A 72089-nucleotide genomic window follows, 5' to 3' on the forward strand; every position below is an offset into this window, starting at 1 on the left:
TTACATAAGCCAATATCATGGGATGGCACATGTTCCCATAATGTTTAAAATATTTTCTTGCCTCCGTATCATGTAAAGCTATTAAGTCAATATTATTACGTCTATCCATTACAAAAAGTCATTGAACTAATTTTGACAACATTTTGATACAATTTAATTTTAATTGACTGCAACTTTCACCATTATAGGGATAACGGGCGACATCTCTTATTTAACCGATAGGTATTGTCTGTAAAAAAAAAAACAATTTTGCAATTTTGTAAACAACGCCTTAATTTAATTCAAGTGAATTCAAAGTCTAATCGCCAAATCTGTACATCATGTCCAGCTAACATCAAAATGGGCATTTCCTTATTTGTTTTGAAATTAAAACACAACTACAACAACGATAACAAAATTTTTAAGCCTAAATGGATTTCGTTTTGTCGGGGACTGGGCGCATTTTGTTGGTTTGGTCTTTAAGCGAAAGTTGAACGACATTTTCCTTTTTTTCACTGTGTGACTGGCGGTTGTTGTTGCTGTCTTTCGAAAAGGAAATCAGCCTCAACCAACTCCGGTAATGTTTCGTTTGTTTTTTTTTTTCATTCACTTTTATGTTTCTTGAAACATGTTCCGATATGTAGGAGCAACACCAACTTTAACTGACATCTAACAACTTTTGGTCCAGACACGCATTTTTTTCATTTGCGTTTTTTTTTTTTTGCAGAAGTGTTTATCGCTATGCCGCTGCCGTAGGTATGTTTGCTTGGTATGCTCGCTATTCATTGTGGAGCAGTCAGCAACGGCAATATGACTAGCATTTGAAATAATTGCTCACCGATTTGGTTGTGGTTGTTGTGATGTTGTTTTTTTTTTTTTTTTGTTTCTTCTTATTTGCCACAATCAAAACTGGTCCAGTTCAGTGGAAAACCATAACGAAAATAAAGCAATTCCCAAAACGTTATAAATAACGCACAACATAAATTTCATGTCTACGCAATATTTTGTTTGCACAGTGAAAGAATTTTTGGAGATGCATAAACCAACGACTATAACATATTTAAAAACCTGATGCAAAAGCAATCATTAGCCATACCTTCTCTTTTTCTCTAATATCAATGATGTATGGTGAGGTTATGATCCCTCTAGTCGAACTTGGGGAGGGCTCCCACATAGTCCGCGCAGACAACAAGATTCCATGGTATGTTGCACTGTTTTGTTGCCATTTGCCCTCTCGGTTTAAACCGAACACTTATTCCATATCCCTAATGTCCTGCGCCAATTCAGTCCAAAAATAACTTTCTTCCGTTCATTTTAGCGTTTTTAAGAACCCCCAGCTTCGATAGCATCGTGACCCTTCTGTCCGGGTCTCTTCTCCCACTCTGAGTGTGGGAGTTTTAAGGGCTTTACGTTGCATTAATTGCATAAAATTCTGGTTATTTCATTCGACTAGTACGGACAGATAGTCTCGATAGTCATTAGCCAATTGGCTTCCGTCTTGACAGGTGACTAACCTCATATCAATCATATATTATGAGGTTGTATTCCCTCTAGTCGAGCTTGGTAGGGATCCCCACATAGTCAGCCCTGACAACAACCACTCGTGTATAGCCCTGAATTGTTTCCATTTGTCCCCTCGGTTTAAACCGAATACATATTTCACAGCTCCTCGTATAATGTCCTGTAACATGACAGGCCAATTATAATTTCCTTCTACTTTCCTTCTCATTCGGTCATACAAGCCCGACTGCATTGATAGTCATTAGCCTATTGACTTCCGTCATGACAGGAGACTCAAACAAAGGCGATTGGCTACGTCATTTAGGCTTCACACGCAGAGAAAAAATATTTTTCGCTTTTGTTGGAACAAAAATATATGTTTTGGTTCCAAAAATGTATTTGTTTTGTTCAAACATTGTAATCCAAATCCAAAAATACCATCTTTTGTTCCAAACATAGAAAACAAAAACAACTTTCGAATTTCCGCAATATTGTTAAAATCGTTAACAATACCGATTGTAGGAACTATCATAATCTAATTTTGTTTACAAAAAGTATTGTCAATACAGAAAACCAGCCCAGAAATTTTTGATTTGAGTGCATATACTTCTCATATACACTTTTCGCATAACTTGGATATAAATGTCGCGTATAATATTGCAATCTTTGATGAACACAATACATGGTTTGCTGCATTAGCTGACAACAAAGACAAACAAAAAGCCACAAGAACCCACCACAACATGAGGAATAATTAAACACCATAACAAACATGAAAAGGAAAAAAGAATGAAACAAAACAGAAACAAATAAAAACAAGAGTCTCACAAGTACATACACACAAAAACAAAGGTAAAGGCAGCATGTCGTACAAACACACCACAACTCACCAAAATTGTTTTTTCAACACGGCATCGAATAGCGAGAGAAGAGAAACAAATTTTCGAAGAAAAGAGAGAAATATTGTCCAGTTGACACAAACTATTTTTGGATTTACAATACTACATGAGGAATCCAACAATATGTTAACAATACATATTTTGCTCTTGGAATATTATTGGATCAAACATATTTTTTTCTCTGCGTGCACTTCTAAATTCGATATCAAAATCATACACCTCCAATGTCGAGCTTGCCAGTCTTTCAGATGGATTCTGCAAGGAATGAGACCATTTTAATGGTGATCGGTAATGCAGAAAACCGATATCCCTCAAAATAAGACCTCAATTTTCTGATTCCCCAGGGGCATTCCTTCCCCATTTTCGAACTTTGCCTACGGATGCAATGCAGGTGTTACTCGGCGCCCTGCTCTTTGGAAGCGAGATGTAGGGCTGTTTTGTAAAGGCAGAAGCGTGGCTTGCAACTGTCTGAGGATGATTGGCTAGGGCATTCTAATTTGGTAGATGGGGGTGTTAGTGTTGCGCCTGTTGGAGGAGATTTCTTGTTGGAGTGTCGTCGTGTTCGTTATGTATGTATGTCGTGCCAGTCAGACGCGAGGATGACCTTGTTAATTGTTATTTTGTCCGTTGCCGCGGTCCCGGTGGTCCCATTGTGCAGTCCGTGAGGACAGCATGTTCATAGTTTGTGTTTTTGTATGTTTTTCTGCTGGCTAAATTGTTGGAGGTCACCAGTCTGAGGTTGTTGGAGTCCTAATGGTAGTGTTCGTAGATGGAATCTATATTCTGGTACCGCGGGTGTCAGGTGCTCCCAGATCCGTGTCGTCGCCTTACGGGAACATCGAGGTGGATGTGGTTAAGAGCCAAATCGCGGGGAGAGCTTTGGCTCGAATGTGGAGTTGCACGATCATAGTGGTGGATGACCCAGAGAAAGGCAGGAGTATATATCCTCCCCTCCCTAGCAAGGCGCGTCCAAATACGTGTGAGCGAATAGGTACTCGTTCACTTTTTGCGGGGGCATTGTTAGACGCATTGTATTCACCTATAAGGTAGACCGCAAAGTAGGTATTCACATAAAGTACCACGACTTAGGTGACAAAGTTATATTTCTCGAAGTTTAAGGCCTAAGTACATAGCAGCCTCGCCCGGTTGCCTTGCATTCCTGCTTCATTTTTGACATAATAAAAATAAAAGAATAAAGAAGGCCGAGCAAATTTCAAACTGTGTTGCCCTTTTCGTCTTTATTCTTTTATGTTTATTATGTCAGAAATGAAGCAGCAAAGCAAGGCAAGCAGGCGAGGTAGCTTACGTACCAGCCAGGCCTTTACTTTCTACCCTGCCCCCTTCACACTTTGAAACACTTACTTCAGTGTTCTTAGATGTTCGGGAAATATTAGAATGATAATGATAATTGAATGATAATATTGATCAAATACACGATGAGTAATCGGTGTACATCAGGTTCGATAATTACGACGAGGGTTCGTTCGAATGTAGCTGGTGCGAAATATAACACGAATTGCATCATTTTCCATTGGAACAGTTCTCAATCTGGGTTACGACGACTCTTCGGAGGGTATCTGCTAACATCCACTTTTGAAGACTTAGGAGGATATAAATGTAGCCTCTTTCCGTTCGCCCAAAATTATGGATAGCGTATATATAGCGTCTCTCTGGCAGCTCCTAGCATGGAATTTGATACTCTTCCGAGCGAGTTGTGGTTTTGTCCACTGAATCCGACACTTCGCTGTTTTCAAACATCAATGAACTGTTTGTTTCAGAAAAATCGTTTTCAGCTTCTTTCAAAATCGTTGATAATTTTGACTTTACAAAGAGAACATTTACATAAATAAACGATAACCAAACATTTATAAATACAATGAATTACTTGTACTTACCGCAGATTTGAAGAAGGCATAAATTCGTTTCCTTTGCTTCTCGTTGTTAGCCAATTTCTTTTTGCCATTTAAATTATTGAAACTATTTAATTTTTCAAAAAAGGCACAGAATTCTGAATTGTTTGTGCATTTAGAAAATGTTTATAAATTTAAAATGTTTATAAATTTAAAGATTTTTCATGTTGAATCTTTAAGAAATATATTCTTGAAAAGTATGAGACAGCGCCAGCGCTACGTTTTCTTCCCATTTTTTATTAATAAGAGTTTTTAATCACGTTTTTTGTCGCACCACAAAAAATTATATTTTCTTTTTTTAGCTGATGGCCGTTGTAGCCAATGCTATGTCTTATTAACATTGTATTTACTACAAGTTAATATAATAATAAATAAATATTTTCTTTTTTAATCGCGTTTTTTATCACACCACAAAAAGTTATATTTTCTGGTGTGTTGGTTTTTGGGGGTTGTCTGGTCGTAGAAGGTAATTTTCACCGGGTTGAACCTGCCACATGTAATAATTTGCTGGCTGGCAAGCTATATCTTCCAAGCGGCACTACTCCGTTAATCTCGAAAAAAAACTTTCCACCGTGCTGTCTATATACGTGATCGAAGAGATGGCCAGAAAGCTGTAGTTGCTGTTGGGGAGGCATATAAATGCGTACTTTCCAATAATGAAAGGACCAGCCTATTTAAAAAACGCTACTTGGCTCTAAGTTTTCGCAGGCACAACTGGTTGCCAGATTGCCAAATTAAAAAGCTCCGTGATTTGGTGATAAAGCCGATAGTGATAGTGATAAAGCCGGTTTAGGCTCTGTATAACTTCTGACTTTATTTTCATAATTCATTTGTTCATTGTCCTTATATATTAAACATAACATTACGTTATCGTAGATTTTGTTTACTTAATCTATTCTTAATCATAACAAAAAAAAACCTTAAAACTACAGGTGATCAGTATTAGAGTAGTTCACATTGAATCATATGTCGCTAAATAATACATGTACACTCGTCCAATTATGTCGACACGTTACACAAACTCCAAGGTTAGTTTATCGTCAATATCACCGTATGAGCAGAACAAACCCAACCTCCTACAATGGTATCGAGTATGCCCCCTCTGCATACATCGCCAGCAGTACATGGTACGATTGCGAAGCTCATTCGGATGTGAGATAATGTGGGAAGTATGTGGTCGGTTCGGTTTCATCCCTCCTCAACAGCTTAAAGACGTCCCACACTGCGAAATATGGGAAGTTTAGTGGAACTTTAAGGAATTTTTAAAGTACATAAAATTAATTAAATTTTAATTGAATTCGTTAGCTAAGTACTCCACTGCTAATGACCCATACCCAGTTTGGCGATTTACTCCGCGAAACGACTTAAAAATGCACATAAAGTTGCACTTTCGTTTCATAATTTTTTTTTTCTAAAAAATATAATTTGGATTCATTAAAAAAATAGCGTGGCGCGGACAAATGGTAAGTCAGTATGCCATGATTTATTTTTCTTAATATTTTACAAAACTATTATAATATTTTACTCTTAAAAAAATGCAAAAAACGCTTATTGTTTTCGTGCAATTTTAATCGGAAAGAAGTGCTTTTTTGAAGTTTTCAAAATATTTTTTTTTATTTTCCGTGGATATTTCAAAAGTGATTCCCGTACATTCACGTTTTAAGATATATATGATCTGAAAGATTGGGGTCTCCTCTGTTCGCAAAGCCATAAAACAGCTGCGGTAACGTGCGGTCTCCGGAGAAATTCAAGTTTTTTTTAAATGACTTCGGAAACTTCATTTAATTGCATTTTCGAAATTGGAAGGTAAACGCGGCGATGAACGCCGTTGTTGACTGTGTTTTGAAGAAATGGACTCACTGATATTAACTAATGATGATTTCTGTTAAATTAAGAATCCTCTCGCAATTTTTAATAGTTTTGACCTGTAAATGTTGGTGATTTATATATAGTACAACATTTTTGAATGCTGTGGTGCAAATAACAATATACGTTAAAAATAGTAATGCAGTTCCAACCTGAACTTGATCTGCGAGACATTATTAATAAAATTAATGGCACAGACCTGCTAAATAGACCGATAAACATTATAGATACAAATGAAAACAAACAGTTATTGACATTTTACTCCTTAATGGATGTGTAGGGTTGTGGGGCTTCACCCAGAAGTGAACCTATGTTGACAGCTTTTATGTGAGAAGGATTTTTATTCGCTAACATCTTAAAATGTACATTTGCATCAAAATCTGTTGCAATTTTTGTCTTCAACATTTAAAATACCTAATATGAGGGAAGCCGTCATATGGGGGCTATACCAAAAACGCGTACCTGCGATGTTTATATTTCGCACAGATGTTTTCTATTTATGAAGAACATAAAATGCCAAAATACAACCAAATACGTTGGAAAATGTGTCTGTAACATTTAAAATATATCCCATTGAAAGGTACCGTTCAATGGGGTCTATACCAAATCGCGAACCTATATTGAAAATATTTTGTACATAAGTTTTCTATCCGCTGAAAACTCAATATACCAATTTGCAGCAAAATCGATTGAAAAAATTAATGTAAAACGTAAAAACGACAACCGCCGTTACATGAACGCTACGGGAAACCGCGGGCCTATGTGGGCCAAATTGAACACCACAATTTCCACTAATATAAGAAACATTTTTGCAAAATTTTAGGAATCTACGCCCTTTACTTTAAAAGTTATTAGTAAAGTTCCGCTAAAGTGCTCATATTTCGCACTGTGCGTCCGTGGGAGACATATATTCATCTAGGGTTTGGAATTCGGGATGTAAACCATCATAGTTTTTGTCGAGTTTCTGAGGGTAGGAAGTTTGTATGGCTGTGGTCACCATCTGCAGGATAAACACTTTTGTCGTCTCGCGATTACGAAACGAATGTTCCACATAAAGTAGGGGTTGCTTCGACAGAAAAAAATTCTCGGATTACCCTGCATGATATAACATCCGTCCTCTTCAGCCTGGCGTCTAGGTACGTACTAATCGAATATTTTTCTAAAAATAATTTCAACTTCATAATCAATCCAATTCAGTATCTCAAAATTATAAATTTACATGCGGTCATAGTTTGATCTTTACCTTCCTGCTACAGGCATCGCAGTCACAACCCTTGCGGTAAACAAATTTACATGCTTGCTCGGCTTTCCTGCTCTTCTCAGCACGAAATGAACTTGTCGACTCGACGACTTGGGACGAGAAAAGGATAAATAGTCTATTATGGCAACGACTTTCCACCTCCTGCGATTTCCGAACTTTCCCATAAGGGCAGAATCGTACCTAATATTAGTCTTTATTCGTACTGCTGCATTTCAATTTCCCAGTGTGATTCTGCAAGGAATGAAACCATTTCAAGGAATGAGTTTCGTTAAATCCATAAACCAGAAAATCTCTGTGTTCTGAATCCCCAAAGCATGGCGAGATATTTCTTTTACGTTGTCTTTTTATATGTCTGAGAGAGTTCTCTTAATCTACAATCCGATCTTAGGTCAGAAGTGCGTATACCTGGATTACATGGCATGTATCTTTGTTTAATCGGGATACGATGTTTGAGTCTTACACGATGCTCGGCCTTAATGCATGAACCTTTACATTTATCAATATCTTCGTGGTGAGTAATTTTCGGGGAACTACTCTGTCATTCCTTCCGTACTCGAGGCTTTTTGTATGGTTGTCACCTGACAATGATCGATAAGTTGCTCCAGTTTAAACATAAAGATTCACCCCAAAAAAATAGACTTACGTTTCTTATCGCATTGAATCGTGCTCCTTCTCAGTTTTTTTTTTTTTCAAAAAAAGAGTTTCAACATAAAAGCAGTGAAGATTTTTAAATGTTAGAATTAAGCAAGCAAGGATAATAAAAAAGGGAGTAGAACAAAAAATTTAAGAACAATTTAACAGTACGAAATAGAGGAAAACAAAAAAATAAAAAAAAGCGGTTTAGAAAAGTAATACACAAGTAAAATACCGTTTTAACAACACATAATAAGGAAATAACAGAAAAAGTGAAAAAAAAAAACAAAAAGTTATTTTGCAAATTTAAAGAACAACTAGTTATTCTTCTTCTTTATTTGCCATTCCGTATTCGGGTTTTAGCCATCATACAATTACATAATGATAATTTGGTATATTTAACAAATCAGTTTATTAATTTATATATAAGTTTCTGTTTTTGGCGGCATTCAGAAGAGTTCTTTCATTATGGTGTCCAGTCCAGTCTTGAATGTTTTTGAGCCATGATGTTTCCCGTCGCCCTCTCGGTCTTCTCCCATCGATTTTTGTTTGGATAATTGTTGGCAGAAGCTTATATTTTTCATACCTCATAATGTGACCAAGATATGCGGTTTTTTGTGTTTTTATAATTTTTATTAATTGGCGTTCGACTTGCATGCGTTCTAACACTTCGTCGTTTGTAATGCGCTCGGTCCATGGGATCTTTAAAATTCGACGATATATCCATATTTCGAACGAGTTCAGTCTTTTTTCATCTACAGCTTTCAAAGTCCATGTTTCCGCAGAGTACAATAAAACGGACCATATGTAACATTTTACAAATCGTATTTTTGTAGTAAGACTTATGTCGTGGCTAAGTAAAACTTAAAACTAGTTATTCACAAGACAAAAAATACAAAATGTTTCAGTACGGCAAATTGCATCTTGATTTGCAACTGAAATCTGTAAAAATATCATATTCTGATTGTGTTTTCATTTATTACATATGAGACACTAATGTGGTTCCATGCTACCTATTTATACACGTACCTATTACCGATCGGGAACTAACAATTTTTCTGAAATTATATATAACTTAGAAGTAACCAAACATTGTGGGTAGGACAAAAACTATAAGAACAACTTAGCGGTAGGAAATAGTGGAAAATAAAAAGAGTGGTTAAGATAAGTACATACAGAAATACATCGTTTTCTTTTTTTTGCTTTTAACTACTCCTTCAACCCTTAGATCACACCGCCATGAAAATGGTGCAAAATTAATGGTAAAGATCCACGTCAAAATGTGTAGTCTAACTACGTTTGTCTGCTATTTCCTTCGTTTAAATTCCTTCTTGCTTTGATTTCTCTGGTAAAATTCGGTAAAAGGTTTAAGGCCTATAGCCATTTGACATCAACGTGTTCCCCTTCTGCGAAGAACACGTTTATTAAACGGGCGACGCCTTGGTTAATTCAATTAATTATTCTTCGCTGATGTTGTAGACCTTGTCTACATTACTCGATTGATCCGATTGGACTTATTTTATTTACGACTTTTCGTTGTTTAATATGAAAATATAGTTAAATTATTTAAAACGCATTTGTAATTTTTACCCAGCAAAATTTGACGGAAGTGGTTCTTTGCGATGACGTGATTTTATGTCATCTTTTGCATTGGTTCAAAGGAAGTCGTGAAAGATCCGATCTTTTCATTAGGATTTGAACCAATGCCAAGGAAGTCGTGAAAGATCCGATCTTTTCATCAGCATTTGTACCCATTCAATCGATCCAATAGAGATGATGTTTGTGTTTTTATTTACACACCTGCTTATTTTCATTTTGGTATGTTCCTGTACTGCAAAAATCTACTAATTTTTACTATTTTTTCCGATAACATAAAAGAAAAATTGTTATCGTAGTAAAAATAAGTAGATTCTTGCAGTTTCTGGAACAGACCAAAGTTGTTAGAACTGTCGTCGTGATGTTGTCTTACATTTCCTGCATATCAAACAACTAAAATTTCTAAACAATTGGTATTATATGAAGTCCCAACCATCGAGCTAAAAATAGAATCGGACTGCACACATTGCTATTTTAAAAGTTCCCTTGTCTGTTCTAAATCTGACATAGAATGAAATCAATCAAATCTCGCTTCTTGGAATTTGAAAAAAAAGTCCGAAACGAAAAGGAACAAGAATCTGAAAATAAAGAAGAAACTACTTTTGGAAAGAAACAATTAAAAATAAATTAATTAATAAATGGTATTTTCCATAAAAAGTCTCTCCACCCCGTTCGTTACATTTTGTTCTTAGAGATCCCTAAAGCAAGCCGGGTTGTAGATCCCTACATATTTTCTTCACTAAACAAAAGAGTATAAATTACCAAAATGTTGTTATAAAATAACAAAATTAAAAAATAAAAGTAATTAACGAAATAAAAATACTTAAAGGAGTGCATTTGGAGTCCATGTTGAAATCTGAACTGGTGATGGGAAGATAATTGAAAAAAACCTTTTGTAAGATGAAAGAATATCAGTTGCGGAGAACGGAGGAAGTAATCTTTTGCGTTGCAGCGGTGGTGATTACATTGCAATTTTGGATGTAAACTTTTGAAAAACTATACTGATAAATTAATTGTAGCTATTTCATGAAATCGTTTGAATTAATAAAGAGATTTGTTTTTCATGAAAACCATATTCAATACAGCATTTCCATTTTCCAAACAAGACATGAAAATTTCATGACAAGGGATTGGTGAAAATTACATGCCAAAGCGTGGGTGAAAATGACGTGTCAAAGCATTAGTGAAAATGGCATGTCAAATCATTGGTGGAAATGACATGCCAAAGCATTGGTGGAAATGACATGTCAACGCATTGGTTAAAATGACATTCTTAGGATCCAGAAAAGATCGTCATCTTTTGGGTCCACGCTCATATAAAATTCATCGATGAAGATGCTAAAAAGATGACATGCTAGATCACTTGCACCCATGATTGAATGTCATCTTTGGCATCGAACATTTTGCTGGGACTTTTAAGTTAAGGTTAGGTTCAATTAATCCGAATGGATTTTATTCATTTATTGTTTGCGTTGATTAAAACGATCAAATTCATCAAAATCTTGTTTGGCACCCAGCCAATTGATAAGCACACAGCGATTTGGCACACAGCCTTTTGTTAGAAAATTTAGGAACATATCCTTGGTCAACAGAAATTCAGAAAAATCTAAATCCATTTGATAATTTTATGTTTAATTCTGCTCTGGAAGCCGTCCGAAGACGAACTTGTACAAGATCGTTTTAACAACACATAACAAAAAATGAACATACAAAGTGAACATTGCAAATAATGTATAATATACAACAGTGAAAATAGTACACAAATACCTAGTGAAAAGTACAAAGTGAACAAGACAGTGGGCACAACATAAACAGAGAAAAAAACGCTAACACGCCGTGACAACATTTTTTGATATGTTTGCAAGGACGTGGGTTCAAATCCCAGCCGGGCTCAGCCTGTTTTTTTAAATATTAAAAAACTACAACTTAATTTGCAACTAATTTTACAGGAAATAAAACAAAAATGAAAAAGAAATAAAAAAAAGCAGGTAGAAGCGACGCAAAATTTTGCGAGGAAAATAATATATGTATAAATATGATAAAAAAAATTGTTCCACAACATCCCATACGGGATGGATACGCGGAAATTAAAATAAAATTTACTGATAACGTGTGTGAAGATGAATTGGAAAATGTAATTTTAGCAAAGACGCGAACCATCAACAGAGTACTGTTAAGGAATTAGCAGATCTCTGTTAAGGTGCATTGCTGAGGCGAAATAGGAATTCAATGACAATGATTTAATTTAAGAATGAAACTGATAAATTCTGTATAATATGTGAATAATATTTAACTGAATTAAGGAAATGTGTGAATATTTATTTAGTATACAATTTAATTCTATTTATGAGATTTGTTTAAATGTTTAAATATTTATACACGTGTAAATATCTAACAAATGTACCCACGACCAAAGCTGCTAAAAGGTAATTATTTTGGGACACCCGTTCAGCAAAGGTGAGGGAAAGGGCATCGATAGACCATCTAGCCTATGTGTTTAAGGAATCTCTAGATATATTCAGTTCTATAGAAAATTTACCAAATTACGATTTCAAAATCATTTTGGAATATTTGGAGGACCTAGTTCGTAAAAAATTTGGTACTATTAATAATTACCGCCCTCCTAACTTTTATACATACTATTTTAGCGTAAAAGGCATGTTAAATTTATATGCCAAATGCGAATATTATGATAACGGATGCAGCAAATATAAATTCGCAGTAGATACAGAAGTGGGAAGAGAACATATCATGTTTTTGATCCCAATTAGATGTTGTACATCCCCCGGATGCAGGACATATATTTGTTCACCAAGGAAAGTTTAGGACTCACAAAAACTAAAAGACTTTCCAGCCTAGGTGGAAACACAATATTCTTTGATGCAACCGGAAGTATTCTGCGCAACTTAGTTAAAGAGTAGCTATGAAATAATGTAATGATAGACGTTTCAAACAAAAACTACATTACTTATTAAAATTATTCAGACATTACAAATAATACTTCCTTTCTATAAGTAGGCTATATAGCCGAGTAGTTATGAAATAATGCTGTGCTAGTTATTTTAAACAAATTTGAATTTAATTCTTTAAAATCATTAATGTATATTACTTATTAAGATTATTAAAATATATGTAATTACTTAATTATATTTTCGAGTAGCTATGATATTCATGTGGATTCTTTGTAATTATATTTAAATTGGCCATAGAATTGTAAACTGGCTTCAACTGCAATGTAAATAAATAAATAAAGACTCTAAAGAAGCCAATTTTTATAACTTAGTTATGCATGTAGCTGAAAGAAGGGATATTCGCGGTCTACTTGTCAATATAGCCGATGCATCACTAAACTGTCAATATACTGGAGATATTATAAGATTCTTTCTTTTCCTAGGAACTTTCCACAAAAAAGCGGTATTCCGTGGCCTATTTCAAAACCGGTATATACTGATTGAAGTTGGACTTCCATAAATTCAGTTATTGCAACTTTTCAAAGGAACCATCTTCTTCTAACATAGACTATTATTTAAGAAAATTCTACCTAAGCTCTACTAAAAATGAAAAACCGAACTATGTGGTTTTGCAATTGTGTTGCGGTCATTTCATGAAAAATGTTGTGAAGGAGATACGAGTATTTAACACAGACGAAAAATGTATTCAATTTCTTAAATGTCAATTTTATGTGGCTATAAATATTAGCCAACATAAACAACTTTTTGCTTGGCTCCAATGTATGTTCATTATACTGCTAAATTTTACAACAACAAAGAGCGTTGAAATGTCATTGGAAGATCATCAAGATTCAGTACGAAGATATGGAATAAGAAGATTTTCAACAGAAGATGCCAGAAATCAATGACAAATTTGGGACAACATATAAAAAGTCCATATTATAATCGTTACAAATTTATTGTGATGTGAAAAAATATACAAAATACGGGCTGTCCCAATAGTTATTACTCAGAAGGGCTAGATAATATTGTATTAAGCAGATATTCCCCATATGTTCCCCTATGGACAAACTTAATAGGGCATTTTATTGAAAATGAGCAAACAGTCGAGCGGAAAGTTATTTCAATATTACAAAAAATTTAATTTAAAAGAACCGACATATAAGACCTTCCGAGTACGTTAGAAAAGCGTGCACTAAGAGATATCGAAGATAAATATTAAAAGCAACCTGTCAAACCTACTAAATACTAAATGTAAGAATTTAGCTTTCAAAATTATGGACAGCAAGCGCAAACTAAGGAAAGATAAGAAAAATAAGGCCTTAAGAAAAATAAAGGTTTTTTTAACCTCCCCATCCCCATGTGTTCAAAGTAAGAATTTAGCATCCAATTTGGCCCATTTCAAAACGGGTATATACTGATTGAAGTTGGGCTTCCATAAATTCAGTTATTGTAACACTTCAACGGAACCATTTTCTTGTAACATAGACTATTATTTAAGTAAATGCTTCCTAAGCTCTACTAACAATGAAAAACCGAACTATGTTGCTTTGCAATTGTGTTGCGGTCATTTCATGAAAAATTTTGTGAAGGAATTACGAGCGTTTAACACAGACGAAAAAGTTATTGAATTTCTTAAATAACAATTTTATGTGGCTATCAATATTAGCCAACATAAACATCTTTTTGCTTGGCTCCAATGTATGTTGACTATACTGCTAAATTCTGCAACAATAAAGAACGTTGAAACAGCATTGGAAGATCTTCAAGGTTCAGTACTAAGTGGTATGGAATATGAAGACTTTCAACCGAAGATGCCAAAAACCAATGAGAAATTTGGGACAACATATAAAAAGCCCATATTGTAACCGTTAGAAATTTATTGTGATATGAAAAAATATACAAAATACGGGCTGTGCCAATAGTTATTACTCAGAAGGGCTAGCTGATATTTTATTAAGAAGCTATTCCCCATATGTTCCCCTATGGACAAACTTAATAGGTCATTTTATTGGCAATGAGCAAACAGTCGAGCGGAAAATTATTTCAATATTACAAAAATTTAATTTAAAAGAACCGACATATAAGACCTTCCGAGTACGTTAGAAAAGCGTGCACTAAAAATATTGACAATAAATATTTAAAGCAACCTGTCAAACCTACTACATGTAAGAATTTAGATTCCAAAATTATGGGCAGCAAGCGCAAAATAAGGCCTTATAAAAAATTAAGGTTAAAAAATGCCCATGTGTTCAAGGTAAGAATTTAGCATCCAAAATTGAAGGCAGTAAGCGAAACAGCTGAAAGGACAAAATCTTCTATAATTAAAACTCTATATAATTACAGAAGAAATTGAATGGTGGTTTGGGGAAAAGTAACAAAGAAAGTTCAGGAAAGCAAAAGAATAATTTGTAAACATAGGAAAAAGGGTAACAAGCTTTTATTATTCTCGCTTAATTTAATTGCCACATGACCTAAACTTTTTAAGTATTTGGTTTTCTGGTTATTGAGTACGGGTTTCTGAGGTCTTATTATTGATAAAATTAAAACCCGAATATTCTTGACACTCACTGTACATTATAGCATTTCATACACTATCAAATTAATCCCTCGTTTTTTACAATTTATGTGGTCAAATTGGAAAAAAAGCGAGGGACCAATACTATTGTGAATGACGTGCTATCATTTCCCTGTGAACGTCACAGAATAAGAAGAAAAACAGTTCCTTCGTTCGCTTTGTTGACATTTTCTAAACAAACAAAGCTTGTTTTAATTCAAAAGTTCGTATAATAATGACGTAGATACACCTTTTATGTGGCTATCAATATTAGCCAACATAAACATCTTTTTGCTTGGTTCCAATGTATGTTGACTATACTGCCAAATTCTGCAACAATAAAGAACGTTGAAACATCATTGGAAGATCTTCAAGGTTCAGTACTAAGTTGTATGGAATATGAAGACTTTCAACAGAAGATGCCAAAAACCAATGACAAATTTGGGACAACATACATATAAAAAGCCCATATTATAACCGTTAGAAATTTATTGTGATGTGGAAAAAATATACAAAATACCGGCTGTCCCAATAGTTATTACTCAGAAGGACTAGCTGATATTTTATTAAGAAGATGTTCTCCATATGTTCCCCTATGGACAAACTTATTAGGTCATTTTATTGACAATGAGCAAACAGCCGAGCGGAAAATTATTTCAATATTACAAAAATTTAATTTAAAAGAACCGACATATAAGACCTTCCGAGTACGTTAGAAAAGCGTGCACTAAGAATATTGACAATAAATATTTAAAGCAACCTGTCAAACCTACTACATGTAAGAATTTAGCTTCCAAAATTATGGGCAGCAAGCGCAAAAAAAGGCCTTATGAAAAATTAAGGTTAAAAAAATCCCCATGTGTTTAAAGTAAGAATTTAACATTCAAAATTAATTAAGGTTAAAAAAAATAATAATTAAGGTTAAAAAAAAAACAAATAAAATCTACAAAGAAATTGCACCTTAAAGACTACATAATTACAGAAGAAATTGAATGGTGGTTTGGGGAAAAGTACCAAATAAAGTTCAGGAAAGCAAACGATTAATTTGTGAACATAGAAAAAAGGATTAACAAGCTTTTATTTATTATTCTCGCTTAATTTAATTGCCACATGACCAACATTTTTTTAAGTATTTGGTTTTCTGGTTATTGAGTACGGGTTTCTGAGGTCTTATTATTGATAAAATTAAAACCCGAATATTCTTGACACTCACTGTACATTATAGCATTTCATACACTATCAAATTAATCCCTCGTTTTTTACAATTTATGTGGTCAAATTGGAAAAAAGCGAGGGACCAATACTGTTGTGAATGACGTGCTATCATTTCCCTGTGAACGTCACAGAATAAGAAGCAAAACAGTTCCTTCGTTCGCTTTGTTGACATTTTCTAAACAAACAAAGCTTGTTTTAGTTGAAAAGTTCGTATAATAATGACGTAGACACACCTTTTATGTGGCTATCAATATTAGCCAACATAAACATCTTTTTGCTTGGCTCCAATGTATGTTGACTATACTGCCAAATTCAGCAACAATAAAGAACGTTGAAACATCATTGGAAGATCTTCAAGGTTCAGTACTAAGTGGTATGGAATATGAAGACTTTCAACAGAAGATGTCAAAAACCAATGACAAATTTGGGACAACATACATATAAAAAAGCCCATATTATAACCGTTAGAAATTTATTGTGATGTGGAAAAAATATACAAAATACCGACTGTCCCAATAGTTATTACTCAGAAGGACTAGCTGATATTTTATTAAGAAGATGTTCCCCATATGTTCCCCTATGGACAAACTTAATAGGTCATTTTATTGATAATGAGCAAACAGCCGAGCGGAAAATTATTTCAATATTACAAAAATTTAATTTAAAAGAACCGACATATAAGACCTTCCGAGTACGTTAGAAAAGCGTGCACTAAAAATATTGACAATAAATATTTAAAGCAACCTGTCAAATCTACTACATGTAAGAATTTACCTTCCAAAATTATGGACAGCAAGCGCAAAATAAGGCCTTATAAAAAAGTAAGGTTAAAAAAATCCCCAAGTGTTTAAATTAAGAATTTAACATTCAAAATTGAAGGCAGTAAGCGAAACAGCTGAAAGGACAAAATCTTCAAAAATAATTAAGGTTAAAAAAAAAAAAAATAAAATCAAAATTTTTTAAGTATTTGGTTTTTTTGGTTATTGAGTACGGGCTCCTAAAATACTGAGGTCTTATTATTGATAAAATTGAAACCCGAATATGTTTGACACTCACTGTACATTATAGCATTTCATACACTATCAAATTAATCTCTCGTTTTTTTACGAAAAAAAAGCGCGGGACCAATACTATTGTGAATGGCGTGCTATTTTTCCTCTGTGAACTTCACATAATAAGAAGAAAAACAATTCCTTCGTTCGCTTTGTGGACATTTTCGAAACAAACAAAGCTTGTTTTACAAGTTCGTCTTCGGGCGGCTTCCAGAGCAGACGTCCTCTGACAGTGATAAACACCTACGGGTTAAATAAGTGAAAATAATTAAACATAAAATTATCGAATGGCTTTGTGCTTAACACGATTTTTCTGAATTTCTGTTGACAAAGGATATGTTCCTAAATTTTTTAAGAAAAGGCTGTGTGCCAAATCGCTGTGTGCTTATTAATAGGCTGGGTGCCTAACAAGATTTTGTTGAATTTTATCGTTTTAATCAACGAAAGAATAAATGAATAAAATCCATTCGGATTAATTGAACCTAACCTTAAAAGTAGAAATTACAAATGGCGTATAAGCATTTGTCAAACAAACCACGTTTTTGTTAACAAGGATAGATTCCGCTATATTATAACGGTTTCTTGAACAAGAAGAAGAATTGCAAACACAGCATGACTATATGCGTTTTAAATAATTTAACTAAATTTTCATATAAATCAACGAAAAGTCGTTAATAAAATAAGTCCAATCGGATCAATTGAGTAATGTAGACAAGGTCTACGACATCAGCGAAGGATAATTAATTGAATTAACCAAGGCGTCCTCCGGATAAATAAACGTGTTCCTTGCAGAAGGGGAACACGTTGATGTCAAATGGCTATAGGCATTAAACCTGTTACCGAATTTTACCAGAGACATCAACGCAAGAAGGAATTTAAACGAAGGAAATAGCAGACAAACGTAGTTAGACTACACATTTTGACGTGGATCTTTACCATTAATTTTGCACCATTTTCTTGGCTTTATGGTGGTAGCGATGTGATCTAAGGGTTGAAGGAGGAGTTAAAAGCCAAAAAAGCTTGTTTTAGTTCAAAAGCTCGTAACACCGGAATAATGACGTAGACATAACTTTAAATAAACCAAAAAGACCGTTCATTTTCGGCAACAACAAAAATGTTTGTGGATGTTGCACAGTCAAGTGTTGGTTGTTTGCTGGTTTGATAGTGTGAACAAAAAAGCGTCATTCAAGGAATAAATTTGCGGTGTAAATATCAAATAAAAATAAAGAAATATAGTATTTCTATTAATTTCTAGAATTACTATTGAAAATAGCGATACACGCTGTCATGATGAAGGTAAATTGACGAAGTAGCGAATCTAATAATAAGGAAAAAACGAGATGGTTCCGTGGCTGATGCATAAACAAAACGAACAAAACAAATTTGTTTATTGTGCTAATGGAAAAATTACGTTGAAAATTGTCCGATGTTTAAATTAATTGTCCTGTACAAAGTAAATGCTTGAAATTTTCCAAATTCATTATATCTTTGTATTTTTTAATGTTAATGGAATGTAATAGGTCACAGAATAGGGAATTTCATGTGCATATTTTTCAAGTGTATAGAAAATAACCATATAGTTATTAATATGCATCTAAGGGTGGATGGATGTCAAATGCTGTTACTGATATATATTAGTGATAAAATACTACAACAAATAAAAAATTTTAAAATACAGAAATTTCTCCTTAACCTCTATTCCAAAAATCGTAGATGTGCTAGCAAAAAAATTTTTTAATTTTTTTCAAATGGAATTGTAAAGGAAATTTGTTTTTTTACTATATGTACATGATCATATTCATAATAATATAAAATGCCTAGAAATCTTTTCTGAACATTTTCGGCAAAAATACTTTACGTCCGGTGGACAGACACAACGATTATACAATAACACTTAACCTAAGAAATATTTTTTTGGAACTTTTTGGCAAAAATATTACACATCTGGTGGACAGGCATACGGAAAATTTTTGTAACTTAATTTTAAATTTGGTAAAATTGTTATTATTACTTAAATTTGTTATTATTAATTTATTTACATATTGCTTGTTCTAAGGTAATTATGAGCAACAAATTAATAGATGCTAATTATCGTTGTTTACCTTTTTGCCTGGCGGCATATGTGAAATAAAAAAATTGCGAACGTGAATTTTTACAACACAGCGGTCTGGCCGTCACAAATACAAGAACCCTGCAGAATACAGTCGAAATATTGGAAAAATAAAAAATAACATAAACTACAAATTCTATTAATTGGCCTTAAAAAAACAAAAATTAAGACACCAAATGAAGCAAATAGAAGCTGTGAAGATTTTTTAAATATTAGAAGCGGCTGAAAAATAATGTAGTAAATAACTTTTACTGAGAGTTAACATAACGTTTACTATTTTGAATGTGGTTTCAGGTAGCCCTTCTTTTAATTGGCCGAACATACCACTTTTTTGGCTCATAAACTCATCATTTTACTCAGGTTGTCACTGTTTATCTTTGAACACCTTGCTACTCAGAGGATGCATAACTATCTAAAAGAAATGACATGCATTTACAATATTTTTCAGATAGGTACCACCTAAAATATTGTGAAATTTAATTTAAATGTATTACATATGGGACCACCTCAATACTATGCTACCTATAAATACACGTACCTATTACCGATCTTGAAACTAATATTTTTTCTGACATTATATAGAACATTTCGAAGTAAAATTATGTGAACGTTCAATATTGTAGTGTTATTAGTTAACGATAAATCTTTCAATGCGAACTACCCTAACTTTGATCACGTGATATGCTTGGTTTACATTTACGAAATCCACTCGATTTCATTGCGAAAAGTCTTGTTTCTGTGTCCCGACGCATTTAGGGTTAAAAATATTGAAAAATTTTAAATTCTTAGAAACAATCGTTTTGTGCTCAAAAACACAGATATTCATTAATATTTCCAAATATATAATTTTGTGTCCTATTGTTTTGTTATTCCCGTGTGTCAATGTGTTTATTAAGAAAACATGCTTTAAACCAGTTCTTTGTTTACATGTAATCTGTCAATATAACGACAATTACCATTAGTTTTAAAGATAATCGACAGAAGTGAAAAATATAATCAATTGTTTGAGAACTGTTGACGCGTTTTTTGCATGTTCCCGAAAATGTATCATACCCGTGGGGAGTATTTCGTCCATAATTTATATTACAATTTCCAAATTTATGGTAATGGTGTATTCATTTCTTAAGCTTTCATTGAATTATATTATATTTTGTAACAAATTTTGAAGATTTCCACATTTAAATCTAAGAATAATCATTACCGTGACACATATTACCGTGGTTATTTTATAACTACGGTAATGACAAAAAAATTACCCATCGCTAATTAATGCATAAAATTGTCTTACACATCAGCACGGGTAGTTTCAGTGTTTTGTAAAGCGTTGTTTTTGTTTGAGGAGATGTGGCTTTATTCCTAAATTGTTTACTCATACCGAAGTAGCGTCTGTTGGTCAACACTATTCTTCTTCGTATTTCACAACTAATGTTGTTGGTTGTGTTTACGGCGGTGCAGAGGTAGACGAAGTTCTTTACTACCTCAAAATGATAGGAACCAACGTCAAAAGTTGGATCTCTATGGACGCATTGCGCGTCGACACCATCAACTTGGTCTTCCAGACCCACTTTAGCAGATTCCCTTTCGACTTTTGCAAAGGTTTCAGTTACTTCCCTTACCGATCGACCCATGTTGTCAATGTCGTCGGCATCAGCAAGTAACATATGGATGTTCGTGTATATTGTTCCACTTCTTTTGGCCTTCGCGTCTCGTATGACCTTCTCCAGCAGTATGTTGAAAAGATCATACGACAGGCCGTCTCCTTGTCTGAAACCTCTTTTGGTAATAAACTCTTCGGAGACGTTCTTTCCCATTTTAACCGAGGACCAAGTATCAGTTAACGTCATGCTACAAAGCCGAATAAGCTTTGCAGGAATACCAAAATCAGACATAGCTTTGAACACCTTTGAACGTACAGGGCTGTCGAAGGCTGCTTTGTAATCGAGGAAAATATGGAAGGTGTCGATCTGGGTCTCTTCCAGGATTTGTCTCAAGGTAAATAACTGCTCAATGGTGGATTTGCTCGGTCTAAAGCCGCACTGATAGGGTCCAATAATTTCATTGATCATAGGCTTTAGTCTCTCACACAATATGCCCAAATACTATCTTATATGCAATAGGGAACAGACTTATGCCCCTGTAATTCGGAGCACACAGTCTTATATCCCTTCTTGTGGACTAGACATAGGATGCTTACGTTCCAATCGTCGCCTTCGGTTTTGAACAGCTCGGCTGGCAAGCCATCGGCTCCTGCTGCCTTATTATTCTTCAGCCGGTTTATTGCTGCCTTTACCTCATCCTGGCTGGGCGGTATACATTCAATACCATCTTCTGGGATTGGATCTGAGGTATCTTCGATGTCTTCGTTAGTATGGGATACCAACAGTTTGGAAAAATGTTCTTTCCATATCTCGAATACACTATCTGCATCAGTTACCAAATTACCTTGCTGGTCTATACAGGAGGATGCGTCTGTACCAAAGTCAACAGTTTGATGCTTCACTTTTTTTGTAGAATTTTCGGACTTCATTCTGTCTCCTGTACATCTCGATTTTTTCATCTCTCTCTTTTTCCTGCGGAAAATATGTTTCTCCTCTCTCCTTTTCTCCCGATACCTTTCTCGTGCGCTACGCGTTGCTACGGATTGTAAAGTAGCCCTATATGCCGCAGTTTTCTCTTCGGTAGCAGCACGACACTCCTGATCATACCATGGATTCTTTGGTTGAGGTCTTTGGTATCCAAGTATGGATTTGGCGGCTGTTTGCATGGAGTGGGCAATGCTTTGCCATTGCGCTGATATGTTATCGGGACGGGGAATGCTTTCATTAAGCAATTGGGCTAGTTGAGTGGAATATGCTGTGGCTATCTGTTGTGTTTGCAGCTTACCGATGTCTAACTCTCGTCTTGTATCTGTTCGTACTTTGTTTGCTACGTTTAACCGGGTACCTTTGCTGCAACTAAGTAGTGTTCCGAATCAATGTTTGCGCCTCGGAACGATCGTACATCCAACACGCTCGATGAATGTCTTCCATCTATCACAACATCTATCACAACAACAATTTGATTTCTTGTTTTCTGATCTGGAGACAGCCAGGTGCCCTTATGAATATCGAGATGATTAAATCTGGTACAGCTAACTACCATGTTTTTTGCAGCTGCAAAGTCTATCAGCCTCATACCATTGTCAGATGTTTCACTGTGGAGACTGAATTTCCCGACTTTTGGGCCAAAGATATTCTCGTTTCCAATTTTGGCATTAAAATCGTCTAGAATAATTTTAATGTCATGGGCAGGGCAACAGTCATATGTTTCTTCTAAGCGCTCGTAAAATATATCTTTGGTCTGTTCGTCCTTTTCTTCAGTGGCAGCATGAGCGCAAATAAAGCTGATGTTGAAGAATTTAGCTTTTATTCGAATTGCAGCAAGTCTTTCATTTACTGGGGTGAAGCTGGATACCACATGTTTTAGTCTCCGACTAACTACGAATCCGCAACCAAACTCATACTTTACGTCATGGCAGCTACAATACAGTGCAGTAATGTCGGCCTTGTACTTTTTAAGTACTTCTGCCAATGCTTAAAACATCACCTTCTATATAAAGAGTTCGAACATTCCAGGTGTAGATCCGCAGATGATGGTCCTTAAAACGTTTGCGGGGTTCGTCAACTTTAGAGTGGTTTGTTGTTTTTCTTTTCTTTCGTTTTTTCATAGTAGGCTGCTTTTTCTAGGGAAGGGTTACTAGCCCGAAGCCCAAATTGAAGTTTTTAACGTTCTTATGGGCGAACGCGCAGCACATGTTAGCTCACTACATTTAACGGGTGCTTAAGACAGTTCCCCAGATGACACCACGGGGAGGTCAGTGTCTACTTGAGATGAAAGAGGGACCAAGATAAATCCTGGGCTTTGCCATGTTAAAGCCGGTCAGGGCCGTTCCTTGGTATCTTCCATCCCATACGTCACCAATTATAAGCCGAAAAATAGTTATAAACAAGTCTTTTCGCAATATTCACCCACATATGGTTTGTTTCATTCATAACAAGTAAAAAATATCAGCTTTGCCGATAGAGATATACCCGATATACCCTCAGCCTGTGTGGATTGAAATACTTTTTTTCAAAGAAAAACTTATGTATTTAGGGTGGTTTTCAAAATGTTGGCCGTATGCACCGACAAAAGTATGGATAGGATTAAAGCTCAAAAATTTGCGGGAATATCGATAGATAGGTCTTTTTTATCACATTAGCCTGCGAAAAACATAATTTAGCTATATTCGGTAATATATTCGGTTCGATCCTTCCAGGCACTACATATGGTGCCATAGGTGTTTTTTACAACTTTCGGGCTCTTTTCTCAAGAAGTATGAACTTGCCCATGAAAAAACTTTTACTGCCATTATTGACACAGAGAATGCAATTTGTTTCAACAAAAATCAGAGTGATTCGAGTGCAGGTCTTAAAGTGAATTTATCCAAAATTTTATGTGGGAGGTATCAGAAGGGGTGGACAAATATAGGTCATATTCGAACCTGATCTATATCTGGTAGATATTTTAGGATGTGTAAAGTATGGTCCAAATCGGTCACTCCCATAAATTTTTCCGAACATTTTTGAACTTTTGTGGGGGAGCTACCTGAAGGAGTGAAACGATATGACTTATCTTCTAACTTAAACTAAGGGCCTGTTTATGTATGTCGAAAAGAAAATGAATACGCAAGAAAAACTACCAGATTTGAGTGTGAAGCAAAAGCAAAGGAAATAAAATTTCTAAAACTAAAGGTAGAGTTACATTAGGCAAATATTTGCTCCAGAGACCGGCAGTGTGCGCTTACTGAGAGCAAGTTAGCATAAATTCCATGAATTATTAAAACTCACTTGATCTCAGTAAGCGCACAATGCCGGTCGCTGGAGCAAATATTTGCCTAATGTGACCTTACCTTAAAGTTTGGGTGTGTTTCATGCGCACACATTTTCGTTCCGAAATACATAAACTGGGGGTAAGTTTGCACAAAATATTACAAAGACCAAATTGTGGACCGAATCGACAGATCCGTTCGAGAGTTATCTTGCGCTCCACACGGTGTCATAGGTCTTTTTTGTACCTTTCAGGCTAGTTTCTCAGGAAGTGTGGACCTGATGAAGATTATACCGTTATATGGGGGGCAGTGAATGTAAGTTGCTAAAAAGAATCAAAGCGATTCTTGAACAGGCCCTTAACTGAACTTTACCGAAATTTTGTGTGGGAAGTACCCGAAGGAGTGGACTGATTGAGTCTCGACATTGTCAGTGAACTATAAGTATTTATACCAAAATTCATCTGACAACGCCAACTCCTTTTATATTTGGCCACCTTTTATTTGAACTCGAGACATAGTGCAGCGTTTTTTGAGGTTATGCGCCATTATCACGGGAACTATGAACTTGCCCTCGAAAAAAATTACAATGACGTAACAGGGGCCGCACGAACATCCTGTTACAAAAAATTTCATAACGATTCTTGAGGTGTCACTAAACTGCACTTATTTCAAATTTTGTGTGGGAGGTACCTGAAGAAATGGACCGATATAATCCATATTCGAACCTAATGTATGCCTTGAGGTAGTATTACCATATGCAAAGTTTGGTTCAATTCGTTTACTACCTTCGAGAGTTATCGTGCGCACAATTTTTGCGACAATTTTTGAACGTATGTGGGGGGAGGTGCCTGAAGGAGTGGACCTATATGGCCCATTTTCGAACTTAAATCAAATCTGGACAAAATATTTCGATACTCAAAATTTGAACCGAATCGATTGATCCGTTCGAGAGTTGTCGTGCGCACCAGCCAGACAGACAGACGGACGGACACTGCTAGATCTACTCAAAATTGTCTGAAACGGATATCGTACAAACATACTTGGGGTCTAAAGCCATTATTTCGATGGGGCACATGTTTGGCCCCTCAGCCTAAAGGCTGAGGGTATAAAAAATCAGAAATGTGGCCTCTCTGACGGGAATGCACAGTGGATGCGCCCAACGACAAAAATAAAAAATTTCATGACATCGTTTTAAAAGTTTAAAAATGAAAATCGCTTCAAAACATTCCAAATGTTTCGAAACTCAACTTATTCTTTCAATTTTTCGCGGTTCTTAAGGAGAAAAAGCCGAAAAAGCATGACTAATTTTGAAGAAAAAATTGTATTTAAAACTGAAAAAAAAAATTTATATTTTAAGCGAATTTTTTAAACAAAGTGCTATTTTTAATGCCTCAACTTAAGTTGAGTCATTTAGTTAATTGCCTTAGCTTCATTTTTCTAGTTATGCAAATATAGAGGAATTGCAAGGGTTACCATATATTTTGGTTATAATATCGGTCAAAATAAAAATATTTAATATAGATGGATGAATTTCCTTAAAGTTTAAGTTACTTTGCAAAAATTCGCACAAATGGCCACTAGTACCAAATTGAAGCCTAGCGTCTGTAGATTTTAAAACTGTATAGACCTTTTGCGGAAATTTGCTGTTTTGGCAGTTATGACCAAAAGTTTAAGTGCCTTTTTTAGTTGCTGAATTTATATTTTTTGGAATATTTTTAAGTAATTTTATTATCCTCTTTAGCCTAAAGGCTGAGGGTATAAAATGCAAAAATCTGCAGCAACTAAATGGCGCCCCATTGAACAATTTAAATGAGGTCCAATAACGTGCATACGGATCAGCTAGTAGTTGATAAAGATGCATTGAGAACAACAAGTACGCTGATAATAATAATAACAATCCCATTTCTCTATACATTTTAGATTGCGGTTGGTATTTCCCCGAACATTCGTGTAATATATTTCATAGAATATAAACAAAAGAATCTCATCTACTATTGACTTCAGTTGGCAAATAATATTTAGCGTAAATGTTTCGGAAAGCAACGGTAAACTAAGGCCTTGAAAATGAATTCTGGAATTGGAAGATTTTACCTGATTCACATGATTCTAATTATTTTGTATATTGTGGATCAAATAAAAATGGAATTGGTAAGTAGTGCTCTTCACACTTTTTTTCGGAAAAGTGTACACGAGATTTTAAAAATTTCTAAAGTGTTAATAATATTTGTCAAATTAATTGTCAGCAAATTGAGATTTTGTATATATGCTTTTTGTTTGGTCTCTATGCCTAAATTAAGCATCTTTATTCGCATATTCTTATAAAATCTTCTTCTCTATTTCAGATATCTACCGATTTCTGTGAATCCGAAGATATGGATGGCATAAGTCAATGGTACACTGATGTCTATAAATTTATACAATCCAACAAACATTTACATGAAAGATTAGATGATTTCGATGAAAAACTACAACGGTTGGATGAAGAAAATAAATCACTCATCCGAAAATTAGAAGAACAACAAGAACGTGCTTATGGAGAAATTGTTATACAACGCCGCATTGATGGCTCAGAGAACTTTTACCGCACATGGCAAGAGTATAAACAGGGGTTTGGCAATAAAAGCCGAGAATATTTTATTGGTCTTGAGCGTTTACACAAACTGACCAATAGTCGACCCTACGAACTGTTGGTAGTCGTAGAGGATTTTGAAAATGTTCGCCGCTTTGCCAAATATGACAATTTTGTCGTGGCCAGTGAATCGGAAAAATATAAACTTCAAAGTTTGGGTAATTATAGTGGTACCGCTGGCGATTCATTGTTGTATCATTTGGGTTGCAATTTCACAACAAAAGATCAGGATAATGATGCACATAATAATAATTGTGCCCAGTTATCTACAGGTGCCTGGTGGTATAAAAATTGTCATGGCAGGTAAGTGGCATGGAAAATGAAATTTATAAATAATATTTGACATTATTGTTTTCTTTTTGGCTTTTTCTTAAAAGTAATTTGAATGGCAGCTATCTAAACGGCACGACTACAATCTATGCGAAAGGTGTTATTTGGAATTCCTTTAGAGGACATTATTATTTGTTGAAATTTGCTGAAATGTCCATACGACCTAAATAAAATCTTGTTCAATTAAAATGTGTGGTGTCCAAATAAAAAAGGAAACATTTTTGCAGTACATATGTACTTTTCTAATGGCAATATTGTTTGATATTCCCCTTTTTCAATAGGCGTCGTTCTCTCCACAAATCCTGAGCCTTATTAATTACGAGGCGGTCTTCCAATAAATTGCGACCTCTAGAATGATTAAAAATTTGATATGGACAACAGGCGGACGACTTGACTTCGCAAATACAGATCTTTGTTATTTCTGAGCTACGGCGTGTGTAATTTAATAAAACCTACATCTCTATAAAATTTCCCCCACTGTGCTCCACTTCTCGCACGCATGTAATTCCCATTACTGGTAAATTTGAGTGGTTTGGTTTGTTATCATCATTTGATGCTTTTGGCAACGTAAGTGTAGGATTGTGGCACAGTGTTTGGATTTAGGAGCTTATTTTTAGATAAATGATCGCCACATCGAAATATTTGAAATTTCGTTGTTTGGGATGGCAACGTCGGGTATGCTGGCCAATGAAGAGATCATGTGGGAAATTCTGGAAATACCTGAAATGAAGCTACTAATAATTAAAAATCTGTGCTAAAAATTAAAGGTCGATTGTAAATACAGGTGTACTTGAAATATATGTTCGTCGTGTTGGGCTATTGCGAAGAGAACTATGCAGGCCCCTTCATGGTGTAATATTTTAAAATAAGTGAAAAACGTAGGCGATGAAATGATACCAAGAACTGTTCTGACCGGTTTTAACATGGCCCAGGATTTATCTTGGCCCCTCCTTCATCTCTAGTGGACACTGACCTTCGCGTGGTGTCACCTGGGGAACTAACTTTAACGCCTATTAAAGATAGTGAGCTCACATGTTCGGCGGGTTCCTCCATAAGAAGAACCCCGTCAAGAAATTGCTTACTATGAAAAAAAGAAAAACATAAAAAACTCCTCTAAAGTTAACGACATTCGGAAAAGTTCAAAACTTTTCCATAATCTGCGGATTGTGCACGTGGAATGTCAGGACTCTCTACAGAAAAAGTGCAGTTTGAACACTGTTGGATGTCCTATCAATGCGAGTAGCAAACTTCGATTCGGGCCATTTTCTTTTAGCAGCCACGTTATGCAGTCGTCTTTATGTTCGAAGCTGGATGTCGAGAAGCTGCGAACCCAACAGAAAGCACAAGCCTACTCCGCTCAACTGATCCACATGCTGAAAGGCGGCACTGACCCGATAATATTGAAGCGCAGAGGCAAAGAACAGGCCACTATCTTCAAACTAACACAAAATCTATACTTGGGTACCAAAACCCACCATCTAAAAATCCATGCTGCAATCAGGAGTATCATAGGCGACTGAAGAAAAGAGCGCGGCATACACAGCAAAACTGAATTCAGTAGTAGTAGCGTATTTTCAGAAGAAACTGCAACAAAACGAGAGCGTGAGAAACTCCAGATGTTCAAGAGTCAGAATGAAGTCCGAAAATTTTACTAGCGTGTAAAATACCATACTGAAGAGTATGGTGCATTCATCTTCTCCTGATGATGAAGGAATCTAGTAGGCATTTCATAAAACACTTATTATCGAATAAAATAGAAGAAAATACTCCAGAACCAATAGCAAACGACGACGTTGAATGTCTAGCACCTTAGCATCACATACAAGCGTACTTGTGAATGTCTAAAACCCATGGTCAATATAATAATCGGGTCATGCGGTTTTAGACCAAGTAAATTAACTACGAAAGGCAGAACGACACATACCACCTGCTCGTGAACTGCAAGGCCGCATTCGACAGTCCAAGTAGATCAAACATGTTACAAGCCATGTCTGAGTTTGGCTTTCCTGCAAAACGTGCAGGGACAATGGCCGACACAAGGTCAGCAGTTAAAATAAGAAAGAGCCCGGGAAGGTTCTTTTAAAACAAAACAAGTAAAAAAGTATCAGTCGGCTTTGCCGACAGAGATATACCTCAGCCAATGTGAATTGAAACTTTCATCTTCGGACAGATCAAATGTATTTAGAATCTTTTCAGAATTTTGTGGCCCTTTTTGGACATTTGCACTTGCCGACAAAAATGTGGATAAGGTTTTAGTGTTGCGGAGGAGGAACTTGAAGGAATGTGCCGACATAGTCCATTATGGAAATGGATCTTATTTTGGTAGTTAAATTTGGAACCAAATCGGTTGATCTGTTCGAGAGTTATCGTACCTCCAGCCACTACATATTGTGGCTTAGGGATTTTTTACACCTGTTAGGCTGTTTTCTCACGAAGAATGTAAATACTTTTACAGTCGTAATGGAGGCGTCGAATGCAAGTTGTTTCAACAAAAATCAAAGTGCTTCGAGAGCATGTCTTAAAGTGAACTTATCCGCAATTTTGTGTGGCAGGTACCTGAAGGAGTGGACAAATATAGCACATATTCGAACCTGATCTATATCTGGTAGATACATTAGGATGTGTATTGTATGTACCGAATCGGTCACTATCTTCAACAGTTATAGGGCGCACAATTTTCCCGAACATTTTTCAACTTTTGTGGGGGATGCACCTGATGGATTGGGCCGATATGGATTCTCTTCGAACATAAACTAAGTTTGGACAAAATATTAGGAAGGACAAATTTTAGAAAGAATCGGCAGATCCGCGCTCCAACCACTACACACGGTATTACAGGGTTTTTTTGCAACTTTCGGGCTATTTTCTCAGGAAGTATGGACTTGCCCCTGATGAAATTTGTACCGTCGTATGGGTGGCAGTGAATGCAAGCTGTTACAACAAAAATCAAAGCGATTCGAGAGGAGGCCCTAAACGGAACTTTTCCGAAATTTTGGTACCTGACGGAGTGGACCGATTGAGTCCATATTAGAACCTCATCTAGGCCTGGTAGAAATTTCAATTGGTTCGAATCGGGTGATACGTTGGAGAGTTATCGTGCGCCCCAGCCAGACAGACAGAGGGACGGACATTGCTAAATTGACTCCAAATTGTCTGAAACTGTCCTTAAGAATAATAATTGTGAACACATAAAATCCATTCAACATCATTTTCAAGGTCAAAATCGTCAAGGTAAAATTTCCATTATATCTGTATATGTTCTACACCATTTTCAACTGTAATTCAGAAAATACCAGTTGTAATTCAGACATTTTATTTGAAATTCAGATGTTTTATTTGTAATTCAGACATTATATTTGGAATTCAGATATTCCATTTGAAATTCATAAATTGTATTTGAAATTCGGAACTCGTCAATTTAAATTCAGAAATTCCATTTTAAATTCGGATAATTCATTTAAATTTCAGAAAATTTCAATTGTTATTCATAAATTCCATTTGAAATTCAGATTTTCCACTTTAAATTCAGAAAATATCAATTGAAATTCGGAGTTTCCACTTTAAATTCAGAAAATATCAGTTGAAATTCAGAATATCCATTTTAAATTCAGAACACGTCAATTGAAATTCAGAATTTCCATTTGAAATTCAGATATTCCATTTGAAATTCAGAATATTTCAATTGAAATTCAGAACATTTCATTTACAATTCAGAATGCTAATAACAAATTAAAATTAACTTCACATAATTCCTAAGAACATAGTGTCCATAGGATTTTTAGTCTTCGAATGTATGAAGAGCCAAAACCACGTGGTGGTAAAAAACCAAATATACTATCAGGAGCAGAAGTCAATGAAAACTACATAAATGAATATATACGAGAGGGAAAGCAGGTAATTTTTATGGACGAAACCAATTTTAACCTTTTTTGTAAAAGGAGCCACGGATGGTCTCGCACTGGTACTAGGGCAGTGCAAATTCTCCCAACGTCCAGAGGTCCAAATGTTCATCTCATTGGAGCAATAGGCGCGTGCGGCATAATAAAAATCGATCGACGCCGTGGAGCATTCAGAGGAAACGATGCAAAAGAGTGGGTCCAGTCGGGTTTGTCCAAGTGGGTGGAAATGGGGAACCAATTATCGGAACTCGTTCTTGCTGTGGCTAACGCTCCATGTCACAATAGATTGGAGGAAATATTTTTGCAATCCCCCGCGTTTTTTTTACGATTAGCGCCTTATTCTCCTCAATTAAACCTAATCGAAATTATATGGGGTAAAATATAAACTTATGTTAAAGGGAATTTGGTCATTCCAACCGTGACACCAACAAACATCGGTCAGCAGAGGCTGCAATATTTGGAATCTGCAATAGACGAAGCTTTGTTAACTATTAGTGTCGGCGACTGCAGTCGAGCCATTCAACACTCCTCAACATTCCGCGAAGAAGCCCTATCTCTGGAAGATATACCGGTGAGACGATAGATTATTTTATATTTGTTTTTAACTGTTAACACTATGTATTTACATAGTATATTGATTATATGCGTTGTATTGTCATTGTTATGCATTCTTAATTTTCCGACACTTTATTTATAATCTTAACATCACTTTAGTCGCTGTTTTTCTTGTTAATGTAAATAAAACTCAATATATTATTAAAAATATGTTTAATAGATTATTTTCTGAATTTCAATTGAAAATTTCTGAATTTCAATTGATGTATTCTGAATTTCAAATGGAATTTCTGAATTTCAAATGAAAAATCTGAATTTCAATTGACGTGTTCTGAATTTAAAATGGAATATCTGAATTTTAAATGGAATTCCTGAATTTCAAATGGAAATTCGGAATATCAATAGAAAAATTCTGAATATCAAATGGAAATTCCGAATTTCAAATGGAATATCTGAATATCAATTGCCCTATTCTGAATTTCAAATGGAATTTCTGAAATTCAAATTGAAAATCTGAAATTCAAATGAAGTATTCTGAATTTGAAACGGAATATCTGAATTACAAATAGAATGTCTGAATTACAAATAAAACATCTGAATTTCAAATAAAATGTCTGAATTACAACTGGTATTTTCTGAATTACAGTTGAAAATGGTGTAGAAAGTTGTTTATTGAAATCTTAGGTACAATTTTGTAGTCGACTATATCCTTAATGTTTGGGCGGTTCGGTATCTGTGGACCAGAATAGGAGAAAAAAGTATAAAAATCAAATATTTTCAAAAGTTTTTGGCTATTTTTGCATTTAAGTACCAATCATAGACTTTACGAATGTTCCAAAAAGTTGTTTGCTGAATTTTTAGATCTATGAAGTGGAAACCAAAAAAAGAGGATAAAATTCGCAATAGTTTAGATATTTTGGTCATTAAGATGCGTTTCTACTGAGTTCGTATGTTCTAGAAAGTTGTTTATTGAGGTCTAACGAACATTTTTCTAGTTGGATATTTGCTTCAATTTTGATCGGTTTGATAACTACAAACTAAAATCCGAGAAAAAACATAATGGAAATTGGACCTTGATGGTTTTGACCTTGAAGATGAGCTCGAATGGATTTTATTATTATTCTTTAGGACGAGAGCTACAACTTTGCCTCCACGAGTAATCCCAAATTCCATGACACAAAACATGACACACAATGTAATCAATTATGTGTTTGGACGCCAGTCGTATGTGGAATTCAGAAACAAGAAGTCGAAACCCTGTAAAGTGAAACACGGAGTTCCCCAAGGTGGGGCAATACCTCCAATTAACCTCAAGCTTTTTCTGTATTCCACCCCCTCCAGACGGCATTAAGATCGTAAGGTATGCGGATGATTTTACTATCGTTCTTTAGGGTCCTTCCCTGATGTAATTTGTGAAAGACTGAACTAATTCGACTGATCTTATTGCCTTTTTCGAAGAATTTCGATCACTAATTATCACAAGATCCTAGGGTAATATACGACAGCATGTTCACGTCGTCCGAGTTGAGATAAGTTGTAATACAGGAACAAGGTCCGCAAGAGTTCCTACCCGGCAGCAATTTGAGTGCACATAAAGGAACCTTGTTGATCACATGTATCGCGATAGGTTGCTCTGTGGTAAGCTATGCGGCACCAGTCTTGTCCACGAATATAATCGCAACGACCATGAAAAACTTCGCTATACGTGGTGTTGTAAGACACGCCCTTCGGACATGACGATAAATAAATAGTAGGTACCATACCATTGAGCCTATATAAATCGTGGTGAGAAAAGTCTCCCGTATTCCTTTGTGGATGTTGTGGGAATATATGTATGTATGTCTGGGTGCAGGCCTGAGAACTGCAACAGCGTGACTCCTCATATCATCATCGAATGCTACCGCGACAGTTATCCTAATCACCATATGGCGGATAGGACCATACAGCCAGTCATGTCAGGAGGGATTTTCATGATATAGGGAGATGTTTGAATGCAGTCGCATACACTGATTTTTAATCCCTGTTGTTGTTGTAACAGTGTTTATTATTATGTTTGTAAGTTCGTTCTTCTGTTCAATCTGGCTCTGGGTCTATCTCCAGTTCCAGGAAAATTGCAGCTTTGATGGGATGCAGCCACAGATCCACTGGAGTTAGATGAGTAGGTTTGGCGGGGCAGTTGAAAAGGAGGTTTGTGTCGTGAGTGCCCATGCTTATGACCTTAGCAACTGTATCCGTGTGAATACTATTTAAACCTGCTTGACATGCCTGTTGATCTAGGGGTTCTCTCCTATATTGTTGGACTTCCCTCTCTAGAGCATGAATATCCTTCCTGATATGCCTGGGCGTGTCCTGGGAGGTACCTGACGCCAGGAGATACTTCACACCCGGCTCACCCAGTTGTTTCAGCATTACCATGAAGATGTCAACGCTTTGGATGATTTAGCGTTCCTGATGACATTCGCAACATTTGCAAAATGTGGTTGTTCATCCTCCATGCAAACAGCCGCAAAATCCATACTTGGATACCAGAGGCCTCCACCAAGGAATCCATGGTATGATCAGGAGTGTCGTGCTGCCACCGAAGAGAAAAATGCGGCATATAGGGCTACTTTACAATCCGTAGCAACGCGTAGCGCACGAGAGAGATACAGGGAGAAAAGGAGAGAGGAGAAACGTCTTTTCCGCAGGAAAAAGAGAGAGATGGAAAAGCGGGAGTGTGAAAAACTCGAGATGTACAGGAGCCAGAATGAAGTCCGAAAATTCTACCAAAGAGTCAAGCATCAAACTGATGGCTTTGGTACAGGCACATCCTCCTGTAGAGACCAGCAAGGTAATTTGGTAACTGATACAGATAGTGTACTCAGGATATGGAAAGAAAATTTTTCAAAACTGTTGGTATCCAATAGCAGCGAAGACGACGAAGATACCACAGTCCCAATCCCAGAAGATGGTATTGTATGTATACCGCCCAGCCAAGATCAGGTAAAGACAGCAATAAATCGGCTGAAGAATAATAAGGCAGCAGGAGCCGATGGCTTACCAGCCGAGCTGTTCAAAACCGGAGGCGACACGCTGATAAGGTGTATTCATCAGCTAGTTAGCACCATCTGGCAGGAAGAACAAGTACCCGACGATTGGAACCTGAGTATCCCGTGTCCCGTCCACAAGAAGGGAGATAAGACTGTATGCTCTAACTATAGGGGCATAAGTCTACTCCCTATTGCCTACAAGATCGTGTCAGGGATATTGTGCGAACGACTAAAGCCAATGGTCAACGAGATAATTGGACCATACCAATGCGGCTTTAGACCTGGCAAGTCCACCATTGACCAGATATTTACCCTGCGGCAAATCCTGGAGAAGACCCAAGAGATGCAGATCGACACCTACCACCTTTTTGTCGATTATAAAGCAGCCTTCGACAGCCCGCTGCGTTCAAAGGTATTCCAAGCCATGTCTGAATTTGGTATCCCCGCAAAGCTCATCCGGCTTTGCAAAATGACTTTAACTGACACGAGGTCCTCAGTTAAAATAGGAAAGAACCTCTCCGAAGAGTTTGGTACCAAAAGAGTTTTCAGACAAGGAGACAGCCTTTCGTGTGATCTCTTTAACATCCTGCTGGAAAAGGTTATACGAGAGGCAAACGTCAAAAGAAGTGGCACAATATACACCAATAGTCACATGTTACTTGCTTATGCTGATGATATAGACATCATAGGCCGATCAGTAAAAGAAGTAACTGATACCTTTAGGAAGGTCGAAGGAGAATCTGCTAAAGTGGGTCTGGCGGTAAACGGTGAAAAGACCAAGTTGATGGTGTCGACGCGCAATGCGTCCATTGAGCTCGGACCGACTGTGGAAGTTGGTTCCTATAATATTGAGGTAGTAAAAGACTTCGTCTACCTCGGCACCTCCGTAAACACAACAACCGACATCAGTTGTGAAATAAAAAGAAGAATTGTATTGGCCAACAGATGCTACTTTGGTTTAAGTAAGCAGTTTAAAAACAAAGCCACATCTCGTCAAACAAAAATAACGCTCTACAAAACACTGATAGTACCCGTGCTGATGTATGGCTCTGAAGCCTGGGTACTTGCGCAAGCAGACATGGCAGTGCTTGGTGTGTTTGAGAGAAAAATTCTTCGAAAGATCTACGGACCAATCTGCGTTGACGGTGAATATCGACGTCGCATAAACCACGAGCTGTATCTGCTGTACAACGACATCCATATTATTAAACGTATCGAGATGCAGCGATTGCGTTGGCTAGGCCATATCATAAGAATGAGCGATAATGACCCCGCTAAAAAGGTGTATAAACACGGACCGCTTGGCGGTGCACGCAGAATTGGCAGGCCAAGGAATAGATGGCGCAAACAAGTGGATGATGAGATGAAAAGGCGCGGTATTCCTGAAAGCGAAGCAACAAATGGAGAGAATTGGAGATCTTTTCTTAGTTCGGCCTATAGAACAAATGTTCTGTAATGGGCCAGCTAAGTAAGTAAGTTGTTCATCCTCGGCAGGAAGAGATCTGATGCGACGTAATACACTCCTTTTCGCCCTGCCACTCTCGGGGTGCTCGACAAACTATCGATTGAAATAACTTGCGCACCTCTTCGGGTCAGTCAACGTAACGTCGCCAAACGTGACTGATGTCCTATCTTCCATCCTCCCAGGGTTCGAGAGTAAATTAGCCGTTGCCCACAATTCACTTATACCGGCTCCAATGTTGCAACGCTTCAGATGATTTAACCACTTGTTCCGCTTATGTTCGCGGACCAGCCTGTAAAAATTCCGGTGTCAGCTCCCTGACACTGGGGTCATTGGGGTTGGCTCGACGAAGCTTATCACGCTCATTTGCTAATCCCGTCGCCTCTGCTGGGATGTTTGGTCTTCGGGTATTCGACCAGCAGGTATATGGCGAGCGGCTGCTGTTGTGATGATGTCTCGAAACGTCCTTTCCGCTAGCCGAACATCAGAAGGATTGGGCAGTTCTCTGAAGCGGCGATTGATGAATTCTCTGTAACTCGGCCAATCAGCTTTTTTATGATTGACGAATGTGCGGCGTTCAGAGGTGATGAAATCGGGTGGTTTGCTAATGGAGACAATTATTGGGAGATGGTCTGATTCAAGGGAAATTACGTGTTGCCAGGTAACGTCATTTGTCAGACCAGGTGACACGATGGTTATGTCTGGCGAACTGTGACACTCTCCTCTAATTCTGGTAGGGGCGTCCTGATTGACCGTGTAAAACGTAGAACTATCAATCTGCTCAGTCAGCGCTGTACCCCTCTGGTCGTTTCCGAGGGCCGAATGCCACATCTCATGATGTTCATTAAAGTCCCCCAGGACCAGACGATTATGACCTTCCAAAAGCGGGCTAATATCGGACTCGTAATCCGACATACAGCTATTTCTCTGCAGGATGTATACGTGCACCAAGTCTATCTCGGCAGTTCCACACCTGGCTGCTACCCCCATACATTCCATGTACGGGTCATTAGGGACAGGCTCAAGCTAGATAGGTCTGTATTGGACAGACTGGTGCAATAGAAAATCTAATCCCCTACCTCCACTTCGGGTGCGATCCTTCCTTAGCACGTTGTAACCATCACAACGTTGAAAGCTATAGTTGTTGTTGAGCTTGGTTTCTTGCACCGCTGCGACCTTGATACTCCTCCGACTCATGAAATCTACTATTTCCTCGATCTTACCTTCGAGTTCATTGCAATTAAATTGCAAAAAGGATGCATTTTCCGGTATTGGGACAACAACGGATTGTGTTAAAGGCTGCATGTGCGGTTGTTATCGAGGGGACTGCGGGGGAGTCTCATAATCAGACAACGAGGGAGTTTCGGGAGTTTCACGCAGCATGCAGCAACATAGTCCCTGTCGTAGTCGCTGGACAAGTTCAGAGCAACCCGTTAGATGCACCCACTCCTGACATCTATTGCATCTCACCGAAGGTTGGATGTGGGTGAAGATGCGGATGTAGCAAACCGAGCACAAATATATTGTTCCTGGGTTTACCTCCGTCCCGGCACGGACCAAAAGAGTTCGGAGCATGCATTCCGGGATATGCTGTTCCCAACACAGAAAACGCAAATATCCCTTATCTGTCGAAGTTGTAGAACGTCTGCCGACATGTCAAGCATCGATGACACCACAGCCACATTCGTCGGAAACCTAGCATGCACACATAATAAATTGCTGCCCCTTGGTCTCCTCATCGGGATTGAAATGGGTGTGACTGATCCCTGGCCATTTTATCATTAAGAGTATTAATGTTTCTTTTCAGGGAACCCTAGGAGAGCTCTTTCATACACTTCAGAGTCGAAATTGGGCATATTAAGATACAATGGGTACGTTGACTGTCGTAGGTCTGGCAAATACCTTTCTATACTCTGATGTTAAAGCACTTATGAAGGTATAACGAGGCTGAGGTAAGCTAAATCGCAGCCAGGGTCAGCTCAATATACCATAAAAGTTAAAACACGAGTGATAATAAATTAATTCTTTATGATAACATGTTTATTATGATACTCCGCTTGGTGTAGTCGGGTTGAAGTAACTCGGCTTTGTACAGTTGATGATACTCTTCTTGGTTTAGTCGAGTTGACGATAATTCCGCCTAAAACGAGAAGATACGACCGTATCTACCTTGAAGCGAACAAATCGACGAGCCACGACCTTGGCTTCGTTCGAGCTAAACAGGTCAACTAGCTAGTACTTAGGGTGAAGTGTTAATAAGAGTGCTGGAGTTACAGCTCCACCTCTTCTAGTGAACTGAAATATTTGTATAAAGGATACCTAATAATTCCTTTATACAAATATTGACGTATATAATTTTATTATATTGAATGTTAAAGAAGATATGATATTCTACGATGGTGGGGACTTTTTTAATGGGAACTGCAGTAGTACGTTAAGGTAATAATTATATAATAATTGTTCCACAAACATCCCAGACGGGACAAGGGAGACTTCTCTCATATCAACGAGTGCACCCCGATTCATATTCATATATTCATATTCATCGTACCCACGACCTTCTTTGTGCAAGGCGGGTGTACATATCATTGCGCCAGGGTGGCACCCACGTTAAGGTGGGGTGTGTATTAATATGGAATAAAAGTTTGAGAATGGAAAATTAATATGATATTATAAATCAGAAGAACTATGATTATACTAAATCAAGATGGAGTACTTAGAAGAAGAAACCCCTAACGGACAGGCATCGCCAGTTCCAACCAGTAATAAATTCCTGTTCTATTCAACTAGCTTCGTCAAGCAAATACAGAAGCAAATAGAATTCGCCTTATTTGTTATTTTTTAACCCTCCACCATTATATGGAGGGTATAATTAAATTTGTCATTCCGTTTGTAACACATCGAAATATTCATCGGACACCCTATAAAGTATATATTCTTGATCAGGGTAAAATTCTAAGTCGATATAACCAAGTCCGTCTATCCGTCCGTCTGTTGAAATCAAGATACAGCTCGCAATTTTTAAGATAGAGCTTTGCTTTATTTGGTATAGAAGTTTCTATTACTCCTATGATGTTTGGTATTGCAAATGGGCTATATCGGTCCACGTTTTGATATAGCCCCCATAGAACGGCACCACTCGATTTTCGGTTTTTTGAAGGTTTTAGCCTCATTATCACACCGTAATTGCTAACATTTGGTACTTAGTCTTCATCGGGGGGTATAATACTTTCCCCCCCCCCGAAATTTGTTGGTATAGATCCACGCCTATATAGCCCCCATAGAACGGTACCCCCAATTTTCGGTATTTTGAATGTTGTGGCCTCAGTATTTCTCCGAAATGGTTGAAATTGGGTATTTAGTCTTCCATGTGGTTATAAAACTTTCCCCCAGAAACTTGTCGGTATAGGTCCTCGCTTTAGTATGGCCCCATAGAACGGTACCTATATTTTAGAGGTTGTGGGCACAATAATCCACCGACATGGCTGAAATTGGTACCTGGTCTTCCTTTCGGGGTACTAAACCTCTCACATGAAATTTGTCGGTATAGGTCCACGCCTTAATATAGCCCCCATAGAACGATACCTCCCGATTTTCGGCACTTTGGTTGAGGCCACAATAATCCACCGAAATGGGTGAACCTTCATTTGGGGTACTACACCTTCCACATGAAATTTGTCGGTATAGGTCCACGCCTTCATATAGCCCGCCACAGAACGTACCTCCTGATTTTCGGTGTTTTCACGGTTGTTGTCTCAATATTCCTGACAAATGGCTGAAATTTGGTATTTAGTTTTCGTTGGGGGTATAAAACTTTCCCCCAGAAATTTGTCGGTAGGCCCACGCCTTACAGCCCCAAAAGAACGATACCTCCCTATTTCCGGTATTTTGAAGGTTGTGGACTCAATATTCCACCAAAATTGCTGAAATTCGGTATTTAGTCTTCATTTAGGGTTCCATATGAAATCTGTCGATATAGGTTCACGCCTTAGTATAACCTCCATATAACGGTACTATCCGATTTTCGGTATTTTGAAGGTTTTAGCCTCATTATCACACCGAAAAGGCTGAAATTTGGTACTTAGTCTTTGTGGGGGTATAAAACGTTCTCCCAGAAATTTGTCGGTACAGGTCCACACCTTAGTATAGCCCTCATAGAACGGTACCTCCTTATTTTCGGTATTTTAAAGGATGTGGCCTCAATATTACACCGAAATGACTGAAATTTGGCATTTGGTCTTCCCATATGAAATTTGTCGGTATAGGTCTTCACCTTAGTATAGCCCCATAGAACGGTACATCCGATTTTCGGTATTTTTAAGGTTGTGACGGCAGCAACCCACCGAAATGCCTGATATTTGGTACTTACCCTTTGTTGCAGGTAAAACCTTTCTGAATGAAATTCGTCGGTATAGGTCCACGCCTCGGTATAGCCCCCACAGAACGGTACCTCCCGGTTTTCGTAATTCTGAAGGTTGTGACCGTAAGACTGAAATTTGTTATTTAGTCTTCCATGGGGTTATCAAATATTCCAGAAGAGAATTATCAGTATAGGTCTTGATTGATTTTCGGTATTTTAAAGGCGTTACCGGAAAATCGGAAATTTGGTATTTAGTCTACTTTGAGTCTAAAAACATTCCGCCACAAATTTGTATAAATTGGTATAAATTGCAATTGATGTAGTCCCAAGGAACGGTACTTCCCAAATTTCGATATTTTGAATGTTAGCCACATTGTTTTACCGAACTTGCTGAAATTTGGTGTTTAGTGTTGTTCATAACCTTAAGGAAACTAATTGTTCCATTTTACTTCAATACAACTCGTGGTGGAGGGTATAACAAGTTCGGCCTGGCCGAACATAACGCCGTTCTTGTTCAATTCTCAGACCAACTCTTGTTTGCAGTAGTCAAAGTAAAGCAAGTACCTTAATCGTAACACTGTGCTCCAGAAAAAAAACCCGACTATCTGCTGTTGCTTAATAAAGAAATTGAAAATTTGTTAAATGACACACGATCAATAAAGGCAGGATTTGATGGCGGGCTGAGTAAGTACAACACTGCCAAGCAGACAACAGCTAAGCCACATAAGCTAACATCAACACAAGAGAGGTTTGGAAAAACATTCAATGGTGTAGACTTGATTTCATTTCGAGGAAAAATATTTTCCTTACAAGGTTTTCAGTAACGCATTTTACTCCTCTTTTTACGTGTTAGCGATTACTGCTGTTATGGCTATAAATGTGCGTCTAGCTCCTCTGATTTTTTTCTTCTTTGTTTTGTATGAACCAAAATGTAAACTTAACTTGTTAGCAAAATGACGGAAATATTTTTTTTAGCAATCACAGCATGTGGTGTTGTTGCGACTTAAATGAAAAACTTTCGCTTTTCATTTTGAAATAGAAAAAAAATCCCATTAAAATCCAAACTGGAGACAGTTTAATGGCGTTACACTTAATTGCTAATAGACTGATTTTCAGTTGATTTTCAATTGACTAGTTTTATTTTGATGTGGCTGAAATGCATCTATAGATGCAGTAATGCCATCAGTGCGTAAGATTCGTTAGGGTAACTTGTTCAAAATGAAATTAATGATTTTGTTAATCTAATGGAGCTTGTAAGTGCAATTTGTTGCAAGGAAATAATTTGACTTTCGCCTTCCGCAAGTGATTTGAGTAATCGAAATTTGGACAAAAGTTTGTAAAAACGTTTTGTTTTTAATTGAAACATTATTTCTGTGCTTTATAAATGTAAAGCAAATAAAGAAAAATTGTTGATCTTCCCCGAAAAAAAGAATTTTGATCCCAGGAAATCCTATGCGAAGAAATATTTTGTCGGCCACGGCATATGTACGTACAAACCTTTAGCCAAAATTAATAGCAACATTGCATGAACAACATCTATTAACTTCATCTATTGTAGAGAAGTTTTTAATTTTTCACATTCAAAGTTTTGCATGTATCAATTAGCGTTAATGCTTTAATTGTCTAACCGAAAAAAAAGAAACAACTCACAAAATTATCTAAATTTTATGCAAAGCATTTAGGCCTTCTTTTCGCATCGTTTGTAGGCTATTCAGTTAGGCAGTCAACATTTTCGTCTATGTTAATTGGTACATCCATACAAATTAACATAATTAAAGTCATGTTTCAAATTGTTGCAACAACGCTACTCATCTCACATTGTTACTGTTGCTGTTTTTTGTTGTGGCCCAATCCTCCTAATGAGGAAGTGCTATTAACTCTCTGCACTGCAAATATCTTGAAAAATATTTTTGTGGCTATATGGTAACTGAAAACTAAATTCCCACAATGAGTACAGACATTAGTAAAAGTCTATGCCTAGGAATTAAAGTGGGAAAAATATGTAAACATGTTTACTTACATTAATATATTACAATCCATTGAAACAAAATATTCCTTACCTGAAGAGAAAAAAAAATAAATTATCAAAAATATAAAACACTATAAAAATATAAAATAACTATGAATAAATAAAATTTATATTACACTGTGCAACATTTTCAAGGTAATTTTGTGCAAACAATTTCAAATGGGGTTTTTATGAAAGTACAGACGCAATAGACAAAAACCCTCTTTGGGTTTTGTTTTGTTAGATCGGATTCGGATTTTATGGCCCTATATAAACATGGCTAAATATTGACTCTTTAATGAAAATCGGGGCTATATCTTTGACATCCGCAACAAACTTGTAGATAAGAATAAGAAGAATGTATTTGGAAACGTAATGAACACGAATAAACTCATGTATTGCTTCAAATTTTATAATATATCTAAACTTCCCGTAATTTGTATATATTTCGCAGCGTATCTCCAAAAACCGTCAAATTTTTCTTAAAGTTATATTTGGGGAAAATAATCGCTGGAATGTAATACACAACTCTTCAGAACATATCATTGTTGTAAAATTCCTCTATCGCGTTGTTTCTATCATATTTTTCAACTGCAATTTGATAATATATCAACAATACATTGAAATTTCAATTATGAGAATAAACAGCCTGCGTGAACGTTGTTGGAAATATGTTTTGTAGAAAGTATGATATGAAATACCGCCTAAACAACATGAAATAGGTGTTTTACAGTTTCAGAGTGTTCTGTAGAATTGCTGAGGATATTATTTGGAAACTTTTTGCAAAAGGCTACTTGGTTCAACTCTCAATAGTTTGGCAGTACTTACTTTTACTTACTTACTTAGCTGGCCTTTTACAGAACATTTGTTCCATAAGCCGAACTAAGAAAAGATCTCCAATCCCCTCTGTTTGCTGCTGTATTTTCCCAATCTGGGATATGTAGCTTGTAACGTGACCGTTACAAACGTTCCACCTACCTATACCGCAAACCCTTATTATCAATAATAATTAATAAAATAAAACCAATGCTGCTTTTATTTCATTTTACCTACATTTCCCTATCAATTATTTCCCCAATTCACTGAAAAATATTCATTAACACTACCCATCCTAATACACGTTTTACCCCCGGTACCTGGACAAAACTCACAAAACTACACACAAGACACCACACTGGTGCCAACCAACAACAAATATAAAGCAGTTGCCTATTCGCCAACACTACCCACCCTAGCATACTTTTGGCATCAAAGGCAAACATACATGCGTACACCACACATCACTCTTGTTGACAACGCATTTTAATTTCGCATCACCATTCATACTGCAGCCACCATGTTAACATTGATTCTGGTGCATTTTTTTGACAACTCGCGCCACATGTGCTTCGCATTCACTTTGCAAACGCATATATATATAAGATGTTCAGAATTTCACCATTGAGTTTGTCGAGAACCAGAGTTAGTACAAGTGAAGTGATGTGTGGCTTGACCGCAGTCGTAGTAACCTGTAAGTAACGACTGTACTTGACCTAACCGTAGCCGGCTACCTGCTCTTTGCCAGCTCCCCCGCTCTTTGCCAGCTCAACTGCTCTTTGCCAGCTCAACTGCTCTTTGTCAGCTCCCCCGCTCTTTGCCAGCTCACCCGCTCGTTGCCAGCTCAACCGCTCTTTGCCAGCTCACCCGCTCTTTGCCAGCTCAACCGCTCTTTGCCAGCTCACCCGCTCGTGGCCCGCTACTCGCATCCAGCTCACCGCTTCGCCACGTCAACACTTGTAGTCAGCTACCCGCTCGCCGTGCAACGATCGTAGCCCGCTACTCGCTCGCGTCCAGCTCACCGCTTCGCCTCGTCAACGCTTGTAGCCAGCTACTCGCTCACCGTCCAGCGCTCGTAGCCAGCTACTCGCCCGCACCCAGCTCATCGCTTCGCCCCGTCAACGCTTGTAGCCAGCTACCCACTCACCGTTCAACGCTAGTAGCCCGCTACTCGCCCGCACCCAGCTCACCGCTTCGTCTCGTCAACGCTTGTAGACAGCTACCCGCTCACCGTCCAACGCTCGTAGCCCGCTACTCGCCCGCACCCTGCTCATCGCTTTGCCCCGTCAACGCTTGTAGCCAGCTACCCGCTCACCGTCCAACGCTCGTAGCCCGCTACTCGCCCACACCCAGCTCACCGCTTCGCCTCGTCAACGCTTGTAGCCAACTACCCGCTCACCGTCCAACGCTCGAAGCCCGCTACTCGCCCACACCCAGCTCACCGCTTCGAACCGTCAACGCTTGTAGCCAACTACCCGCTCGCCGACCAACGCTCGCATCCAGCTCACCGCTTCGTCCGGTCAACGCTTTTAGCCAGCTACTCGCTCACCAGTCAACGCTCGTAGCCTGTTCGTCACTAATCCACCGTCAACGCTTGCGGTCAGCTACTCGCTCACCAGTCAACGCTCGTAGCCCGCCCGTGACCAATTCCCCGCTCAACGCTTGTATCTAGCTACTCGCCCGTAGCCATCTCGTTGCTCGCATCCAGCTCATCGCTCAGCAGCGCTCAACGCTCGTAGCCAGCTACTCGCTCGCCATTCAGCGCTCGTAACCAGTTACCATCTCATTGGAAGAGATGGAAGATTAAACCAGAACCAGACTAGTCAACGGCCCAGTGTGACTCCCAACGTACCCGTATACCAAAGCAGAGGAACCGAGGGTCCGATCTTCCACCAGATTTGCCCAATTACATATATATAATCATATAGCTATCTGAATAACATTTAAATATCCAACCAAAGCTGAAATTCCACTAACGTACTATTCATTACATTAACACCCAAGAGTTAAATAAAGAATTGAACTTATAAAACTCGTGTTATCACTTAAGGTTTGTGGGTCCTTGAGTTGACCCTGGAGACGACTGAGCTTACCTCAGCCTTAGACAAAACCACTCGTTATAAGCTCTCTGATATCTCGTTTCACTTGTTCGCTCCAACGAAGCTTTGGCCTTCCAGATCTGCGAGAACCTCCATGCTGCCCGTATTTATTTATACGCATTTTTAGCGGGTTCATCATCACTCATTCTTATAACATGGCCTAGCCATCGCAATCGTTGTATCTCGATTCGTTAACTACATTGATGTCATTGTATAGTTGGTACAGCTCGTTGTTCATACGACGCCGATATTCGCCGTCAACACAGATTCGCCCGTAGATCTTTCGAATAATTTTTCTCTCGAACACACCAAGCACTGCCTTATCCAACGAATTTATGTTTGCTCCTCGGAACGATCGTACATCCCACACACTCGATGAATATCTTCCATCTATCACAACGTGATCAGTTTGATTTATTGTTCTTTGGTCTGGAGACAGGCAAGTGCCCTTATGAATATCGAGATGCTTAAATCTGGTACTGCTAACTACCATGTTTCATGCAGCTGCCAAGTCTATCAGGCTCATACCATTGTCAGATGTTTCACTGTGCAGACTGAATTTACCGACTGTTGGGCCAAAAATATTCACCTTTTAAATTTTGGCACTAAAATCGCCTAGTATAATTTTAATGTCATGGGTAGGGCAACGGTCATATGTTTCTTCTAAGCGCTCGTAAAATATATCTTTGGTCTGTTCGTCCTTGTCTTCGGTTGGAGCATGAGCGCAGATAAAGCTGATATTGAAGAATTTTGCTTTTAATTGAATTGTAGCAAATCTTTTATTCTCTGGAGTGAAGCTGGAGATCAGATGTTTTAACCACTGACCAACCACAAAACCGTAACCAAACTCATGCTTTGTGTCATGCCTAGCCCGACGACCAAACCCAAGTTTTTAACGTTCCTATGGGTGAACGCGCGGCACATGTTAGCTCACTACCTTTAACGGGTGTTAAAGGCAGCTCCCCAGGTGACACCACGGGGAGGTCAGTGTCCACTTGAGATGAGAGAGGGACCAAGATAAATCCTGGACTTAACCATGTTAAAGCCGGTCAGGACCATTCCTTGGTATCTTTCATCCCCTACGTCACCCAGTTTGGCAGTATGTAACCATAATTCCAGAAATGATGTAATCTTTCCTATATTTTATCAATTTTGATGCGCTATATGCGGTTTTTCGTAATAAGTCGGATCAATTGAAAAAAGGGTCGTTTTAGCCCGGTATAGATGAGGCAATAAAATCCAAACCCGATCTAAAAACACGAAACCCAACTAGGTGTTTTGTAGTCTTAATATGTACTTTCAGAAAATGCCCACTAGAATTTCTTTGCATTTTCAGTGTTGCACAGTGTTATCAAACATTTTGTTGTTGTAACAGAGTTTATTATTATGCACGGTGCGCCTTAACTAACATTTAATGAAAGGTGCTTACTACATTGTTCATAGATGAGAAAAATAAAAAAAATCGCCAGAGGGATTTTCCAATAAATCGCGGACAAAGTTAAAAATTTTGGGACTTTATTATGTTTTCACGATTTTGCTCGGAAACCGCAAGCCCTGTCGAAATGGGATTAGAGCAAATGTTGAAATCAAGACACAGCCCGCAATTTTTAAGATAGAGCATTGTAATTTGGTGTAGCAGTTTCTATTACTCCTAAGATGTTTGGTATTGCAAATGGGTTATATCGGTCCACGTTTTGATATAGCCCCCATAGAACGGTACCACCCGATTTTCGGTATTTTGAACGTTTTAGCTTCATTATCACACCGAAATGCCTGAAATTTGGTACTTAGTCTTTGTTAGGGGTATAAAACTTTCCCCCAGATTGTTGTCGGTATAGGTCCACGGCTTCATATAGCCCCCATAGAACGGTACCTCCCAATATTCGGTATTTTGAAGTTTGTGGCCACAATAATCCACAGAAATGGCTGAAATTTGGTATTTAGTCTTTGTTTGGGGTATAAAACTTTCCATATGAAATTTGTCGGTATAGGTCCACGTCTTCATATAGCCCCCATAGAATGGTACCTCCGGATTTCCGGTAGTGTGAAGGTTGTGTCCTCAATATTCCTCCGAAATAGGTGAAATTTCGTACTTAGTCTTCGTTGGTGGTATAAAACTTTCCCCCAGAACTTTGTTGGTATAGGTCCACGCCTTCATATAGCCCCCATAGAACGGTACCTCCCGATATTCGGAATTTTGAAGTTTTTGGCCACAATAATCCACAGAAATGGCTGACATTTGGTATTTAGTCTTTGTTTGGGGTACAAAACTTGGTATATGAAATTTGTCGGTATAGGTCACGCCTTCATGTAGCCCCCCATAGAACATTACTTCCGGATTTCCGGTATTTTGGAGGTTGTGACCACAATCATCAACCGAAATGGCTGACATTTGGTATTTAGTCTTCGTTGGGGGTACAAAATTTTCCACCTGAAACTTTTAGGTATAGGTTCACGTCTTCATATTGCCCTTATAGAACGGTACATCCCGATTTTCGGTATTTTGAAGGTTTGTGGCCACAAACTTCAGAACACCGAAAATAAGCCACCAACATTTCTGAAATTTGATATTTAGTCTACGTTGGAGGTGAAAACCATTCCGTCTGAAATTCGTCGGTATAGGCCCACGTTTCGATATAGCCCCCATAGAACGGTACCTTCCGATTTTCGTAATTCTAAGGGTTGTGACGTCAATGTCCCACCGTAATGACTGAAATTTATTATTTAGTCTCCATGGGGTTATACAATATTTCAGAAGAGAATTATCAGTATAGGTCCACGTCTTCATATATCCCCCATAGAAGCATATTCTTGATGTTCGGAATTTTGAAGGTTTGTTTTAGTTTGATATATAGTCTTCTTTGAGTCTACAAACTTTCCACCAGAAATTTGCCGGTATAGATCAAAGTTTTAATATAGCCCCCATAAAAAGGTACCTCCCGAATTTCGATATTTAGTCTTCTTCATAAACGAAAGAAAACTAATTGTTCCATGGTAACTCCCAAGCAAGTACTGCAACGAAAGCATATCATTGTGTTGCTTTACTGGAAAAATATTTGCCTCCTCATGTAGACGGTCCACTGAAGAATGAGGAGGCACTCAGTTGCTGTTCTCAGGGAGGCATTCTGGCAGATTTGAATCTTTATTCCAATTCATATCACATAACCCCGGGGACCAAACTGGAGCCGCATAGCTTACCACAGACCGGTCTATCGCGTTATATGTGGTCAACAATGTGTCTTTATCTGCACCCCAAGTCCTGCATGCTGGGCACTTGAGGACCTTTTTCCTACTTTTTAGTTTGTCGCAGATAGCTGTGGGGTGTGCGCATTTTGTGCGAATTTTGGGACAGTTTGTGGTCGGAATTCTGCTACCGTCGACCACGACATTCAATTCTCTTCCAAACTGCGCTGTCCATGTGGTGAACAGAGTGGCTGTTGATTTTGTGGTGGAAATCTGCATATTCCTCGCGTGGAAATAAGATCGGTTAAATAGGAGTTCAGACTTTCACAGATGTCATCAGGGAAGGTACCTGACGCCAGGATCGTGAAATCATCCGCATACGTTACGATGCCGTCAGGAGAGATACAGGAGAGGTAGAGGTTAAACTGTTCCGGAGGAATCACCCCGCCTTGGAGAACATCCTGTTTCACTCTACGGGGTTTGGATTTCTTGTTCCTGAATTCCACGTACGACTGGCGTCCACACATATAGTTAACTATCCAACGTTTCAGGCTTGGCCGGAGGGTTGTCTGCTCAATGTCCTCAAACAGCGGGGAGTGCCAGCCTAACTGTATCAAAGGCTTTTGATAAGTCAAGTGCCACCATCACGGTTCTATTACACGGCCGTATCTGGTCGAGTCCATGGCAAATATACATATATGGAGATGCAGCGCTGTTGTCATGATGTGCTGCTTACGGAATCCATGCTGATGATAGGCAAAGCTATTCCTGATACTGGGGAGGACTAAGGCCTCTAGGGTCTTTGCTTCGGGCGACAAAAGCGAAATCGGCCGGTACGATTCACTTTTGCTGGCAACCTTGTCTGGCTTCCGTAGTGGGACCACCCTGCCCATTTCCAGACTTCTGGAACAATGAAGGTGGCTAGCGTACTTTAGTGAGATACACCACTCCCGGCTCATCCAGCTGCTTCAACATTACCATGGAGATTCTATCAGGGCCCAACGTTTGGATGATTTGGCGTGCCTAATGGCATTCGCAACATCATTGTAAACTGTGGTGGATCATCCTCGGCAGAAAGAGATCTGATGCGACGTAATACTCTCCTCTTCGCCCTGTCACTCTTGGGGTCCTCGACAAACTGTCGATTGAAAAAAACGTGCGCACCTCTTCGGGTCAGTCAACGTAACGTCGCCAAATGTAACTGAGGTCCTATCATCCATCCTTCCATAGTTAGAGAGTGAATTAACCGTTGCCCACAATTTACTTATACCGGCTCCAATGTGTCAACTATTCAGATGATTTAACCACTTGTTCCGTTTATTTTCGCCGACCAGCCTGTTAACTTCCAGTGTCAGCTCCCTGACTCTAGGGTCATGTGGATTGGCCATCGCCTCTGCTGGGAAGTTTGGTCTTACTTCGGGTATTCGACCAGCAGGGATATGTCTCGGAACGTCATTTTTTAAATACCCGAACATCAGTTCTCTGAAGCGGTGATTAATGAACCCTCTGAAACTCGGTGAGTTAGCTTTCCTATGATTGACGAACGTACGGCGTTCAGAGGTGATGAAATCGGGTGGTCTGCTAATGGAGACAAGTATGGAGATATGGTCAGATCCAAGGCAAATGACGGGTTGTCAGTTAACGTTATTTGTCAGACCAGGTGACACGATGGTTATGTCTGACGAACTGTGACACTCTCCTCTAATTGTGGTAGGGGCGTCCTCATTGACAGTGCAAAACTTAGAGCTATTAATCTGCTCAGTCAGTGCTCTACCCCTCTGGCCGTTTCCGAGGGCCGAATGCCACATCTCATGATGCGCATTAAAGTCCCCCAGGACCAAACGATTATGACCTTCCAAAAGCGGGCTAATGTCAGGCTCATAATCTGAGATACAACTATTTTTCGGCGGAATGTATAAGTTCATTCCATCTACGAGTTATTAGAGACAGGGTCAAGCGAGATATGTCTGTATTGGGCAGACTGGTGCAATGGAAAAGCTAATCCCCCACCTCCACTTCTGGTACGATCCTTCCTTAGCACGTTGTAACCATCACAACGTTGAAAGCTGTAGTTGTCGTTCAGCTTGGTTTCCTTATCTTCTTCCGATTCATAAATTCCACTATTTCATTGATCTTACCTCATAGTCCATTGCAATTGAATTGTAAAAAGGATGCATTTTCTGGGATTGGAACAGCTGTCGGCACACAACAACAACAATTTGAGCAAACACTGTTGTTAGTGCATGGTTTTTCAATTAGTGAGTTGAGAGAGAGGGTGACGTAGAGGATGAAAGATACGGTCCCGACCGGCTTTAACAAAGTCTAGGATTTATCTTGGTTCCTCTCTCATCTCAAGTGGGCACTGACCTCCCCGTGGTGTCACCTGGGGTAGCTGCCCTTAACACCCGTTAGAGGTAGTGAGCTAAAATGTGCCGCTCGTTCACCTTTAAGAACGTTAAAAACTTGGGTTTGGGCGCCAGGTTAGTAACCCTCCCCTAGAAAAAAGCAGCCTACTATGAACAAACGAAAGAAAAGAAAAACAAATCCCTCTAAAGTTGACGAACCCCGCAAATGTTTTAAGGACCATGATCTGCGAATCTGCACCTGGAATATTCGCACTCTTTATATAGAAGGTGCAGTTTACGCATTGGCTAATGTACTTCAAAAGTACAAGGTCGACATTACTGCCATACAGGAAATACGATGGATTGGGAAATACGTCACAACAACACCTAAAGGTGACCCACTGTATTATAGCTGCCATGACATAAAGCATGAGTTTGGTTGCGGATTTGTAGTTGGTCGGAAGTATAAACTATAACGACCAAAAGTCGTGATACTCGTTTTTGGTTGATAGTGCTTTAGTAAATAAAGATATTTATAACGTTTTATTAAAGAAAATAAATTAACAGTGTGAGTTTCACTCCCTTACGTCCAATATCAAAATAAATTCTTGTGACGACCCTGACACCCGCTGAAACTACCCCAGCTTCAATGTGAGAAAACACGTCGTCACAAAACATCTGGTCTCCAGCTTCACTCCAGTGAATGAAAGACTTGCAACAATTCTATTAAAAGCAAAATTCTTCAACATCAGCTTTATTTGCGCTAATGCTCTCACTGAAGACAAGGACGAACAGGCCAAAGATATATTTTACGAGCGCCTAGAATGACATTAAAATATTATTAGGCGATTTTAATGCTAAAATTGGAAAATTTTAATATCTGACAATGGTATGAGGCTGATAAACTTTGCAGCTACAAAAAGCATGGTAATTAGCGATAACAGATTTAAGCATCTCGATATCAATAAGGGCACCTGACTGTCGCCAGATCAAAGAACAAGAAATCAAATTGATCACGTTGTGATAGATGGAAGACATTTATCGAGCGTGTTGGATGTACGATCGTTCCGAGGAGCACAGATAGATTCGGACCACTACCTTGTTACAGCAAAGGTACGTACCCGTCTAAACGTTGCAAATAAATTGCGAACGGACACAACACGGAAGTTGGACATCGGTAAGCTGCAATTACAACAGATAGCCACAGCATATTCCACTCAACTGGCCCAATTGCTTAATCAAAGCACTCCTCGTCCCGACAACATATCGGCACAATGGCAAACCATTGCCCACTCCATGCAAACAGCCGCAAAATCAATACTTGGATTCCAGAGATTTCCACCAAGGAATTCATGGTATGTCCAGGAGTGTCGTGCTGCTACCGAAGAGAAAAATGCGGCATATAGGGCTACTTTACAATCAGTGTCAACGCGTAGCGCACGAGAGAGGTATCGGGATAAAAGGAGAGAGGAGAAACGTCTTTTCCGCAGAAAAACGAGGGAGACAGAAAAGCGGGAGTGTGAACAAATCGAGATGTACAGGAGACAGAATGAAGTCCGAAAATTCTACCAAAGAGTGAAACATCAAACTGATGGCTATGGCACTGGCACATCCTCCTGTAGCGACCAGAATGGCAATATGGTAACTGATACAGATAATGTGCTAAGGATATGGAAAGATCATTTTTCCAAACCGTTGGTATCCAATAGTAGCGAAGACGATGATACCACAGATCCAATCCTAGAAGATGGTATTGAATGTATACCACCCGGCCAAGATGAGGTAAAGACAGCAATTAACCGGCTGAAGAATAATAAGGCAGCAGGAGCTGATGGCCTACCAGTCGAGCTGTATGCATCAGCTAGTTAGCTCCATCTGGCAGGAAGAACGCGTACCCGACGATTGGAACCTGAGCATCCTGTGTCCCGTCCATAAGAAAGGAGATAAGACTTTGTGCTCCAACTATAGGGGCATAAGTCTTCTCACTATCGCCTACAATATAGTGTCTGGGATACTATGCGAACGACTAAACCCCATGGTCAATGAAATAATTGGACCATAATAATGCGGCTTTAGACCTGGCAAGTCCACCATCGACCAGATATTTACTCTGCGGTAAATCCTGGAGAAGACCCAAGAGATGCAGATCGACATCTATCACTTTTTTGTCGATTATAAAGCAGCCTTCGACAGTCCGCTAAGTTCAAAGGTATTCCAAGCCATGTCTGAATTTGGTATCCCCGCAAAGCTCATTCGTCTTTGTAAAATGACTTTAACTGACACGAGGTCCTCAGTTAAAATAGGAAAGAACCTCTCCGAAGAGTTTGGTACCAAAAGAGGTTTCAGACAAGGAGACAGCCTTTCGTGTGATTTTTTCAACATCCTGCTTGAAATGGTTATACGAGAGCCAAACGTCAAAAGAAGTGGCACAATCTACACCAATAGCCACATTTTACTTGCTTATGCTGATGAGATAGACATCATGGGACGATCAGTAAAATAAGTAACCGATACCTTTATGAAGGTCGAAGGAGAATCTGATAAAGTGGGTCTGGCGGTAAACGGTGAGAAGACCAAGTTGATGGTGTCGACGCGCAATGCGTCCATTGAGATCGGAAGTTGAAGTTGGGTCCTATAATTTTGAGGTAGAAAATAACTTCGTATACCTCGGCACCGCCGTAAACACAACAAACGACATCAGTTGTGAAATAAAAAGAAGAATTGTATTGGTCAACAGATGCTACTTTGGCTTAAGTAAGCACGGAAGCCTGGGTACTTGCGCAGATAAGGCAGTGCTTGGCGTGTTTGAGAGAAAAATTCTTCGAAAGATCTACGGACCAATCTGCGTTAACGGTGAATATCGACGTCGCATGAACCATGAGCTGTATCAGCTATACAACGACATCAGTATAGATAAACGTATGGAGATGCAGCGATTGCGTTGGCTAGGCCATATCATAAGAATGAGCGATGATGAACTCGCTAAAAAGGCGTATAAATACATGCCACATGGCGGTGCATGCAGAATTGGCAGGCCAAAAAATAGATGGCGCAAGCAAGTGGATGAAGAGATGACAAGGTGCGGTATTCCAGAAAGCGAATCAATAGACAGAGAGAAATGGAGATCTTTTCTTAGTTCGGTCTATGGAACAAATGTTCTGTAATCGGCCAGCTAAGTAAGTAAGTAGTAAGTAAGAGTTGAGAGAGAAGCTCTCTTTGCTTGCTCGCGAGTAAGCCGCTGTCAGCCGCTGGCCGGAACGCTGATGTTGTGTGGTTCCGGGTCAATCCGGTACGAGTGAACCCGCTGCCGTGGAATTGATCAAACATTTTGTCTTATTTTATTGTCAAAATACAATGTAATATTTATGTTTATAAGTTATTAGCTAAAATTTTTCATCACCTACGTAAGTATATATCTGTATAAACGATAAAGTAATTACATAATTACATTTCAAGCGCGTGTATGGCGTGGCTGACATAATGGAAAATTGCGTGACGATAACAGCTTTTTAGTTGAAAATTGCATTGTTAAGCATTTTCCAACAACTACATAGCCAAAGTGTAGACAGTCACTCTCCTACTGACGGCTAGCTATTCATTCAAACATTTTTGCAATAAGGAAGTCTAGAGAAAATGTTAATTAATTGCGTAATCACATTTTAAGCTCTTTTTAAGGAAACTGTGCGAAGAAATGTCATATAAGACGTCATAAATAAAATATATAAAGTAATAATATTTTATTGATCCATTCGTCAAATATGTATGTATTATGACTACGACAATTTGAAGCATAGGATCATTCGTTCCTTTAAGGTTGAATATGACACTTCGACAATACAACGATATGGACCAAGTAGGTCATGAACTCTTTTACAATATATATGATCACATCAAACATTTATTAAGGATTGTGGGAACACTTTACCCGGTTGTGGAGAATATGGGTGTGAAAAAGTGTTGCTTTAGCAACTTGCATCCCTAACTGCCCAAAGACCATTGTACAAACAAATGTTGTACATGCTTTTAGTTGAGATTTGGCCGCTGGAAAATCCACTTATAAAAATAGATTTTGGGAATTTATCAGCTCTCCAGCAGGCAAGAAATGTATTAAACTATCAGTGATCTCGTACTCTTGTGCATGCGGCTGTGTCATAATAAAGGTCATGACCACACACAAACACACTCACATGTCGCTGTGCTCAAAGGGTAGAAAAGACCACTTGAATGATAAGCAAGCAGCGCACTGCGGCTTTCCAATATTCTCTGTTTATTATTAGAAAAGATAAGAGTGATTGTAGTTGCATTAGGTTAAGTTACATTTTCGTAAGTAGTTTATAAGTAGTATTTTATTCAATAAATATCAGTGTTGTAAGAGCACTCACTAAGAACAGAACTCGTGTCTCTTCTTTTTACAGTGGTCCTTCGAGCCGGATTAAAAATAAAATATAGACACATGATCCTTCGAGAAAATTAGAATCAGTGGCAACATAATTAAAAAGAATAAAATATTGGAAAAATATAAAAAAAGGAAAAACGAAGCGGTTCTTCTCTAAAAAGGAAGTGAAGAACTAAGCACAAAAAAGACCCACAGGGCATATAAATATATAAAAAAATTAAAAAAGGACTACAGTGATCCTAATAAGAGAAAAACAAAATAAAACAAAAGCATAATATAAAACAAATTAAAAACGTGAAATTGAAGTACACATTTAAAGATAAAAAGGAGACAGACGCAAAAGGGCACACAAAATATAAATTGGAAGAGAGGACATATGGTAGTCCCAACTTAAAAAATAAACCTAAGAAAATAAATTGGAAAAGAGGACATAAAGTCCCGCTAAAAATTACCTTTTGAAAAGAGGACTATAAGAGTCCCAAACAAAAAAAAAAGTGGAAAAAGGGAAAAAGCCCCAAATAAAAATATATAAAGTACAAAAAAAAAGAAGTCAACCATGGAGACACATATTAACACACGGTTTGAGATGATGCGGCTTAGCATGGATGCATTTTTTGAAGGACAAAGAATAATGATGGAGCAAAGGCAGAGGCAAATTTAAAAGCCGTGTAGGCAAAATGAAAACGCCGCAAAGGCAAATTTAAGAGCCGTGAAGGCAAAAATGGAAACGCCGCGAAGGCGAAATTAAGAGCCGTGAAGGCAAAAATGGAAACGCCGCGAAGGCGAAATTAAGAGCTGCAAAGGCAAAAATGAAATAGCCGCGAAGGCAAATTTAAGAGCCGCGAAGGCAAGAATATAAAAACCGCGAAGGTAAAAATTTAAAAGCCGCGAAGGCAAGATTTAAAAAAGACCCAAAGAGGCAAACAGTTGAGAAAAGACCCAAGGAGGCAATTTTGAAAAAGACCCAATGAGGCAAAGTAAAGAAAAGACCCAATGAGGCATACATAGAAAAAGACCCAGAGAGGCAACAACTTGAAAAGACCCAATGAGACCAAGTAAAGAAAAGGCCCAATGAGGCAAAAAAGACCCAACCCAAAGAGGCAAAAAATAGAAAAAGCCGCGAAGGCAAACATTTAAAAAAAATACAAAAGAAATTTGAAAAGAGGACATGAGTCCCATTATAAAAACAAACACAAAAGAGGACGTACGTCCCAAAACTATATTTAAAAAAGTCTTCTCTACAAACGAAGTAGAAGAACTTTTCGGAAATGTTCCCGCCGGCAAGTCCTACAAACGTAGGATTTTTAGAATATTTCCACAGTCAAATGCAGTCGCATACCAGTGCCACATATACAACAACAAATGTGCTTCTGGCTACTGCCCAAGTCCGCGTTAAATCCCTGCATGGAGAATATATCACATTAAGGGCGTTACTGGACCAAGGATCGCAAATAACATCGGTATCTGAAGACGCAGCACAGCTACTACAACTACCAAAGAGGAAGGCGGACGAGAGGCTACGAGGTCTCGGAGAGACCATGGTGGGAGTAGCAAAATCAAAAATATTGCTGGAAATAAGACCAAGATTTTTCATCAATACTAAAATCAGAGTAGAAGCACTTGTTTTGCCGAAGTTAGCGTCAGCTCATCCGGATGCTAACTTCCAATACAATGTGGAAAAGTGGAAAAACATCAGCCTGGCAGATCCCAATTTAAATAGGTCAGAAAGGATCGACCTAGTGATTGGTGCTGACCTATTCCCGCAAATATTGGAAGAAGGAGTTCGTCACGAAGGAACGATTGTGGGACAGAACACAAAGTTGGGTTGGATTCTGTCTGGAACGATACAAATGAAGCCTTGGAATAGCAACGTGAGGTCTGCCGCTACAACAACGATTGAACGGTTTTGGGAAATTGAGGGGGTAGAGGATGAAAAAGCATTGGTTGATACTTTATGAGGAAACAACTCGGGTACACAGTTCAGGAAGATTTGTCGTCAGATTACCCTTTACTGAAAATAAGGAGTTGGGAGAATCGCATAAAAAAGCAATGGCGAGATTTTTAAGACTGGAGAAAAGACTGGAAGAATGTGCTGAGTTGAGAGAGGAATATGTAAGAACTATTAATGAACTTGTATCAATGGGACGTATGGTAATGGCAGATCCGACAAAACAAGCGAAATATTATATGCCCCATCAAGCAGTAATACGACAAACTAGTCTTACTACAAAGGTTAGAGTGGTTTTTGACGCATCATCAAAAACATCAAACGGAAAGTCCTTGAATGATATCCTTCTTACGGGCCCAAGACTACAGAGAGACATATTCGACATTATTACTAAATGGAGATCATGGAGATTCGTCATTTCAGCCGATGTTGAAAAAATGTTTAGACAGATAAACATAGCAGAAGAAGATCAGGATCAGCCGGTGCAACAATACAAACTCACCACGGTAACATATGGAACCGCTTCAGCACCATTTCTGGCAGTAAGGACATTAATAGAAACTGGAAACAGATGCCAAGATCAAGGAATTGCGGATAGAATCAGGGAAGATTTCTATATGGACGACCTTCTAACAGGAGCAAATTCAAAAAAGGAGTGCAGAAATATCCAGGAGAAAATATCACAACAACTAGAGGCTTACGGGTTCCATTTAAGAAAATGGATTGCAAACTCACCAGACGTATTGAATGCTAACTGCAACTGTTCATCTGAGGAAAATGAGGTTCTGTACATTCAAGAAGATGAATGTTTGAAAACGCTGGGGCTACAATGGAATCCAACAACAGATTGTTTTACGTTCAACATGGAGATTAACAACGAAGATAAGGTAACCAAACGATTGGCTTTGTCAAACCTGGCAAAAATTTTTGACCCTTTGGGTTGGTTAACCCCCGTGACGGTAACATCAAAAATACTCATACATCGCCTATGGACACAACCAATGGAATGGGATCAGCCTTTGGACGAGCAATTGAATGGAGAGTGGAAGCGATTTATGAACAGTCTGAAGGTGCTTAAGGACACGAAAATACCAAGATGGTTGGAGATATTACCAGCGAGTATGGTTCAGCTACATGGATTTGCAGATGCATCCGAAAAAGCATACGCAGCAGTGGTTTACCTTAAGGTCGGGTCGAAAATTACAATAGTGGCGGCAAAGAACAAGGTGAATCCAATAAAAAACAGAAAGACTCTGCCGAAACTGGAGCTTTGTGCAGCGCATCTTTTGGCAAAACTATTGCAAAAGATTAAAGGGGTATTGACAACGGATGCAGCAACCTATGCATGGAGTGATTCCATGATAACACTAGCATGGATCAACAACTCAAAGAATAAGGACAAATTCATAAGAAATAGAGTTGTGGATATCTTGGAACGAGTCCCTGAGGCGGAGTGGGGATATGTGAGGTCAAAAGAAAACCCGGCAGACTTAGGGTCAAGAGGCGTTTCCCCCGAGATAGTTGTAACTAGCGAGATATGGTGGAATGGACCTGAATGGTTAGCGAAAGATGAGCACGAATGGTCCAAAATACACGCAAAGTCAGCGGTGTCAGCAGCGACAAGAATTGCAGCGGGAAAAAATAGCGTGTATGAGAAAACTATGCAATTTTCATCATTCAAGAAGCAACAAAGGGTAATGGCTTACGTGCTACGATTCATTAAAAGATTGCGAGGAACTAAGGACGAAATAGATAATTTAACTGCGGACGAGTTACAAGAGGCGGAAATGAAAATAATTAAACTGCACCAGGAAATGGAATGGCCGGCTGAAATGAGACAATTGGAATCATCAGGAGCCGTAGACCATCGAAGCAAATTAGCTTCATTACACCCGCAGTTAGACAGATATGGAGTAATGAGAGTCGGAGGAAGACTTCAATATTATCCAGAAGTCGAGGTTAGCAGGAAACATCATCCGACATACCCATGTCGAAACATTGCATGGAGGAATTCGGGTAATGGAAAACATGATAAGAAGGAAGTACTGGATTATCGGTGCGAAGAGCAGAATAAAACTGTGTATAAGATGCTGCCCAAAATGTATACGCCATCGAGGTGAAGTAAGAAATCAGCAGATGGGTGAACTTCCAGCATGCAGAGTCAATATAAGTCAGCTATTTCAACATTGTGGGATTGATTATGCGGCTCCGATTCAGCTGAGGTGCTCCAAAACTAGAGGAACGAAATCGATGAAAGGCTATGTAGCTGTTTTTGTCTGCATGGTGACAAAAGCAGTTCATTTGGAGGCAGTGAGCGAACTTACAACTGAGGCGTTTCTGGCAGCTCTTAGGCTATTTTTTGCAAGGAGAGGAAAATCGAGCGATATTTACAACCCAACGAGACGGTTGTAGTTTTTATTACTCAAACAACCATCATATAATAGCTTGCCAATATACATATGTACATATCTCATCAAACAAACAAATTCCAAATATTATTTATTACTTATATTATGACAACTTGGACATATCTTAAATGTTCATCTCATTTTTTGATGACAGAAACGCTCTTCGAAGTGGCTGTACAGATACATAGATGTACAATCTTTAATTTTGGCAATGGCAATAACCTAAATTATGAACGACAACAACAACACCCACACACCCTAAAATTGTGTACACTTTTAAGATAGCCGGTCAAGCGATTTAGCTGGAGGCAAAATAAACAGTACTTGTGAGGCGTTGCTAGCCGGGCAGTTCATCATTCACAGCTACCCAGGCATGCAGCCATAACAGCGCTACCCACAACAATTAGCATAACAAATTTGTTCGCCATGTCCAAATTATGTTTAATAACTTTTCCTTCACTTAATTTAGTTTTTTTTTTTTTTTGCTTCTTCGTCTTCACATTCTACCATTAGTTCCGCACATGTGAAGAAATGGTGAAGTACTTCTGTATCTTTACATTTGAAGAATGGCGAGGAGGAGCAGGAGGAATAACAAACATTTACGTGGAGGTGGATATTGGCGAAAAAACTATGTCAAATTTCAATCATTATGCGGTGCTTTTATCGAATTTTTAAATGATTGCAGATCACATCCAACACAAAAAATAAATAAATAAAAAATTATGAAAAAAAGAAAACAATTAGTGATTTATGTTGTTAAAAGAACAATAGCTGAATGAAGTGGGGAGTAACCCTAACAAAACAATTCGAACACTTGGAAAAGAAAATAAAAAAACACAAAACTCTTAATTGTTGCTATTTTCGAAATAAATTACAACAAAATAAAAACAATCAACTCCTACTTCTCCTCTTCTTCTTCGAATAAATAATCATTAAATAAAAGTGGGTCAAGTTTGACGGATAAGTATGTCGGTGATTCCAGACAAGTGGTCCGTCCGTCCACCAACAAAAAAAGCAAAACAACCCGTTAGCCAGAAAAAAACGAAATTATTATGGAGTTTTGCTGCCATTTAGCCAATGTGTTCGATTGATCAAATGTTCAATCAATCATTAGAACAGCATAATCTGTTTTTTTGGATGGCTGCCGGTCACAAATAGCTGATGAAAAAAGAAAAGTCAATAATCGCTTCCTGTAGTTAATGCTTAAGTTCCACTTCATTGGATTTGATTTTTAGAAATCATTAGCCACTGCATAAATTTTATAGATTGATGATAAAGATCACAATTAACAAGTAAAAAGTATCAGTCGGCTTTGCCGACAGAGATATACCCTCAGCCTGTGTGAATTGCAGCTTTCATCTAACGACAGATCGAAAGTATTTAGAATGATGTGGCCCTTTTAGGACAATTGAACTTGCCGACAAAAATGTGGATTAGGTTTAAAGTTTAAAAGTGTTGCGGAAGAGGTACTTAAAGGAATGAACAGACATAGTCATCGTATAACTTTTGGACCAGTATGCCAGTAAGCAAGGACTTGTCTACGTAAAAGGACCACAACGAACAACATCGGTACATATGTCCAAAGGGTCTCCGAACGGACCCTAAACTGCACTTAGACACAAATGTTGAACTTTTTTGCGGGAGGTACCCTAAAAAGAGGGCCATTTTCGAAATTAAACTAAATTTGGACAAAATATTAGGAGATCCAAAGTTTGGACCAAATTCGTTGCCCCGTTCAAGAGATATCGTGCATAACATTTTGGTCACATTTTTAAATAGTGGAATAGTACCGGAAGCTGTGGACCAGTATTGTCCATCTTCGAACTGGAACTTCGAAGTTTGGACTAAATATGACGAAGGTAAAATTTTGAACCAAATCATATTCTAAGAACAAAATAGTGTATTTTAAAAATCTGAAAATATATATTGTTGTATCAACCATAAATTTCGTGTTAGGAACCATATTGGCGCAAAATATATTGTTGGGCCATCAATATATGTATATTTTCAGTTTTTACAATACACTATATTGTTCTTAGAATATGATTGCTCCTACATTATCTCTTCTCTGCGTGTAGGGGGTTTTTACAACTTTCGGGCTGTTTTCTCATGCAGTATGGACTTGCCCCTGCGAGGCAGCGAATGCAAGTTACTTCAATAAAAATCAAAGTGATTCGAGAGCAGGTCTTAAAGTGAATTTGTCTGCATAGTCCATATTCGAACATGATTTATATCTGTTAGATATATTAGGATTAGGACCAAATCGGTCACTCCCTTCAAGATGTATCGTGCGAATAATTTTTTATGCCCTCCACCATATGGAGGGTATAATTAAATTTGTCATTCCGTTTGTAACACATCGAAATATTCGTCAGAGATCCTATAAAGTATATATATTATTGATCAGCATAAAATTCTATGTCGATTTAACCATGTCCGTCTGTCTGTTGAAATCAAGATACAGCTTGCAATTTTAAAGATAAAGAGTCAATATTTGGTACAGAAGTTTTTATTACTTGTAGGATGGTTGATATTGAAAATGGGATATATCTCGTTTTGATATAGCCCCAATAGAACGGTACCTCCCGATTTTCGGTATTTTTAAGGTTTTAGCTTTATTATCCTACCAAAATGGCTGAAATTTGGTATTTAGTTATCGTTGGGTGTATAGAACTTTCCACCTGAAATTTGTTGGCATAGGTTCACGCCTTCATATAGCCCCCATAGAACGGTACCTCCCGATATTCGGTATTTTGAAGGTTTTAGCTTCATTTATTCCGCTTGGGAACATAGGGCTTCTACAACAGAATTCATCTTACTTTATCGTAACAAATATTTTTTTAAATTTTCAAAGTTTGTGTTTTGCTTTTCCATTTCATGCAATATCGTTCTTCGCCATGTGCTTCCTGGTCGTCCAGGACGTCTGCTACCTTGAGGGTTCCATTCTAGGGCCATTCTAGCAATACTATGCTGTATTGGCCTATCCATTTCCACTTCCTTCTTGTTATTTGGCGGATTATGGGTTCTTCACTTGTCATTATCCACAGATCAGAATTTGTGATTCGGTTTGGCCAAAATATACGACATATACGGAGGCATTTGTTCACGAATGCCTGTAGTCTATGGATCACATTTGTCGTAGTTTTCCAAGTTTCGCTACCATAAAGTAGGGTGGATTTTACACAAGCGTTGAAGATTCGTAGTTTCGTCTTCAGTGAAATTTGTGTGCCTCGCCATATTTTATTCAGTCGGCCGAAAGCTGCGCGTGCTTTACTGAGTCGGTTATTAACATCATTATCGATTCCTCCATCTTCTAATATTACGCTACCCAGGTAGCAAAAGGACGATACGTATTCTATCTGTTAATTCTCTATATGTATGTGCATATTTGTAGTGTTGTTTATCCGCATTGCTTTTGTCTTTTCTATGCTTACTTCTAAGCCCGTTTTTTGGCCAATTCGACGAGCTCGTTGAGTTTTTCTTGCATATCGGTAAATTTATGGGATAGTAAGCATTGCGAAGTCAAGGTCCTCTAGTTTCCGCTATATATTCCAAACAATTCCTCTTTTCTTGGATTCGAGTTGTAGCGTTATTTGATCCAACGTGATGGCAAATAGGAGCGGGGATAGAGGACACCTCTGTTTAACTCCTGTATTTGTTTCAAATAAATCGCTGGTTGTTCCGTTGTGGCGCACATGTAGTTTTGTGTTTGAATACATAGCTTTCATTAGATTTATTATTTTCTGGGGTACTCCCTTTTTCTTCAATGCCAACCAAATTGCACTTCGCCGTACAGAATCCAATGCTTTTTTGAAGTCGACGAATACCTTTTGTCCTTTCTCGCAGCTCTTTTGACTTTTTTCGCTAGATTGGAATATCTTGTTGGAAAAATGGGGTTGGTATTTTTTTGAATTTTCATATTATTACGCTCTTTGATTAAGTTCCACGTGTTTTCTGATATCCACACTTTTCTTTCTGTTTTCTCATTGTAATCAATTTTATTCTTCGCTATATTTACAATTGCTTTATACGTGTCATCCCATGTTATGTTTGTTTGCGGTACGCAATCTCTAAGCGCGTTTCCGACATCATCTCTCTTCTGGCTGATTTTCAATTTTGATACATTAAAGCGTTTTGGTATTTTGTTCTGACTCTTCTTATATATTCTCCTCAGCTTTATTTTCATAGTCGCAACCACTAGCTCATGGTCGCTGTCAATATCAGCACCTCTGTTGGTGCGCACGTCCATTAACGACCCTCTCCATTTACGGCCTATACAAATGTGGTCAATTTGATTTTTTGTGTAAGCATTTGGTGACGTCCATGTATATTTATGGATATCCCTGTGTGGAAATAACGAACCGCCTATAACCAGCTGAAATGTTTGACAAAATTCAATAAATCGTTCCCCATTGTTGTTTTTTATTCCCAAGCCGTGTTTTCCCATGATTTCGGATATGCCATGATTGTTACTGCCAATTTTTGCATTAAAGTCCCCTGTCAGTAGAAGGATGTCACGCTTTGCTACCTTATGGATAGTGGCAGTTAACTGATTGTAAAATTGGTCCTTGATTTCTTTTTCGGTGTCCTCAGTAGGTGCATAACATTGCACAATCGTAACATATTTTTTGACATCACTGTAGAAACGGGCCATTATGATACGTTCGGAAATTGGGCTCCATGAATAAAGAGTTTTACGCAAATCTTTGCTTATTATAAAGCCAACACCGTATTCGCTCCTTGTTTCATGCCCACTGAACTATATATGGTTTTCATTTGCGGAGATTATCTCGCCCTTTCCAGGCCATCGCATTTCGCTTACAAGCAATACGGCAATGTTGTATTTTTTTATCTGCTCCTCTAGTTGGGCAATCCTTGAAGGTTCCCTTAATGTGCGAACGTTCCATTGTCCTACTCTTATCCGATTTCGTTTGCTAAAGGTCGTCATCGTTCCGGTTGATTTAGTTTCTGTTTCTCTTGCATTAGTTTCAGTAATCGGTTTATGTTTCAGATAGATGAGTGATTGGTCCATCATATGATGGTACTGGGGCTGCCAGTTCGTAGCCACCATCCCGGCTATATGTATACACGTTTATATAGCGAGCCGTTTGATACAAGCAGACGCCCGCTCGCAGGAAACTAATGTCCCTATATGCGTTGTATTGGTTATTTTAGGGGCGCCAAATTCTCGCCTCGTCAAACCAGGGATCTTTGGCACTCGGACATTTACTCCGAGACTCTCCCCCCAGCTGCGCTGAGCTGTCCGCGACTGGTAATTAGTCTTCGTTGAGGATATAAAACGTTCCACCTAAAATTTGTTGGTATAGGTCCACGCCTTAATATAGTCTCCATAGAACGGTACCACCCGATATTCGGTATTTTGAAGGTTTTAGCTTCATTATCCCACCAAAATGTCTTCTTCATAAACGAAAGGAAACTAATTGTTCCATTTTACTTCAATACAACTCGTGGTGGAGGGTATAAAAAGTTCGGCCAGGCCGAACTTAACGCCGTTCTTACTTGTTTTTCCGAACATTTTTGAACTTTTGTTGGGGGATGTATCTGAAGGAGTGGACGGATATGGCTTATCTTCGAAATTAAACTATGTTTGGACAATATATTACGAAGGCCAAATTTTGGACCAAATCGGTTGATCCGTTTGAGTGTTATCTTGCGCTCCAGCCACTACACACGGTGTCATAGGGCTTTTTCCATTTTTCACGTTATTTTCTCAGGAAGTATAGACTTGCCCCTTATGAGACATGTACCGTCGTCCGCAGGGCAGTGAATACAAGTTTCTACAATAAAAATCAAAGAAATTCGAGAACAGGTCCTAAATTGAACTTTTCCGAAATTTTGTGTGGGAGGTATCCGAAGGAGTGGACCGATTGAGTCCATATTGGAAACTCGTCTAAATCTGGTAGAATTTTCATGATGTGCAAAGTGTGGACCAAATCGGTTACTCCTTTTCAAGAGTTATAGTGCGCACAAATTTTCCGAACATTTCCGAATTTTTGTGGAGGAGGCACCGGAAGGAGTGAACCGATACAACCCATCTTCGAACTTTAACTAAAGTTTGGACAAAATACTAAACAAGCCAATTTTTGGACCAAATCGGTTCATCCCTTCGGGAGTTATAGTGCGCACCAGCCAGCTAGACAGACGGACGGACATTGCTAAATCGACTCCAAATTGTCTGAAACGGATTTCGTCCAAACATACTTTGGGTCTAAAACCATAATTTCGATGAGGCACATTTTGCCCGTATGAAAGTGTATATACTACCGTTAGCATAAATGCTGAGGGAGGAGCAATTATGATTTTAATTTGAAGTTTAAAAGATTGAAGCTGTTATAGATTCCCGGAAAATCGAGCTTCGACTATATATAATTGTTTGTTATATAATTTTATTTTATATATCATATCAATTAGAAGTGGTTTGTGCGGAAACTTTTTCGGGGTTTGAATGGAATAAAAGTTAGCAAGTAGGAAATAATTTTTGATGAACATCCGCCTTGCACGCAAAAGATCTGCGGTGCGATCCCAGGACAGGCAACATCAAATTTTCAACCGTGGCAACATACCCCTCTTTGTAATGTTCGCGACATTTCCTGTGTATTTCAGCCATGTAAAACTTCTCTACGTGTCGTAATACCCTAGACAGACGGCAGCGTTAATTTGAATTAACTGCCCTAATTCAAATTAATTCGTGCATTATCCACATTCTTAATGCACAAAATCAAAGGAAATTTAAACTGAATTTAGCAATTTCGATATGGCAATGCTGTTGAAAATCAATTGTCTTTTGTCAAATTTCCATGTTTAAAAAATAAAAAAGGGAAAGCAAATCTGCAATTTTCGCGTTTCTTCAAAATAAGTAGTGGTCTTTCGCGAATAGAATAGCAGCTAATCGTTTTTCACGCCTTCTAACAAATCTCTTTTTCGAATTTTTATTTTCACAAAAAATTTCATTACCCACCATACCAATTCTATCGAAAATTATATCTTCCTCGAATGTTTTTTAAAGTTTTGCAATATTTTTATAATATTAAAAAGACTCAAAAATATCGCGAATAATAATTTATTTTTCCTTCACCGTGGTGAAAAAAGATCAGAGATAGAAAGTGTATTTGTTTCGCATATTTTGGCGAACTTTTGTAAAGCTTTATGAAATGGTCTGCTGGGTACAAACAAACAACACAAACAGCTGTTTCATAAATGCAGATACTATCGTCTGTCATGGTGAAAAATTAATTCAAATTAGGACATTTATAATGCAAATTAACTCTGCCGTCTGTCTAGGGTATTAGACACACGGTTCGGAAACGATGACAAACAGTAGCTCCCATATCATTGAACTAATATGATGTGAACTAATATGGTAATGAAATAATAAGGCATTGATTGGTCCAATCCTTCTGGAGCCTCCCGCACAAAATTTCGGATAAGTTTAGTTTAAAACCTGCCCTCGAATCGCTTTGATTTTTGCTGTAACAACTTGTATTCTGTGTCACCCCATTACGACGGTACAAGTTTTTTTAGGGGCAAGTCCATACTTCCTGAGAAAATAGCCCAAAAGTTGTTAAAAACCTCTATGGCACAATATGCAGTGGCTGTAGTGCACGATAACTCTCGAACGGATGAACCGATTTGGCATTCATATTTAGTCCATTCACTGACCTCCCCGTGGCGTCACCTGGGAAACTGTCTTTAACACCCGTTAAAAGTAGTAAGCTAACATGTGCCGCACTTTCACCCATAAGAACGTTATAAACTTGGGTTCGGGCGTCGGGTTAGTAACCCTCCCCTAGAAAAAAAAACAGTCTACTATGAAAAACGAAAGAAAAGAAAAACAAACCCCTCTAAAGTTGACGAACCCGCAAACGTTTTAAGGACCATGATATGCCAATCTACACCTGGAATGTTCGCACTCTTTATAAAGAAGGTGCAGTTTACGCACTGGCAGGGGTACTTGAAAAGTACAAGGTCGATATAACTGCCATACAGGAACTATGATGGATTGAGGAAAACGTCACAACGACACACAAAGGTGACGCACTGTATTATAGCTGCCATGACACAAAGCAAAGCATTTTGGTTGCGGATTTGTAGTTAGTCGGAGTTGAAAACATCTGGTCTCCAGCCTCACCCCAGTGAATGAAAGACTCGCTGCAATTCGATTAAAAGCAAAATTCTTCAACATTAGCTTTATCTGCGCTCATGATCCAACCGAAGACAAGGACGGACAGACCAAACATATATTTTACGAGCGCATAGAAGAAACTTATGACCGTTGTCCTGCCCATGACGTTAAAATTATTCTATATGATTTTAATGCCAAAATTGGAAAGGAGAATATCTTTGGCCCAACGGTCGGGAAATTCAGTCTCCACAGTGAAACATCTGACAATGGTATGAGGCTGATAGACTTTGCAGCTGCAAAAAACATGGTAGTTAGCAGTACCTGATTTAAGCATCTCGATATTTACAAGGGCACCTGGCTGTCGCCAGATCAAAGAACAAGAAATCAAATTGATGACGTTGTGATAGATGGAAGACATTCATCGAGCGTGTTGGATGTACGATCGTTCCGAGGAGCAACCATAGACTCGGACCACTATCTTGTTACAACAAAGGTACGTACTAAAGTTGTGTAGTTCCGTAACGAACTAGTTCCAAGAAACTATTCCGGACAAGGAACTATTGGAATTATATCCAGCTCTTGCGTTTATATAGTTCATATAGTTCCTTTCGTTTTTTCTCGTTCCCTCAATTTAACGCCTACGTCGATCTTTTTTTCTTTCTTTTTGCTGTTTGTTCGCTGCAATTTATTTTTATGCCAATTTATCCACCAAACAATGAAAACATATCGGTCTCGGAATTCAGAACGAAAAAAAAAACAAAGAGCGGCGAAAGAGAACGATTCGTTGAACTATTTCGGTCTCGGAACTATTTGGAATGAAAAGAACGATGAACGAGAAAGATTCGTTGAACTATATCGATCTCGGAACTATGGAACTACTTTAAAGAACTAGTTCCTTTTAAGAAAAGGAAAGATCAATCCGCTCCGGGAACTTGATTGCCCAACTCTAGTACGTACCCATCTAAACGTAGCAAATAAAGCAGGAACAGACACAAAACTGAAGTTGGTGGAGGCAGCTTACCGATGCCTCCACCAAGGAACACATGGTATGATCAGGAGTGTCGTGCAACTACCGAAGAGAAAAATGCGGCATATAGGGCTACTCTACAATCAGTAGCAACTCGTAGCCCTCAAGAGAGGTATAGGGAGAAAAGGAGAGAGGAAGAACGTCTTTTCCGCAGAAAAAAGAGAGAATTGGAAAAGCAGGAGTGTGAAAAACTCAAGATGTACAGGAGTCAGAATGAAGTCCGAAAATTCTACCAAAGAATGAAGCATCAAATTGATGGCTTTGGTACAGGCGCATCCTCCTGTAGAGACCAGCAAGGTAATTTGGTAACTGATACAGAAAGTGTGCTCAGGATATAGAAGGGACATTCTTCCAACTACTGGTATCCAATACCAACGAAGACATCGAAGATACCACATATCCAGTCCCAGAAGACGGTATTGAATGTATACCGCCCGGCCAACATGAGATAAAGACAGCCATAAACCGGCTGAAGAATAATAAGGCTGTAGCAGCCCGTGGCTTTCCAGCCGAGCTGTTCAAATCCGGAGGCTACACGCTGATAAGGTGTATGCATCAGGTAGTTAGCACCATTTGGCAGGAAGAACGTGTACAGGACGATTGCAACGCGAGCATCCAATGCTCCCTATTGCATAAACGATAGTATCAGGCATATTGTGTGAGCCTATTGTCAATTAAATAATTGCACCCTATCAGTGCGCCTTTAGATCGGGCAATTTCACCATTGATCAGATTTTTAACTTGAGACAAATCCTGGAAAAGACCCAAGAAATGCAGATCGACACCTTCCATCTTTTGTCGATTATAAAACAGCCTTTGGCAGCCATATTCGTTCAAAGGGGTTACAAGCAATGTCTCATTCGGCTTTTTAAAATGACATTAACTGATATTCGGTGCTCAGTTAAAATAGGAAAGAACCTCTCCGAAGGAAAGAACCTCTCCGAAGTTTATTACCAACAGAGGTTTCAGACAAGGAGACGGCCTGTCGCGTGATCTCTTCAACATCCTGCTGGAAAAGGTCATACGAGACACGAATGTCAAAAGAAGGAGGACATGTTACTTGCTAATGCGAAAGACTTTTACATCATGGGTCGATCGGTAAAGGAAGTAACTGACACCTTTGCAAAAGTCACAAGGGAATCTGCTAAAGTCGGTCTGGCAGTAAACGGCGATAAAACCAAGTTGATGGTATCGACACGTAATATGTCCACAGATCTCGCACCATCTGTGAATGTTGGTATCTACCATTTTGAGGTAGTAAAGGACTTCGTCAACCTCTGCACCGCCATAAACACAAAACAAACAACACCAGTTGTAAAATACGAAGAAAAATAGTGTTGGCCGATAGATGCAAATTTGAGCTAAGTAAGCACTTTAAGAATAAAACCACATCTCGTCAAACAAAACTAGCACTTTACAAAACGCTGATACTCCTCGTGCTATTTTATGGTTCCGCATGGGTACTTGCGCAAGCAGATAAGGCAGTGCTTGGTGTGTTCGAGAGCAAAATGATACGAAAGATTTACGGGCCAATCTGCGTTGACGGCGAATATCGACGTCGTATGCACAAGAAGCTGTATCAACTGTACAACGACATCAATATAGTTGAACGAATCGAAATACAACGATTGCGATGGCTAGACCATGTTATAAGAATGATGGATGATGAACCAGCTAAAAAGACGTATAAATACGGACCGTATTGAGGTTCACGCAGATCTGGGAGGCCAAAGGTTCGTTGGAGTGAACAAGTCAATCGAGACATCAGAAAGCTACATATCCCAAATTGGGAAAATACAGCAGCAAACAGAGAGGATTGCAGATCTTTTCTTAGTTCGGCTTATGGAACAAATGTTCTGAAAAAACCAGCTGTGTAAATAGGTGCGCACGACAACTCTCGAAGGCAGTAACCGGAATATTTCTGCGAATCTTAGATAAAGTTTCCCACAAAACTTCAACATTTATGAGTGCAGTTTAGGATCTGTTCGAAAATACTTTGGATATATATGCTGACATTACTTCTAGTGGTCCAAAATTTGAAGGAAATAAATGACTGGAGGGCCGCTTTCTATCAAAAAAGAAATACGTGTCTTTATGTCTCTCCCCCGTAACACTTTTGAGCTTTAATCTAAATATATTTTTGTCCGCTAGTTCATACGTCCAAAAAGGGCCAAAAAACCTGAAATCCTTCTTATACGTAATTATTGAGGAAAGGGATTTCGGTTGTTACTCCTCTTGGGAGCGTAGGGTTTCCACAAAGCATCACCATCTCACTCGATTGGTTGTCGTTGTTTTTGCATCTTCCCATGTAAGGTTATTTTGTCTTGTCTTATTCTTAGGTCGACATCGATTTCGTGACCCTTGGAGATTCAAGCGCCATTCTGGATATGCTATGAACATCTTTTCTTAAGGTGTGTCCAATCTATCTCATTTTCCTACGTTTAATCAGATCTTTTATGTGTTCCTAGTTCGTTAGGTTCCACAATTCTATGTTACTTATGGTGTTGGCAATGCCGGAATTTTTAAATAATTCTAAATTAATGACTACAATACGCTCCATACATGTTGTAATCTTTTTGCATTCTAGCAAAATTGGCTAATTATGATGTCCAACTAATTGCGAATTTTCAAGTACATAACTCTAGGTGTGCCCATGTGGTACGCAGGTGTAAACAACGGCTTTACCGTCACATTTCATTTGATGTTTTAATTAACATAGAATGTGACAGCATCTTTGTTTGCTTTTTTAAAAAGTTAATGGTGTGATTGTTAGCGATGGCTAGAAGATATTCTATCGGTTGCTAGAGAGAAGATGACTAAACAAATTGTTATGAGTTTTTATGACAGTCTTATAAACAGTAGTCTTTCAACATCGTGAACTTATAAAAAATATCTGGTAATTTATGTCATTATCAATCGATTGAGCCACATACATACATATATGCAAATATCAAACGTCATTTTATATTTTCTTTATCAAATAGTTCTATAATTAGATACCTCAGTTCTAATACCAATAGATGGTATTGAATTTATGCCGCTCGACCAAGATGTGGTAAAGACAGCAATAAACC

General features: G+C 38.3%; 1 protein-coding gene and 1 long non-coding RNA gene across 3 annotated transcripts; both read left to right on the forward strand.

Annotated features, from left to right (window-relative positions):
* The first annotated feature begins 20246 nt into the window (after window positions 1-20246).
* LOC141398719 (fibrinogen C domain-containing protein 1-like) lies at window positions 20247-27589 on the forward strand. Of its 2 annotated transcripts, XM_073976311.1 has the most exons (4): window positions 20247-20632; window positions 26299-26526; window positions 26721-27310; window positions 27385-27589. In XM_073976311.1, the coding sequence occupies exons 2-4, from the start codon at window positions 26443-26445 to the stop codon at window positions 27506-27508; spliced, it is 798 nt and encodes a 265-aa protein (XP_073832412.1). In that variant the 5' UTR covers window positions 20247-20632; window positions 26299-26442; the 3' UTR covers window positions 27509-27589. The 2 variants fall into 2 exon arrangements, with proteins under 2 accessions (XP_073832412.1, XP_073832413.1); XM_073976312.1 differs by lacking the exon at window positions 20247-20632 and having other exon boundaries at window positions 26166-26526.
* A 27882-nt stretch (window positions 27590-55471) lies between these two features.
* Window positions 55472-60582, forward strand: LOC141398720 (uncharacterized). The gene is made up of 2 exons (XR_012411700.1): window positions 55472-55794; window positions 60531-60582. It is a non-coding gene; the product is annotated as an uncharacterized lncRNA (long non-coding RNA).
* The last annotated feature ends 11507 nt before the right edge of the window (window positions 60583-72089 follow it).

This window comes from Musca autumnalis, unplaced genomic scaffold (genome assembly GCF_047663935.1).
Source record: "Musca autumnalis isolate F117 unplaced genomic scaffold, ASM4766393v1 scaffold_3, whole genome shotgun sequence".
NCBI lineage: Eukaryota > Metazoa > Arthropoda > Insecta > Diptera > Muscidae > Musca > Musca autumnalis.

Bases quoted from the DNA above. Each gene is read 5' to 3' on its own strand.
- LOC141398719 (XM_073976311.1), top strand. From the start codon at position 26,443: ATGAATTCTGGAATTGGAAGATTTTACCTGATTCACATGATTCTAATT. The intron at 26,527-26,720 runs GTAAGTAGTGCT...TCTCTATTTCAG, and splicing joins ATCAAATAAAAATGGAATTG to ATATCTACCGATTTCTGTGA. The intron at 27,311-27,384 runs GTAAGTGGCATG...TTTTCTTAAAAG, and splicing joins TATAAAAATTGTCATGGCAG to TAATTTGAATGGCAGCTATC.